The sequence below is a fragment of the Gossypium hirsutum genome, chromosome D08 (genome assembly GCF_007990345.1).
Source record: "Gossypium hirsutum isolate 1008001.06 chromosome D08, Gossypium_hirsutum_v2.1, whole genome shotgun sequence".
NCBI classification, from domain to species: domain Eukaryota; kingdom Viridiplantae; phylum Streptophyta; class Magnoliopsida; order Malvales; family Malvaceae; genus Gossypium; species Gossypium hirsutum.
In genome coordinates, this window is record NC_053444.1 from 2,159,751 (window position 1) to 2,220,698 (window position 60,948).

Sequence of the window (60,948 nt, forward strand, 5' to 3'; positions counted from 1 at the left end):
TTCTGCTTAGCAAGCAGCTCGGCCCGAAGTGACCTAAGAGACCTTACAGTGGACTCTACAAGGTCCATTTCATATTCCACCCTTTCATTTGTCCAGCTCTGCAAAGGGAAAAAGAAGCCAGTGCACAAAGACCGAAATTAAAAGTCGAACTTGCACAAATTTTTTGTTCAGTTATCATATGATTTTTCAGTTTTCAGGATAATAAAACAAAAAAATTATTACCAAAAGAAGCAGGAACTTACCTCTATTGGTGACGGGTAATCGCACATCATTATAGATTCTTTCTTTGTGTGGCTCTTTACTCCTGGAAGGCGCTGCCACAGTTCTTCTGTAATGAATGGCATAAATGGATGAAGCAAACGCAGGCCTATTTCCAAACAAGCCCAAAGAGCATCTTGTGCAAATTTCCTTTCAGAGGAAAAAGCTGGATTATCACCAGCAAAATAAGGTTTGATTGCTTCGATGAAAATATCGCAGAACTGATACTGCCACCAAGAATACACACTGGTCGTAGCATCAGAAAATTCATATGAATTTAATGACAATACAGTCTTCGATATAGCCTTGTTTAACACTGAGAGTATCCAGCGACAACTAAAAGGCATTGTCTCGGGATTTATGGTTGATGGAGGAGTATAGTCATCCGGAAGTTTGCTCATGGCAAAACGAACAGCATTCCATAATTTGTTGCACCATTGACGATAGCCAACCACTCTTAGGATATCCAAATTGATTTTATCTGACTGAAATGAAAAAATAATTTAAAAACAAAAAGGCTGAGAAGTGCAAGGTCTCTCAGAGAAGAACAATAAGTTTAATGAGAGTAGAAACATAACATAATAGAATAAGCATGTAGAAGTACGAACCTGAGCGGTGTAGGAAACAAGAGCAAACCGGAGAGCATCAGCACCACATTCAGCAATACCGTTAGGAAAATCTTTCCGCTGCCCTTCTTTGGCAGTGGCCAGCTCATTAGGATCCAAGTTACCCCCTTCAAGCCTCTTGTGAAGACCTTCAAGTGATATCCCATTTATCACTTCAAGAGGATCAATTACATTTCCCAAAGACTTTGACATCTTACGCCCATGTGCATCTCGGATCATGGGATGTAAGTAAACCTGAAAAAATGAAAATCATCTAGGGTCAATAGAGAACTTGAAGCAGTCTCATAAGAGTGCTGTACACAATTAAGCACAAGATTGCACTCACCTTACTGAATGGTACATCACCTCCCAACTTAATTCCCAACATAACCATTCGAGCAACCCAGAAGAAGAGAATGTCATGGCCAGTTTCAAGAACCGATGTTGGATAAAATGCTTTTAAATCAACTGTATCATCTGGCCATCCCAACACGGTTAATGGAAAAAGACCAGAAGAAAACCAAGTGTCGAGTACATCAGGATCTTGAGACATCTCAAACTTCTTCCCAGAATATTTCTTCCTAGCTTCTGCTAGAGCCTGTTCCTCATTGGTGGCAACTATCCAGTGATCATTATAAGCACCAAGTTCCTTCAGTTCATCATCTTCCAAAGTAACATACCATGCAGGAATACGGTGACCCCACCAAAGCTGCCTTGAAATACACCAATCACGAATGTTCTCAAGCCACCTGCATCATTTGGAAACTATCACTCACGCTATGCAGCCATTAAACCAGGATGGTGTAAGATGAATATGACATAGAAATAAAGTCAGCCATGGAGCCATTCGATGGAAACCAACAAGAATTGTTAACCTAAAATTTCTAGAAGCAATAGTTTCCTACATTTTTTAGGCCTTTGATTAATCACATTGGAGCAAGCTAATTCAAATATGAGAATGTCACAACAACAAACATAAAAAAAAAAGTCATAATACTTGAGAAGATCATTATTCTAGAACATATTAGCAGCAAGTAGAAGAAAAAATATTAAATGAGTACCTTTTCCATTCCGCAGTGTACTGTTTCGGAATGAACTCAAGCTTCCTGTTTTGATCATCCATGGCTGCATCAAGAGCTTCCTTCGCGATGCTGCTGCAGCTAACATACCACTGGGGCTTTATCATTGGCTCAATGACATCATTGGTTCTTGAACAAAGGCCAAGGCGCATCTCATTGTTTTGAGCTCCTCGATACAATTTCTGAAGATGAAGAAATAAATTAATTAATATAGAAATTATTTCCGATCATGCATTGATGAAAATAGAAATTATTTAATGCCAAAAGCTATACAATATAAACGTGCAAAAGGCAAAAGATTGGTCAACAACCTAAGGACTTTTCATGCATTCAAATTGCTCACCAATTGTGCTATCCTGAGTCCTCATTTTCCAACACAGATACATTGGACATGATTAACTTGAGAAAACTACAATGCCTAGGTTGGAGACATACTTGTATCTAACTCTCATCCCCCATGTCCATGTAACATATATCATCTATCCCACAACAAAAAGAATGTACTTGACTTATAAAGCATAACTAAAGCCTGACTTTGCTTGGATTTCAGATTTATTTTCCTTCTTACAGATAAATACACACATATATAAACTTGTATATTTTTATTCTTGCAATAGTAAATCAAACCTTATATACAATCATCATTTATCAATGTCTTATTACCCTTCAAAGAATGAAAACGTAGCTCATAAAGCGATGTTTATAGTTGTTAAATGATAACTTTACACCTCAAATTACAACTCTTGAAATGGCAAAATGCCACCAAGTCTGAAGAAATACTGAAACCCCAAAGGTATAAAAGAACCATAAATCAGGAAGCAATCATAATTACCCTCCCTTCTAGTATCTTCTTTCTAGGAATTTTAGTTGCACTTATTTAGTTATTTATTTTTTGCAGATGCCACAAGTTAACCAAATATGTCCAGACTAGAGTTCAATAGTGAAATATCATTGCATGTGAATCCAGCATAGTGGGAAAAGACCTTGAAGTTTGGAGTAGAGCATTAGCATTTTAAACCAAATGGATGCAGGTTTAATTCTTTCTACATACATAGATGGGATGCAAGGGGTGACCACACCCATAATCAAGAAATTTAACTATCAAAGATTCAATACTACTGCAGCAGAGAAAATAACACAAGAATATTTGCATGATCTCAAACTGAAAGATAACTCTTCCCATATACATATCAATAAAATCAAATACCTTCTTCTGTAATGCATCAATCACAGCCTCACGAGCCTTAAACCGTGGCATTCCAACAAAATCTGCCCCACCATTGCTATTTATTTTCCCATCATCAGTGAAAATGTTAATAAATACAAGGTTATGGCGCTTGCCCACCTCAAAATCATTTGGATCATGAGCTGGAGTTATCTGTGCAACATTGAAGGCAATGCCAAGAAAAGTAAACAAAACAAGGAAAGATGCACAGTTAGCAACAGCATCTCAAAATCTATGATAAAACTCTTTACCTTTACTGCACCAGTTCCAAAAGTTGGATCAACTAGAATTGCATCACAGATTATAGGAAGTTTTCGTCCGTTGAAAGGGTGAATGGCAAATTTCCCGTGCAGATGACTGTACCTCTTGTCTTCCGGATGAATAGCTATAGCTGTGTCGCCAAGCATTGTTTCTACCCTAGTAGTGGCAACAACAATTTCACCCAATTCTCCCTCCAAAGGGTAAGCAAAGGAGGTCAACACTCCAAACTCCACTGGTTTTTCATAACTAGGTACCTTTAACAAAGTTCTTTCTTTGATGTCCGTATAATCTACCTAGAAACATGGAGCAACTTCAAGAGAAGTAGCAAAAGATGCAGAAGAAAAAAAATTTACCCAAAAATTGAATTACCTCTATATCAGAGATAGCAGTTCGCAAGATACAGTCCCAATTGACTAACCGTAAATCCCTGTAAAATGCATGGAGAAATGAAGAGGCAACATATTTGAAAAACAAAGGATTGTGCTTAAAGGATACCAATCATTCTAAATGCTATGAACTTCATTTTTACTGTCAGCAACACAAATTTCATCAAATCACAGAAGAACAGAAATCATTCAGCATAAAACATGCCTATAAATAAGACCCTCCTTATAAAGCCGATTGAAAGCCTCCATCACAGCCTTTGACCTCTTCTCATCCATTGTAAAGCACTGGAAAAAATAAATAAATAATATAATAAAAAAGAAAAACCAGCAAGAAACATGAGAAGCTATTAATAAAACAGCTAAAGAAAAATTTAACCATATAGCCATGGCCCATCAGCCAATATGAAAAGAAAAAGTTATACTATTAAAGGTTGCCATTCATATTTTACCTCACGGGACCAATCAAGGGAGGCACCCAAACGTCGTAATTGTCCCAGAATGGTACCACCATACTCATCCTTCCACTTCCAAACCTAATAATTGCAGTATCAATAAAAGGCCATAAAGATGTTATATTTGCAGAGCAAATCAATAGCTCCATCTTAATTTCAGAGTTAAAACTCAGAGAAACTCAATTTCAGAGTTAAAACTCACTTCATTTACAAAATTTTCGCGACCAACATCATGCCTGGTTAAGCCTCTTTCACGCTTTAGCTTTTTCTCTACAACCACCTGAAAAATTCAGATATTAGAGCAACTTCAAGTCATACTTGTCTATATCAAACAAAAAGCAAAATGGAGTAACTTAAATATAACAAAATGAAACTTAAGCTTTAACTGATCCAAAAAAATACCGAAGGAACACAACCTGTGTAGCTATCCCAGCATGATCCATGCCAGGTACCCACAATGCATTGTATCCAGACATTCTTCTCCAACGAATGATCGTGTCCTGCATGAAATAAATGAAATACAATGAAAAAATTGCCAATAAATATTAGCAGCAGTAGCATTACACTATGCAACCTCTATGGCACAAGTCAGTGCATGGCCAATGTGCAGAGCCCCAGTCACATTTGGTGGAGGAAGAACCTGCAAAATCAGTCAGGTTATTAAAGAATCATCACTTTAGTTTGAAAAAGGGTAAATAAAGAGAATTGGGTGAATTCCAGTTTGATTCATACAATCACAAACGGTGGTTTTGAGCTGCTTGCATCAGCCTGAAAAAACCCAGATTTCTCCCACCAAGCATACCATCTAAACATACAGAGACAAAGAATGCAATAGTTGAAACAAAAATTAACTTTAAAACATATCTAATCTACCAATTGTGAACTTTTTCAACACTTACGATTTCTCCACAGAAGCTGGACTATATTGCTTGGCCATCTGATTAGATAGTCTTTTCTTCTCGCCTGAAGGAGTCTCTGGATCCACAAAATCCTCTGGATTCTCATCATCTGCTTCTCGCTTGGCACTCTTCTTTGCACTCTTTTTTGGAGCATTCGATCCTTGTTGTGCCTTTGTAGAATCACAAGAAAAAAAAAACACTCATTGATTTCAACATTGCTAAAATCAAAACAAAACTAGCTACATCTAGCAAACCATGTAATCCATGGGTCATATCTCATGCTTCTCATGCAAACCGAATAACATAAACACAAATTAACTTGTTATGTTAATCATGTTTAAAACAAGTTAATCAGTGCCCTATTTTCGAATCGTATCCAAAGTTGTGAGGCCTAAAACTAATTACACGCACAGTTTTACAAGTTCTTAAGCAGATTTTGACTTGCAGTTACCTTAAGTTTGGCTAACTCAGCTTTTTCTAAGGCCTTCTGTTTCTTCAGTTCCTTCTCCTTCGCCTATCACCAAAAGAAAAAAAAAACCATAGGTAAAGATAAATAACAATAAACGAATCCAGATTTGGAAGTAATTAAACTAAAATGAAAAAAATAATAACAAATGAACCTTTTCTTCTTTCTTTTTCTTTCGTTCGAGCTCTTCTTCAGTCAAAGGCTTCCTATCCGGTTGCTGAGACTGCAAATTTAATCCAAAAAAATTACAAGAAATGAAAAAAAATCAATGAAATGAGAGAATTAGTGATAGATAAAAAGTAATGACGAAAAACGAAGTAAAGGAAGTACACTAACCATGGCTGCTGAGCTTTGATGCGAAAGAGGAAACAGAGCGGCGTCCAATAGAAAGGGTGTGGGCTTCGAGGGCCTGCGTGCGTTAGTCAGGGTTTTTGTTACGTGCTTAAGACCGATAATAAGTGAAAGAGAAACCATAAAACAAGCCGAATAAGTTTAGCGTTTTATTTCGTTTTTATTTATGGAATTTTCCGGGGTAAACCACACTGTAGTCACCTATTGGTAAATTTATTTATTTTATCACTTAACTATAAAAAATTACAAAATAATCATTTAAATATTTAATTTTATCTTTTTTAGTCATCAAAGGTTAAATGGTTAACATAAAAATGACAAGAAAGCTTTTAAATTTTGCATAATAGCAAATTTAACCCTTTATACATTATGTTAATTTAATTTTAATTCTAAAAAATTAACTCTCAATCTTTACATATTATATAAATTGGTCTTTTTTACAGTTTTACTTTCTTTCCAAAAAACAAACTTTTTAATTAAATTTAATTAAAAATATACAAAAAAATGAAACACAAAAAAATCCAAGTTAATAATTTTACTCTTATCTTTTTCTTTTAAAATTAACGGTCATTGTCAGAAATAAAAGCAATATTGCAAAAAAAATAAAAATCAAATTATATAATGTGTAAATATTGAGAGTTAATTTTTTTTAGAATTAAGACTGAATTGATATAATGTATAAATGTTGAGGATTAAATTTACTATTATATCTATTTTAGAAGTTGTGAATTTATATTTCATATTTAATGCACTAACAGCTTGTAAATTCATACGAAATGATGTGTTCTTATATGTTTTAGTACGAGTGTATAGTATTGATGGTATAATAATTTATTTGGCATTCAAATTTTAAAAAAATATCATTTTAGTCCTTTGTTTAAATTTTCACTTCCTTTAGCCCTTAAACTTGTGATATTTATCAAATCACCCTAAAATGGATTGTCACGTAGATGCTATATCAGTAATTAATTAAATTTTAAAAATTTAAAAATTTAAAAAAACCAAATTAAATTATTTAAAAAAAATTATAAAAATATTTTTTACTTTTAAAAATTAATTAATTGCTATCGTGGCATCACAATACCTAGAACTATTCATAGTCCCTCCTCGATTCAAAAATAGGAGTATAATGCGCTTCAGCGCATTCGAATACATGCCATCATGCATTGACAATAATACCCATGCTAATCGAGCTAAGACTTAATCAACCATTATAACAATTTTTAATTATTATGCCATCTTTCCGTTACCTAGTCAACAAGACTGATGATAAAAAATAAATACAATTAATTAAATGATTATTTTATAATTATTTTATAATTTAATAACTAAAATAGAAAATTTAACCATAATTGATTTCCTACAATGTAGTTTAACATGTAATAATTAAATATATATTATATTATATTTTTATATTTTTATTATATTTTTTAGTGTTTACATTGTAATATTACATTATAAATTAATTTTTGACATAAACAAAATATAATAAAAATATTACATGTTTATAAATAGAATTAGATACAACTCAGCTCAAATGTTAAAAAGCTTGCAAAATTATAATCATTATCACATATAGGGTTAGATTGAATTGAATAACGTTAATTGGATTTAAATATGTATAAAAAATAATATTACTAACTTATTTTTAATTAGAATAAACTATTAAAATAGTCACTTTTGTTTACTTTAAGTTACATTTCAATCATTTATGTTTGAAATGTTACGTTTTAGTCACTTACGTTATCGTGTTGTAACATTTTAGTCATTGAGCTGTTAATTGCTGTTAACGTATAATGGTGAGCTGACGTGACACATTAAATCATCATTTCAAACAAAAATTTTAGATTAATTTATTTGGTCCCCATACTTTTTTTCATTTTGAGCAATTTAATTTTTTTTATGTTCTTTTAATTTATTTTTCATTCTCTTCTCTTCTACTTCTCTCTCTGTTTTATTTCTTTCTCTATTTATTTTAACATAATTTTTCTATATTTTCCATTTGCTAAAACTAATCCATATACTTATAATTTTTTGAACAATTTAATTTTTTCAAGTGAAGTGAATTTGTGGACTAATTTTAACAAATAAAAAACATAAAAAAATTATGTTAAAAAAGATGAAAAAAGGAAGAAAAAAAATAAAGAAGCAGAAGAGAATGAAAAAAGAAAAAGAAAAAAAAGAAAGTTATAAAAACACAAAAGAAGAAAAAAATGTATCAATTTACTCTTACACCATTAACAACAATTAATGGCTTAATGACTAAAATTTTACAATACAATAACGTAAATGACTAAAATGTACATTTCAAACATAAGTGACTAAACTATAACGTGAGACAAACAAAAATGACTATTTTAGTAGTTTACCTCCAAAAATATTTAGAGCATACAAATATGTGTGTAATTAAATATTAATGCTTCTTATTTTAGAAAATTTCTCTACATTCCAAAATTCCAAATCATAGAACCATAAACACATCCACATATATATATCAATATTTTCTTAAAACCAAAACACAATGTATGTATTGATACAAGAACCAAAACCTTAAATCACCATTATAGTTAACTATGATTTTCAAAGTGATAATAAACCATGAAATATGTAAAACTAGTTCATCCCAAAACTTTCAGATCTATAATATCGTAGCTGGTTAGAAATGAGCTTTCCGTTTTCGAGCAGTGTACTTCGTGTCAGGGGGCACGACATTCCCTTTCCTTCTCATCTGGTCCTTCTTCCTCAACACCCATTCTCTGCCCTTGCCTTTCTTGTTTACTTTCTGCTTTTTCCGAGGTCTATGCCTGTCCGAAATGCAAACCTGCAACAAAACACCCAAAAACACAACAATGACATATAAGTAGTTGCAGTCATTGTGGCCGCAGAAACCGAAGCAACAACGAGCAATGTACTAAACTTCGTAAACCACTTATTTATTTCGTTCTCCGGGAAAAAAAGTACAGGCCTTGACTAGTATAGGGCAATAAAGCATGTAATATGATACATATATATACATATATATATAGGCTCACCGTCTGATTTTCTTCATCTCCACTGCTCTCATCATCAGAACAACTCTCTCCGTCTTCACCTTTTCCACTGGGAACCGCAGAGCTGACAGATGGTGGGCCACAAGTAAGGACAAGGTATTCTTTTCTCTTCTTGGTACTGGCGGAAGACAACTAGTTAGTGTTAGAGTGCTTAAAATGATACAACAAAATGTCCATCTATCCATATATTTAAAAGAAAGGGTGTTCTATTGGAACTCTCTCCTATGTTCATGAATGCATATTTTCACTGAAATTATATTCCATGCGATAGGAGCGATAGCACCTTTCCCTAAACTAGTGCAACGTTGTTTGAACTAGACTGGGCTGGCCAGTCAGACCGTGAATAGGCCAAGGTACCAGTTCGGAGAAGGGCATCAAATCAGTATGGACCAGTTGAGCTGAATTTTTAATACATAATTTTTAAATTTTTAAGATTCTTTTCATGATTTCTTTAATCGAACCAGACAGACTGGTCGGACCGATGAACCGGTGGCCTGACCAGTTCAACCACCGGTCCAGTTCTGAAAACCATGCACTAACAAAGATACAATAGATGGATAAATCTAATATAAACAAAAACGAAAATGCAAAGTACGAGAGGCATAAGGTAAAAAGAAGTGGAATGCTAAGATACAAATGCCCGCAAGGACATAATAGCAGGAAAATAACACCAGTAATCATGAAATGTCGATAATTTCATGCAATACATTCCATTGCCTCTGAATAAACGAGACTGCAAATATTGATTCCATTAAAAGCAATGGAACAAATCGTATGATCCAATTGGAGGCATAAACAATCAGATCTAAAACAAGTTCATCATGAACAAGAAAAAGGAATAGAAGCAAGTGTATGTATAGCTGTCATTAACTCAAACAATCCATCCCACCAAACACATATATGGACACGAAGAAAGAAGGCAATTGTAAAGCCGATCATAAATAGTTCATATGGGATCGCAATATACCTATGTGGGTAATCGACAACCACGCCACCAGCAAATCCAGAGCGCATTGCGTAACTCAAAATTAGCTCACGTTGGGCTAGATTTTCAGGATATACTTGGAGCACTGCTCTAGCTCCCCTTGCTAAGCATCTATATAATGATCCGAAAAAAGCCCTAAAAGATCAAATCAACCATATTAAATTTACTGAAATACATTTCCCATTTACAAAAAACTAGATACATAAAAACCATTAACATACTTTAATCTCAATCTTGGCTCGTGAGAGGACTTGTCAGCATTGCATAACCACTGCATGCCAAAGCAACAAAAGGAGAAAAGAAATCATGAGCAAGAATATGAAGTCTTTAAACTGCTTCAGTTTAAACCAATTACAAGAACGCTTTGGAGAACAAATTGCAGGCTTAAGTCACATTAATCCTCTCCATAAAGAGAAATTTTGCACCCAAAGAAGAAGTGCTGACCACATAACATTTTAAGATAAATGATTGTTTCTTTCTCTGCAAATCTCCAATCGACATTTCAAAGACTTTTATTGTAAAAACTATGAGACACTGTATGGTAAACTTATTTGCAGGCTCCCACTAGAAGCAGGGTTCTGGGAAGGTCACAATATATGCAGCATTCTCTATATTTACTCAGAGAGGTTGTTTCCGGGTTTTAAAGGGGCGAATTCAATTAGATTTAATACTATAGCAAGTGCATTCTTGATAACGATTGAAACCCGAAAATTTAAGACAGACAAACAGAAAACCGAGGCTCCCATAAGATGTAAGGGGATTTCCAAAGTAACATACATTCAAATCAATAACAGTTGAAATGGTAATCTGATCCATAATGAATTAAGTTTTTTTCATACACAAGGCAAGACTTACAGAATTCAGAATATTCGAAGCATGGATTTGAACTTGAATATATGAAAACGGTGAAGCAAAATATTGACCAAAAGCATACCTGAACAGCAGAGATACTAATAGCTCCATCGATAACTCCAGGTCGAAGTCCTAAGCCCTGAAAATTAATATAGTATAATGAAGTCTTCATTTAAGAAACATGTCCGAAAACAGCTACAATAACATCGGTTTTGAAGATATTTAAGAACTTGGTAATTTACCTGACCCATATCACCAAGTAACAAATCCCCTTCAACCTCATTTTGCAAAGCAACATCTATAAATCAAAGCCCAGAAAAAAAAAACTTAAAATAATTTATTACAAATGTGTCAAAAAATTAAGTTTCAACAACAAAAAATAAGAATTAAACTTACTAAGCATTGATTCAGAAATATCTAAACCAATCCATTGGTGACCATTCTCAGTTATTGTCTCCCCACTAAGCCCTGATCCACAACCTAAAATAACAACAAAATATTACAAATTAAATATTAAAAAAAGGGTAATTTCATTTTATATTATTTTTGTTTGAGCAGAGAAATAAATATATATACCGATATCAAGGAGCAACCTTGGGACTCCATCATCGGGCAAAGCCAGAAGTTCCAGTGCTCTCTCAGAGAGCTTTGTCTATTTATTTTTTTACAAAAAAAAAACCCAATTTTCAATGCTTAGTAATTTCAGCTGCTAATAAAATTATACACAAAATAAAAGGAAAAATAACTGCAAAGTGAACCTGTATTTCAGCAATACGAGATGAGGAAGTGTATTTTCGAGCTTCTACGTCGTCGTAGAAAATCTCCGGCGGGGCTTGCAATTCAGGCCGACTCGACATCCTATAACTCCGGCGGCGGGTATGCGACGGCAACGCGAGGGAGTTTGAGGGTGTGAGAAGGGCGGCTGGAGTTTTGAAGGGTTAAATACTATATCCTTTGTGGAGGATCAACAGCTTAAACCCAAAACTACTTTTTTTCCATTTAAAGTTAAGGGTTAATTCAGAATATGTCCTTCAACTATGGAAATTTTTTTAAATTGGTCCTCAAGTTTCAATACAATTACACTATATTAATAAACTATCAATTAAGTCTTATCTTGTATTACAAGATTTAGGGTGAAATATAAAATATTTGACCAATTTATACTTTATTTTTATTATATTAATAAATTATCCTTTTTTCAAATAAATTTGTCTAATTAAAAAACAAATATTAATGTTTCGGTTGATTCGAGTTAAGTTTTTAAAATTAACGGGGTCGATATAGAATAAACCCACCCCCGACTTCACTGGGATACTTACAAAATTATCTCTCTTTATATTTTTATTTACGATTTAACTCTCCCGAGACTTTTGTCCCACTGCCGCCTCTGTTTAGTCTTTAGTACCCTAAAACCCTAAAATTATCAGTGATTTTCGTTATTCCTTTGATCCTTTCGCCAATATCCAACGCCATCTCTGTCTTCACCATTTTCAGTCGCGATCGAAATCTGTTGGGGCCTGGGGGTTTCGTTTCTCCATACAAATCGACACAGTGAAAGCAGGTTATTCTTCACATTCTCTTTTTACTTTTTCTTGGATAAATTTATTTGATTTTCTCTGCTGAAAAGAAACATATATATTTGTATCGAGTAAGCAAATTCGTTGGCAAATCAAAATTTTTGAGGAGTTCATTGCATTGGCAAATCTTTGATTCACCACTGTTTTATAAATCAAAATAATTGAGTGAATTGTTAATTAAAGAATTGGTTTGAAGCAATGAAATGAAATAAAATTCGGGTCGGGGGACGCGTGTAGAATTTCGGGTCGGGGTCAGGGCAGGATATGTTCTGAGTTAGTGAAATTTAACTTAAAAAGTTTCTAATTCTCTACCAGTTAGTAATTCTGTTTATATAATATGCTTAAGCTCCAGTTCTCTTTAAATGATTCATATTCTGTTGAATTTTGGATGTTATTATTCAATCCAAACATGGGATAAATGGTGGGTTGTTTCCAAATTTGCTAATTACTTAACTATAAGTTATAAGAATTTTATTTGTATCATCTTCTTAATTGTAGAGGACTCATTTTTTTTATGTTACTTGGATTTGGAGCAAGTGTATATGCTCAATTTTGTATAAGTTTTTTTCATTTTTATATACCATGTTTGCTTTGGAGAAAATGAAGAATCCGGGTAATATAGATCATACTATTTTAAGTAGAAAGTGAATGTGAGCTTTTTTGTAGGCAATCGTTGTAGCGGAATGGCTCTCAGGCTGGTAACTAAGAATCTCAGCAGTCGAATTTCGCCCAAGCTGTGTTCTGCTTCTCTGTTACATTCACATGCCACAAGTTTTGGTATTTCTCTGCCTTTTTCTTTCTCTACAGAAAAATAAATAAAAGAAAAGAAAGAAAATGAAATATTGATTCTTGCTTATTTGATTTATCTATTCAATTTTGCTCATCAATTATTTGAAATGCTTAGCATATCTTTATGCATGTTCTCAATGTCTTCATCAATACCTTTGCGATTCTTCCCAGAGACTTTATGTGGTTTTGTTTGTGCCTTGAAACATGAAGATCTGAATTACTGTAGGCAACTTCACTTTAGATGGAAATATGACACAATATTTTGTAGCACACAAATTGGAAAATAGATGGCTGATGTGAAAACCATGGAAGTATAGGTTTCGGAAGTAGCTATTTCTTATCACAAAAAGGTCAACTATGCATATTTCGTATCCATATACCAGATGCATATATGCGATTTTCTTTGCTCTTAATGCTCAAATCTCAAATACTTCACCCTATACATGTATCTGAATTCCTACAATCTCCCTTGTGTCACAATCATTATGAATTTTACCAGTGTTATGTTTTCAGGGTTTAAAGAAGTACGAGAAGAAGAGAAAAGCCAAATGGTTGGTAAAGTCTTTAGCAATGTTGCTTCAAACTATGATCTCATGAATGACTTTATGAGTGGTGGACTACATAGACTGTGGAAGGATAGGTTGGATTTTGTATGCATTTTTGTTCGTATTATTTCACTTTTATCATCTTGTTGCTTTCTCTACTTTACGTCTTCTGCCCAATTTATCAGATTGGTTTCCAAACTGAGCCCATTTCCAGGAATGAAACATCTTGATGTAGCTGGTGGAACAGGTAGGCTTTCTTTGTTGAACGAAGTATATGTGCATTTCTTGCAGTGGATAAAGCATAAACACCGGCAAACAATAAATATGGTGAGGTTACGGGAAAATATAAGAACTGCAAAAGTGAAAAAAGAATTAGGCTAGCTGTTGTAGTTCTATTGGTTGGATGATTAATTCGGGCAATATGAGTATAATGAATAACACTCATAATACTATGTCCTTGAAAGTGAATCTTAGCTCCTTAAAATGAAATTTATCTGTCATTTTCTAGTGTAAAATCAAACGAGACAAGTTTGGGGTGTTACTATGCTTCATTCTATTTTCTTGATGTAAACTGAAGCTGTATTCCTTAGGTTAAAAATGCTGAATGTGCAGGTGATGTTGCTTTCAGGATTCTGGAAAGTGTTAACAGCATCAAACGCAGAGCATTACAAGATCCACTCAATGATGACCTACAGGAAGAAACTCGGATATATGTCTGCGACATCAACCCAAACATGTTAGATGTTGGAAAAAATCGTGCCCTAGAGAAAGGTAAATAAAAGAATAAGCTTGTTGTTAAATGGATTATATTTTATCTCCTAAAGGTGAAGAATTATTTGGGAGGGAAATTTTGTGCGTCACCTCAATGTTACTATTTCTTTTCTTTTTTTTTTATCCTGTTTCCCTGTGCTTTTAGGTCTTGGAGAAGACAAATCTCTTGTATGGGTGCAAGGAGATGCAGAAGCCCTAAGTTTTGAAGATAATTCAATGGATGGTTATACCATTGCATTTGGAATTAGAAATGTCACCCACATAGAGAAAGTTCTTTCTGAAGCTTATAGGTAAACTTCAAACTTTTGACCTCCCTTTCTTTTGGTTCATAGTGACATTTTCTTTACAGAACCATCTGATATATTCTAATTCCCTCTAAGAAACCAAGCCCATGTAGATAAATTGTAGAGACCGGTACTATAACTTGTTTAGAAAAGGGACATTTTCTTTCTTGTGACCAACAGTAATCATGGCTTTGAGTAAGTGATTAAGGAACTGAATATTCTGTAACTTTTGGTGAAATAAACTGTAGAGCATTCTCTTTGCTTTACAACTAATACTCAAAAGTAGTACCGCGGTAGACTGCTGGATTATGACTTGAATTCATGGGGTTAGCAAATTTCCCAGGAGCATCTATGCATGTATGTCCTCGAGCTTGCTGTATTCTCAAACCAGTTTATGTATGAGATGAATTATGAAGATAATTAGAAAACATGGTAAATGAAATATGAAGCTGATTTCATCTATTTGTTATAATAACTTGCTGTGGTTTTCATGCTGCTTATTTCTAAGTTCGTGGTTCACTGGTTCGGCAAAAACTTGTGTCTTTTTCATTTTCATTTTCATTATAGGTTAGACTAAGAATTGGTGTTAATTCTATTCTGTGGCATACTTGTGAAGTTGATTCTATGCAAAGAGAAATAACATTCCATTTCCAACTTCCTTTTCTTTGTTCACAATCTCGTAATTTTAAGAATTCGCTACCTGTTTTGTGCTGTGGACCTACTTCCATGCAGTGGCACAGATTGTTCCATAGCTGAATATGGTTTGTGTTATGAATTATAGTGTCTATAATGTTGGTGCCCATCTCTCTCTCTCAGGGTTTTGAAACGGGGAGGAAGATTCCTTTGTCTCGAACTGAGCCATGTTGACATTCCTGTATTTAAGGAACTGTGAGTATCCTTCACCCTTTTCATATTGAATGCAACTGTTCGATAAAAAGTTCTTTTAGAACATAAACGATCTATGCACGTTCCCTAAAGAGTGAAACTTTTGTTAAGACTATACCTTTTTGCTTTATATAAATTTTCATGAATGCAACTGTTCGATAAAAAGTTCTTTTAGAACATAAACGATCTATGCAAGTTCCCTAAAGAGTGAAACTTTTGTTAAGACTATACCATTTTGCTTTATATAAAATTTCATTTAGCTACTTTGTTCTTGCAAATATTTTACTTAACACAATAGAGTAATTTTTCTACCATACTAAATAACCTTTTAAGAAAGTGATAAATTCTAGAAAATAAAAGCTGGAGAATCTTTGACATGATTCAGGTTTAAATTACATGCCAAATAAACTACTAATTGTAGACAACTAGTACATCAATGGAATCCTCATTTTCCAACTAATAAGTATCCATCTTGTTAACTTTCAAAAATTCATGTGAGATTTCATTTTACAGCTAGTCTTAGTGGAGCTTTCTTTTGGCACTTTATGTATGTTCTTCATATTTTATCAGATTCAGGTTACTTTAGCCTTATTCTAAGAACTTTTTGCCCTTCATGCAGGTATGACTTTTATTCTTTCTCTGTTATCCCACGACTGGGAGAGATTGTTGCAGGTGATAGAGAATCTTACCAGTACCTAGTTGAAAGTATCCGCCGTTTTCCACCACAGGTCATAATTCAGTCCTCCATACCTTCTTATCACTTCTGAGTAATATGCAATTAATTACTTGATTCATTTTCGATTACCTGGAAAATAAGTTACTTCAAGGTGGCTAGAAATCTGGAACATAAAGTATGAAATTCTGGGATTTTCATTTCAAGTGAATTGCTCAAGTTTTTCTGGAGTTATCGGTTCTGTATTCATCAGTGATCCTAATTTCAGCTCCGCTGTCTTGCCATGAAATAGTTATGAAAAATTCATCAATGCAGGAGAAGTTTGCTTCAATGATTGCGGATGCCGGATTTCAGAAGGTCGAGTATGAAAATCTTGTCGGGGGCGTGGTTGCCATTCATTCCGGTCTAAAAATTTAATGGTATATCAAGCAATTCTTTGTTTGACTTTTTATAATAACTGAACATTATCGGCATTCTTTGCAACGAACTGCCGCTGCCTGCTTGCTTCTGTTCAATCTAGATGGAATGACATCGTGAGATCTGTTATGCATTTTCAGCTTTGTTTTATATTTCTACTAATGCAAGAAAGTTCACTGCACTGTACAGTACTTTATGTGAAATAAATATTCTCACTTTGAAGTTTTCCCTATTATTGAAAGCAAGTTTTGAAGATTCCAGCTTTGATGTAAGAAAACAACATCCAAATATTTTTAAGATTCGATCGTGAAATTTATCAATATAATTTTGAGTTTATTTAATGTTTCTATCATATCGGTTTAAAATAATATTTATTAAACGATAGAAATTTTTTTACATCAAACAAATGATCAGAAATTTTTAATTTACATCAAATTTAATATATATCATTTATATGAATGAAATTTAAAACTAAAGTAATTTACACAAATTTTACTTCAATTTAAAAATTAATAAAATATATTGATTTTTAAATCTATTAAATTAAATTAGTTCAATTAAATCTATTAAATCAAAGTAATTAAATTAAATCTATAAAATAGGTTTAAGTATTTGTTTTTTATTTTATTTTTGGTGTGAAATAAAAAGAAGCAAATTACATCAAATTAAATTGCTCAAAAACGCCACTTGCTTTGTCTTGTTGTTATAAAACTCTTAAAACTTCATTTCAAACATCATTGAAGACCTATAAGCTAGACTTCCACGCTAAACTCAGTTTCGTCAAACCGATCCGTAATTATGTTATCTTTTTTAGGTGTATACTTAATCCACCATTGTCCTTCAAATCTCATAACACATTGGACTCTCTTAAGTACATTGATATTTGAATCCTCCAACCTATTACCGGTCAAAGCTTGGACCACATCTAGATTATTTGTATGAATCGTGACTCATTTATATCTTTTGCTAAGCAGAACAAATAGTTCATCTAGAATATCCCAGAGTTCCGCCTCAAAAAGTGCGCATCTATCCAAATATCGTGGCTCGTTTATAACCTTCAGATTTGATTCATGTAATAATCAGAACTTAAAAATTCTTGAATCATTCAATCAGCTTGTTTTTAAACTTGATAAAAGAAAATAAATCAAATTTTTTTTATATAATTTTATTTCATGCAAATGGTAGACAATACATTGTTGCTTAACAATAAAAATAGCAAAGACATTGATTTGAAGCAGGTATCCCAGCAATATCCAAGCAAAAACCATGTCCATCTTGAACCCCTGGATATTTAAATTCACAATTTTGTTCACAACAATCATCACTGCAATGCTCACTGCAGGGTCCTATTCCCACATTGCAGCTTTTAGTTCCCGGCCCCTTGCATTCATACACGCATTTGCATATTCCGTTTTCATCACATATTCCTTTCCCATTCTTTGAAGTTTGACATTTAAAATCGCAATTCTCATCACATTTCCCCAATTGTTCTTCACATACTGCACAGTTTACTTTACCTATTTTTACAACAAAAAAAATGTACTTAAAATTGTTAGAATAGGATTGGACCGATCAGTACATCAATCCAGTAGAAGAGATCAAATCAGTTAACTCATAAATTTATGTGAATCAATTGAATCAGGCAGAGAAATATAATTATAATACCTGAGGTGAATAGGAGAAGGATGGCAAAAATATATAATAGGGAAAAGGATTTAATCATTTTTTTATAAAACTTTCAATTATTTTATCTGGTTTTGTTTTGGTACAAAAGATTGTTATATATGCAAAAAAAAGAGTGGTCCAATTTGAGCAATTAATATTTTTGAGCAATAAATTTATTCTTTAATTGGTATTTTATATCATTTAAGGAAATCAACATATAAATATTTTGACTATTGAGAGTTGCAAATATAAAATTTTTAATACGACCCAATGTTTATTATATATTGTCACTCGTTAGTGTGGAAAAAATAAATTACTTTTAATAAATAAATTTGAAATAGGCTGATTGAGTCATAACTCGATTAGTATGGGTATTGTTGTTAATATAGGAGGATGTGAGTTCAAGAACTCTGAAGGGTATTATTCTCTTATTTATGAGTTAGGAAGAGACTATAAATAATTCTAAATATTGTATAAAAAAAACAGATATAATTGAACATTGCCGCAAACATTAGAAGCTATAAACAATAACGTAAGACGAAAGCAAAGTAACACTTTTAAACTAACAAAAAGACCACTAATGGCCAAGTTTATGGCGTCTGCTATAAGATGCTTCATAAACGTGTCTGAACAGTTGAGATTCCTCCCTTATTTTCAGTGATGCGGAGTTACTAAGATAATTGAATTTCAAAATTTTCCAATTTGTATACTTACATTTTCAAATTAGTCCTTCTAATATTTTATGTAGACAATGGGGACTGTAATTGCTTGTTGTACCAAATTTTTACTTATCCTTATATTTTACGAATTTAAAAATTTGGGTAAACTACAAAAATGGTCATTTTTATTTGCCTCAGATTACGTTTTAGTTATTTATGCTTGAAATGTTACATTTAGTCACTTACGTTATCGTTTTGTTACGATGTGGTCACTCGACCGTTAAACTTCGTTACCTCTCTAGTGGCGGTCTTACGTAGCAGTCCAAATGAGTTTTAAATGTCAACTTAGATGTCCTGTGTGGTAGTCCAAATTAAATTTATTTAATTAAAAACCTATTTTCATCTCAGCAACTAAACATCCAAGTTGGCATTTAAAACTCATTTGGACTACCACGTAGGACTGTCGTTAGGGAGGTAATGGATTTTAACGGTAGAGTGACCACTTCGTAATAAAACGATAATGTAAGTGACTAAAACGTAACATTTCAAACATAAGTGACTAAAATATAATTTAAGGCAAACAAAAGTGACTATTTTTACAGTTTACCCGAAAATTACAATCCAATGTGTAAAATAGTTTCCTTTATGATATGTGATTTATGCTAGGTGTTTTTAGAGAACCATACTCTAGCATTAGTCTAGGAGAAATGCCATTATAGTTAACTACGATGTACATCGATTTACCCTTCACACAATTTGAAATTTGATGTAGAAAGGACTAAAATTTAAAATTATATATAAACTTTGAATTAATCAGGGGTGAAGCCAGAAAAATTTTTAGAGGGTCGAAATTAAATTGTATGTTTTTACGATAGTAAAAATATAATTTCACCATTTTAATATTTATATCTTTATAATTTTTAAAGAATTAACTCAAAATTTTATCATTTTTATGGGGGGACAAAGTGTAATTTTGTCGTTACTAATTTAAATATTTATAAAATTTAAAGGGACCTAAATGGAAAATTTTTCATTTTAGGGCTGGTTACGCCCCTTGAATCAATGTGTATTATTATATATGAATTTTGAATTTGTACAATTATATATATATATATGTATATATATAAGATTTTTATTTGATTTAATTTTCACAAATTGTTTACACAATTATTATTATAGAATCATTTTACGTTTACATATTACATAAAAAGATGATTATATTTATCTAATATATAAATAAATTGATGTATTTATTTCTTTAAATGTATACGGTTAAATCAAAATTAAATATCATGTATACATCTGAAGCACAATAAAAACTTCATGTATATGATTATACCAAATTAAAATTTATGTATCAAATTGTGTATTAAATTAAAATTCATGTGTAATTTTAAGATTTATTCTAACAAAACAATCACCAACAATAATCCAAAACCCCAAATATAAGAACATGATTAAAGGAATCTTGGTAAAAGTACCATAAAAGTCCCTATATTAGTAATTAGATTGTATTTTTACCCCTCTACTAAAAATATATTATATTTAATATTCATTACTTTGTTAGAATTAATTTTTAAGATATAAATGATTATATAATAAATTAAGCATATTTTGTCAAATTAATTAGGAGCATTTAATCTTGGATTATACAATGAGACTTTGTTTAAATGCATCACTTAAAATTTTTTTATTAGTTTCTGTACTTTACTAAACTTAAAGGTTTAGTCCGTATATTTTAATTTGATTAATTTTAGTTTACGTACTTTTCGAATTTTGAAATTTTAGTTCTGACTCAAACAGTAGTAGTTAAATCCGTTTGGTTAAATTCAATTACTAGTCTTGTACTATACGTACAGTTATAGATTTAGTCAATTTTCTCAAATTGGATCATTCTAGGCTCCTATACTTTTTGAAATTTGCCGCATCGGATTTTGGAAATGCTAGTTCTTAACTTAATGAATTTAACAGTTATCATTTGATGATAATTTTAATTTTAAAAATTGAAAAGTACAAGAACTAAAAATGACCAAATTAAAGTACAATGATTAAATCTATAACTTTCATAAAGTACAAAGGACTAATAATAGAATTTAACCAAATGTGTCCATCGACTAGGGTTTTTTTTTCTTAAATAAGCATTACAAATTGAATTATGAAATATTTAAAATTTAAATTATAATTTAATAAACACAAATTGTTTTATCTAAATTTAATTATAAAGTAAAAATATCAATATAAAAAATAATTATTAATATATTCTAGCGTAATAACTACTGAAATGATATTTTTAGTATCTAAGTTTAGTTTCAATATTCAATTTGGTACTTGAATTTTTTTGTTTTAATTTAGTACTCGAATTTGGCTTCAATATTCACTTTAGTACCTAAATTTTTCTAATTTTATACTTGTACCTTTCTTGTCCCAATTAAGTACCTGAGTTTGGCTTTAATGTTCAATTTGGTGCCTAAACTTTTTTTTATCCCAATTAAGTACCCATATTTTTTTACTAGAGTAGACGCGTCAAATATTCATTAGGCCACATGATGCATTTGGTCTACATACCAAACTGAACATTGAAGCTAAATTCAAGTATCAAAATAGAACAGAAAAATACTCAAGTACCAAATTGAATTAAGCCAAGCTTAAGTATCAAATGATATATCAACCCTAAAATAAATTATGCTCTGGCTTGCTTGTATTCGATTTTAGATAGCATCACAATGCAACAAGGATCTAAGTTCAGGTATCAAAAATTGAATAAATCCACAATCATCTTAAAACAAAAAACTAACCTACTAACTCTACTTAACCCAAAATCTTTAATCGAATAAATTGAATTAAATCGACCAAAATCGATTCAATTCAATTTGATTTATTTAGATAACTAATTCTTTGCACACTCTTGTGAACATTTCATATCCTATCTCGTTTAACTTCATTGCTTCAATAATTAAATCTAGATTTGATCATGACCGAGATAAGCTGATGTAAAATTTTAAGCCTGTTTTTAGATTCGGGCTAGATCCATCTTGAAAAAATGGGCCTAAAATTTTGCCTGAACCTGATCCAGATTAAAAATGCTAAACCTGGCCCGCTCATTTAATTTTTTTAGATTATTATATAAAAACAAAATTAAAAATATAATATATCAAATACACTAAAAACATTAAAATAAATGTTTCCCAACAAATTAAAAATATATTGAAAAAATCTTTATACTTAGATAACACTAAGATAGTTGCAACTTAGCAAGCAAATGCCTCTAAAATAGTAGCATATTTAACAATAAAACAAGAATGATACAATATCTAAACAATAACAATAAAATAATAGCAATATAGTAGCGAAATGGAGCAAAACAGCCGAGTCGGGCTTGAGTAAAAAAAATCCTACCCAAGACCCAGCCCGTTTAAAAAAGAGCTTTATTTTTTTGTCCAATCCCAATTTCCAAGCCTATATTTTTACCCAAATTCTCTCGCTTTTCGAGCAGGTCATCGGGCATGAGTGGGTGGACCGGCCTATGATCAGGTCTAATTAAATCTATTAAATCGATTTAAGCTTTTAAACGATTTATAAATGATTTTATTCATAAAAATTAATAAATTGAATCGAATTTTGTTTTAGTTTATGTAATAATCAGATTTTAAATTTCCGTTTATGATCATTTATTTAAGTTGATAAATAAAAATAATTATGAATAATTTGTCTAAAATTTTGTTTTATTTCATTATAAATAGTCAATGCAAACAAATGGTAACTATGCATTGCTCTGCGCCTGCGAGCCCCTAAAATGAAAAATTTTTCATTTAAGTTTTTTATAATTTATTAAATTTTAAATTAGTAATGGGAAAATTATACTTTAGCCTCCCAAAAAAATAAAAATTTGATTGAATCCTTTAAAAATTATCAAGATAAAACTATTAAAATAATAAATTTATAATTTTACTATTGTAAAAAATACAATTTAATTTCTACTCAAAAAAAAATTTGCTGTCTCCATCACCTCTCTAAAAAATATAATAGCAAACACATTGGCGTGAACTAGGTATACCAGCAATATTCATGCAAACCCCATACCCCCGTGTTGTTTCTCTGGGTATTTAATTGCACAAGTTCTGTCGCAACAACAATTGCGATGCTCACTCCATGGTCCAATTCCCACGTTGCATTTTTTATTTATCCCGGCGAACTTTCGTCGCCATTGCCATCACCTTTTTTACATAACTTTATTTCATTGTAAATAGTTAATCTAAGCAAATGGTAGACAATACATTGTTGTTTAACAATTAAAATAGCAAAGACATTGATTTGAAGCCGGTATCCCAGTAATCTCCAAGCAAAAACCATGTCCATCTTGAGCCCCTGGAAATTTCGATTCACAATTTTGTTCACAACAAGCATCACTGCAACGCACACTGCATGGTCCTATTCCCACATTGCATCTTTTAGTCCCCGGCCCCTCGCATTCATACACGCATTCGCATATTCCGTTAGCATCACATATTCCTTTTCCACTCTTTGAAGTTTGACAATTAAAATCGCAATTCTCATCACATTTCCCCAGTTCTTCTTCACATACTGCACTGTTTACTTTACCTGTATTTACAAAGAAAAAAATGCATTTAAAGTTGTTAGAATCAGACTGGACCAATCAGTACATCAATCCAACGGATTGACTCATAAATTTGTGTGAATCAATTGAATCAGACAAAGAAATATGAATATAATACCCGAGGTGAATAGGAGAAGGATGGCAAAAATGTACAATAGGGAGAATAATTTAATCATTTTTTTTCTAAAATTTTCAATTATTTTATTTGGTTTTGTTTTGGTACAAAAGATGTTATATATGCAAAAAGAGAGTGGTCCAATTTAAGAAATTAATATTTTTGAGCAATATATTTATTCTTTAAATGGTATTTTATATCATTTATGGAAATGAAATTTTCTCACGATATTATAAATTGATTTTGGATGATTTTGCTTGATTGATGAATGAGATCTCCCCTTGATCTCTTTTTAATTATTTCTATAATTAATATTTTTATAAAAAATATTATATTAATATTTATTATTTTATTAAAATTAATTTTTAAGTAATTTCATTCATCGAGTTGAAGTTGAGTTAATTCATGATTATATAATAAATTAAGCATAGTTTTGTCAAATTAATTAGGAGCATTTAATATTGGATCATTATTTGAAAATTTGTTATAATCTAAAAAAATGTTATATGTAACATTTTTTTTATTTCTTATTTTTAAAATAAACCTAAAAACATAAGTTAATTTTTAATATTGTTTATGAATTTAAAAAATTTCGCTCATAATTATCCGATTTCATTTAAGTACATCGTCCATGATCAGATGTAGAGGTGCTCATGGGCCAGGCGGCCCGGCCCGGCCCGACGGCCCACCCGAAATATGAGAGGGTTTGGGTAAAAATATAGGCCCGAAATATAGGCTTGGGCAAAAAATGAGGCCCGATTAAAAAATGGGCCGGGCCTCGGGCACCACTTTTTTGGCCCAAGCCCGGCCCGTCCCGGCCCGAATATAATAAATATTTTTTTATTTTTATTTTTTTTAATTTTAAAATACTTTTAAAATACTTTTTTTAAATTTTTTTAATATTTAAAATACTTTTTTTTTAAAATTTTTAAAATAAATTTTTGGTATTTATTTAAAAAATGGGCCGGGCCGAGCCCGGGCTTATGAATTTTTTCCCGGCCCGGGCTTGGGCAAAATTCTAGGCCCATATTTCGGGCCGGGCCTAGGACCCAGGCCAGAATTTTTTCTAGCCCGAACCGGCCCGGCCCGGCCCATGAGCACCTCTAATCAGATGTGTAAAAAAAGTCCTACCCAAGACTCGACCCGTTTAGAAAACGAGCACTGTTTTTTGTCCAAACCCAATTTTCAAGTCTATATTTTTATCCTAACCCTCCCATTTTTCAAGCAGGTCATCGAACATGAGTTGGTAGCCCGACCCATGATCAGATCTAATTAAATCTATTAAATTGGTTTAAGCTTTTAAACGATTTATAAATCGTTTGTTCGTAAACATAAATAAATTGAGTTGACTTTTGTTTTAGTTTATGGAATAATCAGATTTTAAATTTCGGTTTATGATCATTTATTTAATTTGATAAATAAATCAAAATAATTACGAATAATTCGTCTAACATTTGTTTTTATTTCATTATAAATAGTCAATGCAAACAAATGGTAAATATGCCTTGCTCTCTAACAATTATAATAGCAAACACATTGACGTGAACTAGGTATACCAACAATATTCAAGCAAACCCCATACCCCTGTTGTTTCTCTGGGTATTTAATTGCACAATTTCTGTCACAACAACCATCGTTGCAATGCTCACTGCATGGTCCAATTCCCACATTGCATTTTCTATTTATCTGCGACAAACTTTCGTCGCCATTGCCGTCACATTCATACAAGCATTTGCATGTTCCGATATCATTTGATGACGATTTCTCGCATATTCCTTTCCCATTCTTTGAAGCTTCACATTTTGAACTGCAATTCGCATCACAAATCCCAATTTCTTTTTCACATTGTGCACCATTCACTTTGCCTATTTTTGCAAAGAAAAAAAAACAATGATTTAATAGCCACATTAATGGTTCGTTAAAAATTTAACTGTCCAATAACTTAAATGAAAACTTTTGAATAGTTTAGCGATCGTTTTGTAACACTTTTAAAGTTAAGTGACTAAAATGTAAACTTAATAACAGTTTAGTAATCTTAGGTGTAGTCAGAGGGCTACAGGGCCCTACCCCCTTAAAATTGGAAATTAAAGATTTGACTATTTAAAATTTATGAAATTTTAAATTAGCATATGCTAAAATTGTACTTTATCCCCAAAAATGATAATTTTTTTATTTAATTCTTTAAAAAAATTATAAAGATATAAGTTATTAAAACGATGAAATCATATTTTAGCTCTCATAAAATTCTACAATTTAATTCTACCCAAAATGTTTATCATTGCCCCTAGGTGTAGTTTACCATAATAATAATAATAATAATAATAATAATAATAATAATAATAATAATAATAATAATAATAATAATAATACCTGAGGTGGTGATTATGAGAAGAATGGCAAAAATATAAAATAGAGGGAAGAATTTAATCATCTTCTTAGAATTTTCAATTATTTTGATTTGAGAAAATTTTGGTAGAATATCTTTTTATATATGCAAAAAAAAGTGGTCCAATGTGAGAAATTAATATTATTTAGAATTTAGTTTTAAGCAATAAATCTAATTCTTTAATTGGTAATTAAAATATCATTTAAGGAAATAATTTTTTACTCACAATATTATAAATTATACCAAAAATAACAAAAAATTAATTTTAGGTAAACTTTATTTAGCATAATAATAATTAAATTAATTAGGAGCATTTAAGATTGGATTATACAATGAGATCTTTTATTCTATATAATCTTAATTATAATTCACTATTTTAAGTAAGTTGACATCCAGAAAAAAATTTTAAAAAATCAGGCTACGATTTTCTTTTTGTTTTTTAAATCAATGTATGTTTGATAAATAGAAAATTTACCAATGAGTGGTTGGGTGTAATGATAAAACACATTGTACTCCCAAAGAGAGAATGTAAGTTTGAATCTTGGAGACAACATTGTTGAGAGGGGCAACCATAAACCCCGAACATGAACCATAAAATAGACATGCATAATATCAAAAAATAAAATAAAATTCCTTTCTCATCTTGGTATTCGCTTTTTCTCCGGTTATGAGATATATATAGAATCATCCCTTAATGTTGTTTTTGGTGTCATTCTAAGAAGGCCCCTTTTTTGATGCTTGGAATAATATACAAATGGTAAAAAATAAATTGATTTATAATTGTCATTTTTATTAAATTAAGCTTTATTTGATAATATGTTTTGATATAACAAATTAAAATGTTTTTCAATAAAAGTTAAAGTTGACCAAAATCGGCAAAATGATAAAATCAAGTTAAAATTGTTTCAATTGAGTTAAACATTTTCAATCAAGTTAAAACTGTTTTAAAACAAGTCAGTATTGCTCCAAGCCAAAAAGTATCGATACTTTTTACTAGGTATCGTTGTAAACTAATTTTAACGGTCACTAAATTAGACATTAAATGCTAATAGTACTGATACTCGTAGAAAAAATATCGATACTTTTTATTGCAGGTGAATTTAATGATCTGGTATTTTCATCCTCAACGACTCTATTAACTTTCACAGCAACTCCAACCCTGATGCGGAATCCCGGATCTAGACACAAGAGGAACACAAATTAGAAATAAAAAAAACGAGAATAAATAAAATTAGTTAAATAATAATAATAATAAAGGATAGATTTGCCTTATAGAACCATTGGTTAACTTGTAACCAAAAATGTCAATGATTGAGCGGCTCCCTACGAAACCCCTAGAAGAAGAACCTCTAGAAACACCAATGAACGGGAAAGAAATTTGAATATTTGCAACTCCGAAATACCCTCGAAAATAACAAACTCCAAACTAAATAGCAAGAGAAGAATCACTCTACTCCAAAAAATTTGCCTCACACAAATTTGAAAGAAAACAAATACTCTTCTTTTTATTCCTCCTCCAATGTGTAGAAAACAAGCCTATTTATAGGCAAATTACAAGAGTAATTGAATCCTAATAAAACTCTTTCAAGAGTAATTGAATCCTAATAAAACTCTTTAAAATTATCTAAGAAAATAAATAAATAATAACCTAACCAATAAAATTACTTAACTCATAAATGATGTGTCCCAACCAATGAGAATTAAGTAAATAATAATAAGATACATAAAAGATTAATCCACCAATTTATAGGCTTTCACTATTCCAAGATTGGTCCAGTGAATTGCATTCACGTATTTGTCAATGTCACGAACATGATGAATCTTGGACAAAAGCATTCATCTTTGATTTTAATTGTCATGCCTTGCTTCGAGTGATTGGACCACTAGGAAAGACAACCCTTTGAGTGTCACATCCTTGGCTCGTATCAAACCCCAACGGTTGGAAATGTATTAGAGGGTATAAATACCATATTCTAAAGGTCATACAATAAGGAGAGAAATCATCAAGCTGAAAGATTAATAAAAAAAAACCTTAGTGCTTAATTCTTTCATATTCTTCTTGTAAACACTAGTGAGCTTTAATTGTATTCATTCAGCTCAAGTGTTATTCTTTGTACTTGTACTTAATTGGCCAACATATCAATCTTGTAAGGATTGCTTCTTAGTTTGCTATTTGTTATTCTCTTTGAGAGGGTTGAGTCTTAAGGTTTGAGTAGAAATCTTAAAGGATGTTGTAATCTTAAGATTTTGGGTAGAAATTTTAAGGGAGATTGTGAGGTTAAACATTGTCTTTAAAGATTGTCAAATCAGTGAATTTGAGAAAATCTTTAATTATGGAAAGCTAAGGTAGTAGAGTAGGCAATTGGGGTTGAATCACTATAAATTGTTGTGTTTATTGTTGCACATTCTTTCGTTGCTTCCACAACTTTTCTTAAAGGCCAATCCCCCCCCCTTTTGGTGATTTTGAGTTGACCTTTCGAGCTATCAATATTATTTTGTTGAAGAACAAATTAGTGTAGTTCGATTAGGTGTGCAGTTGAGTGGAACTATGGGATTAAACAATCTAATTTAAATGATTTGCGTAGATAAGTTCATTGATTAGAGTTGAATTCTTCTTGTTCGCAAGGTAATCAAGGAATTAAATCATAGGAGCTTGTTGATGCAAGGTTTGATTGATAGCAAAGATGGTCGGTTCACCTTGTTTAGGAAAAGGCGAAAAGTTGACGATATAGGTGGTGAGGAAGCTTAGTGTTTTTTTAGTGAGATGGGTTCTACCATGAACAGGGAGATGATAAAGATGGAGAGGATAATAGACCCCTGAAAAGGGTTCTTAGAAGTGTATATAAAAGGGCCTTGGTGAGCCCCATGTAATGATGCTTATTACTGTGTAAGGTGGCTATAGGATAGTATTCATATGATAGGATAGAGATTGATATTAATGTATGATAATTGCTATTAAGGTTACTCATTTGACAAAAGTTAGTTGTTGGATTGTTCTCGTAAGTAATTTACAACTAAGGATGAATTGGTGGTTTGAATTTGGCTCTTAATTGCTTTAATCGGCTTATTATTGAATGAGAAAGTATGCATGATCGGTGATTAATTCCAAAACCAAAATTGATGTCATAGTTGAGACTAGAGATATTATTAATTTGGTTAAATCTATTTTCTATCAAATTACTATTTTATATTCTATTTTACTTTCAATTAAATTTTATTTACTATTTTCTCATCAATTTAAACCCCATTTCTTTAATTTTGCAAGTTTGCACAAGTCATGGGCACAACTTTACCCTTGACAATTATGGTTGATAGATATTTTAATTTTAATTAGTACAGTCTCTATGGGATTCGAGTTGAATCATTCGACCATGCTTCCTATCTATTGATATTAATTTAGTACATGCTTCCTATCTATTGATATTAATTTAGTGCAGTTGAACCATTCGGCCATGCTTCCAATATATTGATTTTAGATGATATAAAGATGTGACAATGAAAGCAGTAGGGCCGCAGTCGTCGTTGGGGTAGGAGATGCACTTGTCAGACCACCAACCCCCATTGCAATAGCAACATTCGCACAGAACCTCCCTCGACCCGAATGAGCAACAGGCGAAGGGCAATAGACAGGCGTCTTTCCACAAGCACTACTTGCGCTCTTAATCACTTTATAAACTTTTTATCCCAGATTCTTCTCCTCTGCTTTCTATCTGCAATTTCTTTATAAATTTTGTCGTTTTTTCCTTAATCACTTTAGAGAAAATTTTGTCTAGGAATTGTGACCCCTCTAAACTTTCCCGAGAATTGTTCCTACCGTGATTTCCCGAGAAGAGCAACACCAATCAAATTCCATCTTTCATATTCAAGTGTACGAATATCGAAGGACTGTGTTAACTTTAGGAGACGACGTCTACTACACAATTACACCGATCAAGATAAATTCCTTTCTAAGACAGTGAATTTATCAAGGCACAATAATTACTGATTTCATATTTCGTTATTTATTTTCCAGTAAGTGCCAACAAATTTGTTTTACAACACCTTATGTCCTACAATTCCATCCTATGGTTGCCTCTGATTTGACTTCATTAAACATTTATTTTAGTTCGTGAAATAACTTGGTTTAAAATTTTCATTTACAGTAAATTTTTTAACTTGATAAATAAACATAAAAGAATCATATAATTACGAATAAATCGTCTAACAAATTTTTTATTTCATTATAAACAGTCAATGCAAACAAATGGTAAATATGCATTGCTCTCTAACAATTAAAATAGCAAATACATTCATATGGAGCAGGTGCACCAACAATATTCATGCAAAACCCAGACCCCCCTAGAGGCCCTGGGTATTTAATTGCACAATTTCTGTCACAACAGCCGTCAGCGCATTGCTCACTGCATAGCCCAATTCCCCCATTACATTTTTTATTTTTAGGAGACGAATTTTCGTCACCGTCGCATTCATACAAGCATTTGCATGTTCCGATTTCATTTGGCGACAACTTCTCGCATATTCCTTTCCCACTTTTTGAAGCTTCACATTTTGAATTGCAATTCTCATCACAAATTCCTATTTTCTTTTCACATTGTGCACCATCCACTTTGCCTATTTTTACAAAGAAAAAACGACAACCAATGATTTGATAGCTACACCAATAGTCCGTCAATAACTTGAATGAAATTTTTTGAATAGTTTAGTGAACTTAAAATAACCGTAAATATTCAAAAAATTCAAATCAAAGTTAAAAAGAAGAAGAAGAAGCAGAATATAAAAAATCCATAATTAATGTAGAAAAAATAGTACCTGAGGTGTTGAGTATGAGAAGAATGGCAAAAATATAAAATAAGGGGAAGAATTTAATCATTTTTAGAAATTTTCAATTATTTTGTTTTGATTTTATTTGTACAATATCCTTTTATATATGCAAAAAAAGGTAGTCCAATGTGAGAAATTAATATTATTTGGAATTTAGTATTAAGCAACAAATCTAATTCTTTAATTGGTATTTAATATCATTTAATAAACTATAATATTTTTCACAATATTACAAATAAATTTTGGGTTGTACCAAAAAACAATAAATTAATTTTGGATAAACTTTATTTAGCATAATAATAATTAAATTAATTAGGAGCATTTAATCTTGGATTATACAATGAATTTTTTATTCTATATATCCAGCAAAAATAAAATAAAATAAACAGATTAAAATATCATTTTTTATGTTTTTTAAGTAACTTAAATATATATATTTAAAAACAAATAGTCCATTTTTTAAATTTAAAGGCTCACATTTTAATTTTTTGAATTTTCAAAATAAATTATTTTTTGCTGATTTTCTAAGCCGTGAAATCTTAAATGTGGAAAAATAACTAAATTGAAAACTTGAACAAGTATAAGGATTAAAGTATAAAATTACCAATTAAAAAATTCACGGTGTAAGGTGGCTATAAATAGGTGTTGATGTGATAGGATAGGAGTTGATATTATGTATGATGCTCGTAAGGTTGTTCATTTGACAATAGTTGATTGTTAGGTTGTTCTTACAATTAATTTAAAACAAAGGATTAGTGATCTAAAGTTGTTCCTCAATTACTTTAACTGACTTATTATCGAGTGAGAAAGTATTTATAATATATGATTAATTCCGAAACTAACATCGTACATGAGGTTGGAGATTTTATTAATTTGGCTAAATCTATTTTATATCGAATTACTATTTTATATTTTGTTTAATTGTCAATTAATTCTTATTTACTATTTTTTTCATCAGTTTAAACCCCTCTTTATTTAATTTCGCAGGTTTGCACAAGTCTTGGACACGACATTGCCTATTACAATTTTGGTTGATAGACATTTTAATTTTAATTAGTACAATATTTGTTGGATTCAACTAAACGTGTTCATGAGCCGGGTTTAAGCATGATATTAACACACTTTATGCATTCCCTACCCTGGCTCGACTCGAAATATGAGCCTAATTTTTATTCAAGTCTACCTATATTTGTGAATAACTAACCCAAACCTATTTTAGGCATGCCCATATTATTTTTTTGAATTTTAAAAAATATTTATATTATTTTTAATTTTATACGTAGGCATTTTAACTTTTGTTAATGTTTATATTATAGTATTATATATTACTATAGATTTAGTGTTTATGTGTTATAAATTATATTATATATATAAATAACATAATATGATATATTAAAAACATAAAAAATGAGCTAGATCGAGTTGGGTTTGGGCCTTGAATATTCGAGCTTGAGTCTAACCCATATTTTAAATGAGCCTAATATTTCTACCCAAACTCTCCCAAATTTCGGACTTGATTGGTAACCCAACCCATGAATAAGTCTAAATTCAACCATGCTTCCTACTGCTCATTTTAGATGTCATGACAATGTGACAAGGATCTAAGTTTAGGGATAAGAAATTGAAGAAACCGACTATCACTTAAGAACTAACCTAAGAAGTCTAGTTAACTTGAATCTTTAATCGAAAAAATTAAAAAAATAATTGGTAAGAAGAAGAAGCTAATTACAATTAGCCATAACAACCCTTAACAATGTTTACCAACATTTTCTTGTCGTAATCCAATAGCAATTTGTTTGGGTGGACCTTCGTAAATATGCAATTCAAGTGGGTCATGTTCGCCTAAAGCTGTCATATTGTCCGCAACCATATTAGCTGAACGTGGAACGTACAATACCTTAATATTCCAATCCCTTTTTATATGTTGCCTGATAATTTGCACCAAACTCGACCTGACTCCCTTTGCTTGCCCATTAAGTGTATTAACCGCAGTCAAACTCGGACTCTCCACCAACATTTGTTTAATCCCTCTCCTCCATGTTATATCTAGACAATCCATAATAGCCCCTAGTTCCGCATCAAATACAGAACATATGCCTATGTTTCTACTGTAACCAGTGATCCATTTGCCTCGGTCAATCTTGAATCAATTAGACTTTTATTTTAATTCGTATAATAATTGATTTTTAAATCTTCATTCATAATCATTTATTTAACTTGATAAATGAAAAATAAATAAACATTTTTTTTATTTCATTATAAATAGTCAATGCAAAGGACTGGTAAATATGCATTGCTCTCTAACAATTAATAGCAAATACATTCATTTGTACTAGGTAAACCAATTATGTTCAAGCACATCCCAGTCCCCTCTAGAGTCCGTGGGTATTTAAATGCACATTTAAACCGGCAACAAATATCATTGCATTTCACACTACATGGTCCAATTCCAACACTGCATTTTTTATTTTCCGGCCTCGACTTTCCGTTTCCGTCGGTGTTGCTACCGCATTCATACAAGCATTTGCATGTTCCGACTTCATTTGGTGATAGTTTCTCACATTTTCCTTTCCCATTCTTTGAAGCTTCACATGTTGAATCGCACTTGTCATCGCAAATCCCTAGTTCCGCTTCACATTGTGCACCATTCACTTTTGCTATTTTCACAAAGAAAAAAAAATATTATAGAGCTGTGTTTGGGATTTTGGATTTAATTGTTTAATAAAACATTTGTGAACTTTGTTAAAATAGATGTTGATAATGGTAATAGGATGATTGCAAAAATAAAGAAAAATAAGAAAACACAGATTTTACGTAGAAACCCTTTTGGGAAAAAAACCGTAGAGGAGAAAAAATTCATTAATGTTGAAAAACGAATGAGACAAGAGAAGTTTCGACTACATTTATTTAAATATCGAAAAACATTATTCTAATTAATGTCAAATAGAAGAAAAATAGTTCTATACGGATTTTACTTGTACTGCATGGTCTTTATCAACGATTTAAGTCACACAACTCTAACAAACTTAATACTTATGACGTCTTTCGAATTCACATATTTTTGGAAGCGAATTTGAAATACGTATAAAAATTTAGAAATTTAAAATCTATATTTTTACAACTTTTAAATATATAATCACACATAGAATACAAATTTGGTCATCAATTGAATCAAATTTGATCCTTGGGTTTTAAGAGTTTTTATAAAAATATTAAAAGATAAAAATATCATTATAATAATACTCATTACTTCTCTTAAAAATTAGTTTTAAACTCATTTTTCAACCAAATTGATATTGATTAACTTGTGAAATTAAGTCAATTAAAAATATTATAATAATAAATATATATATATTTGAGTCTACCATGGTTTCATGGCCACTGAATGGTTGAAAACATTAGGACTTGATTTGGAACAAAAAAAAACTTTTAAGGATTAAATTAAAAAAATTAATGTACTTTAAGGATTAAATGATGCATTAAACCTTATTTTATATCTAATATATATACATTCCATTCTAAAAGAGAAGTAATTTAGCGTCTAAAGGGAAACACACCCTTTGGATGGGTAGTGATTGTGTCGTGGTAGAATATTTTACCTCACAGTTATAGTAATTAATCTTATAGTTATTGTTATTTTTAACTTTATTAGAAGGAAATGCACCGCGCATTCAAAATCAACTTTCAAATAGATTTATTTAAAAAAAAGGCAGATAAATATAAAAATGCAAATTAAAGTGGAAAAGATAATACCTGAGGTGGTGAGTATGAGAAGAATGGCAAAAATATAAAATAGAAGGGAGAATTTAATCATTTTTTAAAGAATTTTCATTTATTTTGTTTTGGTTTTGATTTGGAAAAAAAATGGTACAATATCTTTTTATATATGAAAAAAAATGTGGTCTAATGTGAGAAATTAATATTGAATAATCTTTATTTAGCATAATAATAATTAAAATGAGGCATACTTTTTGTCAAATTAATTAGGAGCATTTAATTTTGGATTTTACGATGAGATTTTTTATTCTGAATATTAATTGTAACTTACTTTTTTAAGTTAATTCGTATATATACTTCATCATGAGTCGGATTGAGTTGATAAAGAATTTTAGCCCCGTTTTTTAGGTTTAGGTTTGGTTTAGTTCAGGAAATGGGCTTAAAATTATGCCCAATCCTAATCCATATTAACAATGCAAAACTCGAACCTGATCGTAATAATTTTTTAAATTATTTTTATATAAAAATAAATTTTAAAAATATAATACATCAAATACACTAAAAACATTAAAATAAATATTTTCCAATGAATAGAAAATACAAAAAAAAAGTATAGCCATGTTATTTGGGTCGGTCCGGAGCTAAAAAATTATGCTTGAAGCCTGACTCGTTTAGTAAACAAGCTTTATTCTTATGTCTAAACCCATATTTCGGTCTTATATTTTTGCCGAAACCTTTTCACTTTTCAGGCTGGCCTTCAATTCTGGGTAAGTGACCCGACCCATGATCATATCTAATGAGAGACAATAAATTTTTTTAATTAACTTTCAAATCCCTTAACATAATGTTTATCCTGATTTTTTAAGCTGTGAAATTTTAACTTATATTTAAAAAATTAAACCGCATGACATGTGTTAACACAATAAATCTGGCATAATAAGATATTTTTGGAGAGAGAATAACTATCTTATTTTCTAATTAATGAAAAATTACCCTGTTTCTTTAAATAATTTTTATTTTACAATATTTTTAGAAGAAAAACTCCAAAATATTTACGGCCTTGGACTACTAATGCGAGAAAATCACTCCACTGTACAATAATAGATGGAAATAATGGTAAAGCACGTGTAACAGGATTCAAATTATAATTTATATTGTCTATTAATAAAATAAGTAAATTAATCTTTGTACACTAGATCGAAGAGTAAATTATTCATTCTATTAAAAATTTAGTCTATTTCTATTATTAAGTGCTAATGTGGCTAACAGAGCAATCAGATATTAACAAATCGCGTGCCACATGTACCTCATGTTGAAATGGAGAAACTAATTCAAGCAAAATGCATAGAATTTTTAACGGATAGTGCAATGAATGTAACTTTTTATGTGGATGGATTAATTTGAGCAACTAGACAGTGATACATCATCACTCAACAATAGAAATCAATGGATTTTTTAACAAAATGACTTGTTTGCTCCTTCATCTAACATATAATGACTAATTTACCTATTTTTTGAGTAAAGGTGACAATATGCAACTCAACTCCTGATACAATGACTTACATTGTATTTTTATTTTCATTTATCTAAGCTACATGACAATGAATAAGAATCTATGTAACACCCCATTACCTGAAATGATCACCAGGTTCAAGTTATGAGATGTCACATTCTTTGTCGGAGCAACTTATGTTAAATTCACAATAAAATAATAATTACAAATCATCATAACAAACAAAGAACAACATTACATACATTTAATATCATATACAACCTTCTTCGGGCTTTATATGAGCAAACAAATGCTCTAAAATTTACTCGAAATCGAATAAGAACTATTTTGTAAAAGTTTCACGTCACAACAATGGATTTTCACGTCGCGCCGTGACCTAGAGTTCAAGCTTGTCACGACATGACATACTGTTTTGGCAAAAAAATGTAACAATTGGTACCTAATGCCAAGCCAGCATTTTATTCCCTCAATTCATGCCTAAGTCAAACATTTTTACCTACAATAAACACTTCAAAAACACAACTCAAACATGCACAGATGATCACATTCATCCTCCTAACAGCTACAGCTTCAGACACTCATCAAACATACCATCTTTACCTATCAAGAACCACAAATCAAATACTAACCACATATTAACATGATACATACCAAAAGCGTATCCAAAACACATACAAACAACCATATGCATCCTCGCTACCAATATCAACATTTCATAATTCATTTAACCAACATTCTTTACCAATAATACATGATAAACCTTAACCAACTATTAGATTGTCCAAAGCAATTCATATCCCTAAAGGTACCATTTCACATACATTATAAGCATTCCAACCATGATCACAACATGCCATTATCAACAAAGCATTAACCAATTATACCACATTTCCATACCAAACTTGCATATACCCAAATATACACATTTATCAATTTCCAATTCAGCCATTCCAAACATAGCAAAATACAAAAGGACTCTACTAGTTATGCGCCATTTAACTAACAAAGGAAATTCACCAACTTCATTGAATTTGGGATTCTATCTGGATGTTGAAGTTGATGCTCAGGATCTCGTATTTAACCTAACCTGCGCACAGAAAATAAAATCGTACACTGAGTAATAAACTCAGTGGTATTTCTACAATTCAAATATCAAATGCAAGTTAAGCTAATGTATGCAATTCAATACTCATGTCATCTTATAAAATGCAAAACATATTGTTAAATGTACCAATCCTGCCATATGGTTCAATTTAACATGTTCAACAGATTAAGTTAGGAGCAACAGTAATAGTGTATCATATTTCGAAATCGAATCAATTGATTTGTCGAAACTCATATCAATCTTTGGGGTTTATAATCCAATTCACATAGTATTTCACAATAGTAGTTCATTTCAAATATCATTTTCAAATTTTACATTTTAAGTCCCTATTACCCTAAATCAGACTTGAATGGATATGCGGGTCTAACCAATACACCAGTTTGACACCCAATGCCTTATCAGACAATTTTGAAGTAAATAGATTGTGCCTAGTGCTCATCTGTATAATCGAAGTAAAATTTGTGCCAACACTCATTGACACGTAGTCAAAGTAACTCGTACTCGATCTATCCTATGGTATGCCAATTATATTCGACTCTACCCGAATAGTTAGTAGGGTAATAATTATTCAATTTCTATGCATCATAACATGAATCAATAAAATTCAAATTCACACTTTCATCAATTTGCACTAATTTTAATTTAGTCCTCCATCTCTAAAACCAATCATTTTCATTCCAATTCAATCCAACTAATCAATCTCAACTTACATCAATATGTTACCATGCTATACAATACAAATTTGCAAAAATTTAAGTGATTCTAATTGTAGAAATACAAATCTAAACTTTGAGCTATTCATCGACAACTTTAACTTTTCATTTTCCTCTCGAGGAATTCAAGTCAACGTTGGTTATGGGTTAACATAAACATACAAAACCATCAATAATCAACCAAATTCACAATTAATTGTTATTTACAATTTTATTATTTTATCCAATTTAGTTTTTAAAACCGGTACTAACATAACTTTCAATTTAAAACTCCAAATTGAAATTTGATTTCACTATTTTCTATTATGGACCTCTTATTTCTTATTTCTATAGTTAATTTTATAATTTATCCAGTTTGGTCCCTAGTGTATGAAACTATCAATTAAGCATTACAATTTAGTCTTTTTTTTACATCTGAGCTTAAAATCTATCAATTTAACACCTAAAAGTTTCAATTCTCAACAAAGACAACTTTCAAAAATTTAAAAGTTTTACAAATTGATACACAGAATACCTAGATTAAGCTCTCATGATCTCAAAAAACATAAAAAAATTGTAAGAAAAAGACTAAATTGCACTAGCCAAATTTTTATCAAAAGCTTTGAAACCCTCCTTCAATGGCGTCCAAGGTTTCTTCTTCTTCAATTTCGGTTGGAAAAGATGATAGCCTCTTTCCTTCCACTAAAAATTATAAATATACATAGATTAATTTAGGTTTTTAACTTAATTAATTATGATTATCTTTAATTAATCAATGTTTTTACCCTTTAAGCTTAATGATATTATATTGTCCACTAACTTATGTTTATTTACTGTCTACTTACTATTTTGCATCTTTGGTTAATTGCTATTTAAATCCTCAATCTATTTTCTAATTAAAAATCTATAGCGATTAGACTTTACAATTTAGTACCTGAACACTAATTAACCGCAATTTCGACTAAATTACTTATAAAAAATTTAATCCACCTACAACATAAGTCCATAAATAGTTATGAGCTCAATTTACAAAAACGGAATCCCGAAATCACATTTTTTGGTACCACTAACTTTTAGGTCGTTACAATCTAAGATTTAAATATTATACAAAAAAAATTGAACTATGTATATTTAGTTCATTTTTTTGTTCGTATAATAGCTTAATCTTAAATTCTCATTCATTTTCATTTAGCTTAGATAAATAAAAATAAATAAATCATTTTTTTACGAATAATTCATTGAACACTTTTCTTTATTTCATTATAAATAGACTGCATACAAATGGTAAATATGTCATGTTTAATGACAATGATAATAGCAAACACAATTATACACACTTGGTGTACCAATATCACCAATGCAAGTGCCATACCCATCTTTGAACCTTTTTACGCAATTATGGTTACAACAATCATCATTGCAAAACACACCGCATCGTCCAATTCCCATGCTACATTCTTGATTTTCATGCTCTTCTGTATTGTCATCATTGTCGTTGTTGTTACCATTGCCACTACATTCATACAAGCATTTGCATGTTCTGATACCATTTAGTGATGATTTCACACATATTCCTTTCCCATTCTTTGATGCTTCACATCTTGAACTACAATTTTCATCACAAATCCCCATTTCTTCTTCACATTGTGCACCATTCACTTTGGCTATTTTTACAATAGTAAAAATAAAATTATTATAAGGACACATTCAAAACTTTTTATTTTAGAATATAGTGTAAAACTGTGCAATAAAACACGTATAAATGTAACATTTATGACATTTTTCAAATTCAGATTCTTGGAAGCATTTTTATTGTGAATTTGATATACATATAAATATTTATGAACTCAAAATCTATGCACTTGTACTTTTCAAATATTATATATATATCATTACAATGCTATATCTAACAACGGAAATAAATTATAGGACCTTGTTTTAAATTATTCTTAGAGTTAATTGCACTAGACATCTCCAAACTATGACACTTATACTAATTGGTCCCTAAACTTCAAAACATCTAATCACTTCCCCAAACTATCGGTGTTATATCAATCAAGTTCTTTTATTATAAAAACCATTAATTTAATCATTAAATGATGCGCCATATCTTATATAGTTAAATTTAAAATGAAATTTTTAAGGAAATATATTTTTGTCACATAACTTTTAAAAGTAAAAATTAAAATAATACAAACTGAAAAAAAAAGAGTGAACGATAAAACTTCTATAAAAGTTTTGGGAACCTCAAAATATATATATTTTTTAAATCTATTTTTACAATATTCATATAAAAATTTAATTTTAAAGCATGTCATGTAAGATCTGATGTGTCATTTAACAGTTTTAGTAACAAGAGGACCTAATTGATATAACCTCGACAGTTTAAGGGTGTAATTAGAATGAGGGTCATAATTTGGGGGTGTTTGGTGCAATTAACTCATAGTTTTATTGTTACTGTTTTTTATAGGGATAAATGCAAAATTTATACATAAACTTTGATATAATTTACAATGTTATACATCAACTTTAATTTGGTGCATTTTATACTTCAAACTTTAATTTTAGTTCATTTTCACATTGCAAAATTTTATAATAAAATTATTTTTTATCATTAATTATAATTATTTTTCATAAATTAATTAATTTATTAGTGCTCAACTTTATAATAAAACATTTACACATCTATTTCTTATAACCATTTTAATATAATATTTCAAATATAATCTTTTTCAATTTATTTTAACAATTCACACCTCTATTTATTATAATTATTTTAATATAAAATTTCCAACCTTAATAATAAAACATACATTTTATATGCTACTAATATGTATTATCGATTTTTTATGTTAATATTAAAATTACATTTTTATTTATGCATGGTAAAGATATGCAAAATAGTATATACATATTCAAGGTTATTACAATTTGATCCCTAATCACTAGAACTAAAAGGTTGAATCATAACTATTTTATATATAATCTTCACATTTCATTGTTAGAATTTATATAAGAAATGAAATCTAAATCTAAATTTTTAATTAAGATGTTTAAAAAAGTTAATAGAGAATTAAATTTAAAAATTAAATAAAAATGCATAGTTAAAGTAGAAAAATAGTACCTGAAGTGAATACTAGGAGGGCCAAAATGAAAAATACTTTGAAGAGTGTAATCATTTTCCTAGAAATTTCAATTTTCTTTTCTAGAATTTTATTGTTTTGAAAATTTTGGGTGGAGGATCTGTTTATATATGCAAGAAATACTGTGGACCAATTTAAGAAATATATTTTTTATTTGGTATCTATTATTTTTGGTAAATTTTATCTAGCCTTGTTGTCAAATAGGACAAGGAGCATTTAATATTAACCATGTATATTAATGTAAAATGAGTGGTAATAAATTTGTATTTTAATATTATTAAATACATATTTAATTTTTAGATTTATAATTTATAATAATTTTATTTAAAGATGATATAAAAATATGAAAGAAGGCAAAAAATGCCATAATTTAAAGGAAATGGTATTTTTGTAATTTTATTATTGAGTTGGTGACCCAATTAAGGCCGTGTTTAAATAATAGTATAACTATATAAAGAAATAATAAGTTGCCAATGAAGCTTTTAAACTTTACAAATATGATTCAAGATGTGACACGTGTCTCATTTAGGGTGTATGAAAAATAGTAAAAATATTTGGTACAATGTTAGTGTAATTTTCTGACTCTTCTTGAAAACTTGCTTCAGATATAAAACTTTGAGTGTTCAGAGATGCTCTCGGTATTCCAAATAAAACGGCTCGATAACAAATTGCTTCTTCTAAAGCACGCTCCGTTCGTTCCGCTCGCAATAATCCAATCAGTTCCTCGAGTAGAAAAAACATTAGACATTCCATCTTCTGAAACCAATACTTTTGATGTTATTTGACGTACAATAATTTCTATATGGCTATTATGGATTTGTACCCTCTGAGATAGAAGTTGGGTTAAAGTGATGATGAGTGTCCAATTGGGTATAGTAAAATATTAAATATATAAATAAAATGTGACATGTAAGTGACAAATTTTAACTTTGCTTGTGGAATTTAAAAAGTATATTGTCAATGTACCAAATATTAAAATCATTAATTTAATCATTAAATGACACACCATATCTTATATAGCTAAATTTAAAATGAAAATTTTAAGGAAATATATTTTCTGTCACATAACTTTTAAAAGTAAAAATTAAAATAAAGTAAACTGAAAAAAAAAAGAGTGAACGATAAAAATTCAGTAAAAGTTTTGGGAACCTCAAAATAAATATTTAAAAAAAATCTATTTTTACAGTATTCATATAAAATTTTCATTTTAAATCATGTCACGCGTCATTTAACAGTTTTAGTAACGAAATGACCAAATTGATATAACCTCGATAGTTTAGGGGTGTTGTTAGAATGATTTGAAATTAAAATTTCAATAAAAATTGCATAGTCAAAGTAGAAAAATAGTAACTGAAGTGAATACGAGGAGGTAAAAATGAAAAATACTTCGAAGAATTTAATAATTTTCCTAGAAATTTCAAAAAAAAATTTAGAATTTTATTCTATTTTGTTTTGAAAATTTTGGGTGGAGGATCTGTTTATAAATGCAAAAAATACTGTGGTCCAATTTAAGTAATTTAATTTTTAATTGGTATCTACTATTTTTGGGAAATTTTATCTAGCCTTGTCAAATAGGACAAGGAGCATTTAATATTGGTGTATAGAAGGAGAGTAATCTGTATACCTTAATTATATTTCACTTTTTTTTTATATATTTTGATTTAAAAGTTATGATTTGTGGATTTAGTTTTAGCTAAATTAGTATGGACATTGTTGTCAATTTAGGAGGACATGAGTTTGAGTACGCTAAAGCACATTATCCTCCTTTTTATGGGTTAGGGAGGGGTTATTGATAGTTCTAGGTATTGTTTTAAAAAGAGCGTATATGATCAGAACTCATAGCCATATTGTTAAAAAAAGTTATTATTTTCATTTAGGGTGTATAAAAATATTTAGTACTCAAGTGAAATTTTTAGATTCCAAAAATTGAGCTAAAGTGAAGATAAGTGTCCAATTGGATATAATAAATTATTAAATATATAAATAAAATGCAACACGTTCTGTTTATGAAAATAATGCTCAGGTCTTTAGCGGCATTTCCTAAAAAGCGCCGCTAAAACCGCAGCATTAGCGGCGCATATTAGAAAACGCTGCTAAAGACCGGAGCGTTAGCGGCGTTTTGTAGCTAGCGCCGCTAATAATAAAATCTAAAACTAGTAATATTATCTCATTCTTTGATATATTCTCAAGTAATGTTTGAATTATATTATTATATTATAAGTTGAAAATTTAGTATTTATTATATATTGGTAAAATTTTCATTTAAATGATAATAAATAATATTGTTCAATACAAATTGTTTTTATTAAAGAGAAGTCCTAACTCCTAATTAACTACATATATTATTATATATTTTTCAATTCCAGTTTATTTAAAATACTTTATTATTAGAAAAAATTATTAAATTATGAGTAAAATAAAATATCACACTACACCAAAAATTTATTTAATTTAAAATACTTAAATTGTTGTACGTGTTGTACAGAATAAAAAATAGTATAAAATTTAATAAGAATTACAGTACTAGATTAATTTTGATAGTTAGACTAAATAAATATCGATCAAAGAAAGTAATATATATATAAAACAGTACCAAATATCGTGATAAATAATATTATATATATTGATAAATTTATAACCAAAAATAATTTTATATTTAGTTAATCAAACATGAACAGAACAATGACTTAATAGTACGCCTAAGAACTGAAAATGAATGAAAAGGGACAAATATTAATGAGGTTGTTACTTGGTCTAATACGTACCCAATAGAAATTAATATTAGCTAAGTTTACATTTTAGTGTTAATGTGAGGTTAGTGTTTACGGCTTATAAGATAATGATCAAATATTTACTGTTTTAGGGCTCGATGTTTATTGGTTTATGGTTTAGGGTCCTTAATGATTAATTTGAATGTTACAATGCCTTGTTTTGCGTTTTGGAGTTGCATGAAGAATACGAGTTAGGGTTTAGGCTTTAATTTTAAAATTTACGGGTTATAGGGATTAATAGCTTTGGGTTTTAGGGTTTAATTAATTACCTATCTAAAACAAAAGGGTTTAATTAATTAATTAATTAATAGCTTTGGGTTATAGGGATTAATACCTAGGGACTTGTTTAACATGGGCAGTGGAAGTAGAGATGACATTGACGACAGAACACAAACTTTGCCATTTCCAGAACAAAACTTAAACGAAAACATCCCTAGTACTAGTACACACAGTCAATGGGTCCGCCAGGATACGGATGAAGATATTTATGGATTATAATATAGTAAGCTTTTACGATTATTTAATTATATATGTAATATCATATCATAATATTGGTCTTATTATATATTTCAACTATTTTAAACATATTGTTATTGTTGTAATTGTATATTAAGTTTTTAACTAATTTATTTGTATTGCAGATAAAATGCCTAGAAGACCTGTGCGAGCGCACCGCATTGTTCAAGGTACTCCAAACTCGACCGAAACAAACAGCACTGAACAACAAACTTCTATTGGATCTTCGAATGTTCTGGTTACACTTGAGGAACCTATAGAAGCTCAAAATAATTTAACATTTAACTTACATGTGTATTGACTTATTATTTATTTTATTTTTTAAATTTCTTATATTACAATACTTTTATTTTCCAGCTGAAACTGTTGGGACGCGGAGAGTTCGCGGACATACGCTGTTGAGGGATTTATACGATCTAGATCCAGTCGAGCGTGTCCAAGTATCCAGTAATAGCTTTGGTCAGCCTGTTGGATCAGAAGCTCGCCTTTTAGCAGGATACATGGGCATTCTAGCACGGAATGCAAATATGTTGCCAATTAACTTCGAGTCATGGCATAAAGTGCCCGAGAGTAACAAGAACCAAGCTCTCGATAACATTAAGGTAACAAAACGTGTATGTCATTTATAATACTTGGGTTTAAGTTTCGTTTACATTTACTTTCTTAAGTTGTGTTTTTTGTAGGCGAGATTTGCTCTAGAGGTCTCTGATGCTTATGTAAAGAAGGCATTGGGAAAAAGATGGAGAGACCATAAGAGCACTTTAAAGAAAGACTATTTTAAGACAAAAACAACACTCGACGAGAAATTACAAAATGTCCCGCCAGGAATGCTGAGGTACCAGTGGGAAGAGGTCGTTAGATTTTGGACTTCGAAGAAAGGAGAGGTATGTGTTACTACAAAAATCTTGTAATTATTTTGGTTTATAGTATTTACTAATTAACGTACTAATAATTTCATAACGTAGGATCGTGAACGAGTTGGAACAAGTAGTAGGCAGAAACAAAAATTCACGCACACAGTTGGGTCGAAAAGTTTTACTTGTGTAGCTCAGGCCGAGGTATTTTGAATTTTTTAATACTGGCAGATATTTATTACTTTCTATCAAATAATATTTTTACTATTGTATTGTAGGAAGTGTTGTCGAGTCAAAAAGTTGGACGCCTTTAACTTTTTGACATTACACATAGGAAGAAAGATGGAAACCCTATGACTCCTGAAGCTGCAGAAATTATGGTACGTTTGCTTAATACAAATTGACTTGTTTTAATTATTTATACTGTTTATTTTCTAATGGTTTATTTCATTTCTTGTAATGCAAATATTGTTAAGTTATGTTGCATTTGTTTTTTTAATATATATTGCGTTCTTAACTATGTGATTTATTTTTTAGGAAAAACTGAAGGATAACAAGGCGGAATACAAAGTGATTGCTTCCAGTGATAGTTCTGTTCATATTGACGACATTGATAACCAGATTATCACTAAAGTTTTGGGTCCTGAAAGGTATGGTCGGGTTCGATTTTAAGGATCTTTTGTTAACCCATCCCAATATTTTGGATCCAGCTCGCAACAATACATGCATTCGGGGAGTCAGGCTCAAGCTGAAGTTCAGAGGTTAAGAGACCAGATAGCTTAGATGCAAGCGACAACAAGTGAGCAAATTACACAACTTAAAGCGGAGGCAACATCGAGAGAAGCTGAGGTTCAAAAAAGATATGAAGAACTCCAGCTACAACTTAAAGCAGATGCGGCAGCGAGAGAAGCAAAGGCAGCAACGAGAGAAGCTGAGGTTCAACGAAAGTATGAAGAACTCCAGCAGCAGCTTAAAGCAGATGCGACAGCGAGAGAAGCAGATGCGACAGCGAGGGAAGTAGAGGCTGCAGCGAGGAAAGCAGAACAGCTTAAAAAGTTCGATGAACTCCAGCAGCAGCTTCAAAATATGATGAAGATGTTTCAGCAGTCGCAATCGCCGTCGTCTTAGACTATCGTGTAAATATACTTCAATTTTGACTTTGGTATTATCATTTTAAATTTTACAATTTTTGTAAGAATAATACGAATTTTATTTTATTTATTGACATTTATTTTAAATATTATATAGATTTATTACTTTCGGTTGGTTTAGATTTTGTTTCTTCTGATTTATTTTTACAAGAGGGCTGAAAATAAAAATAAAAAAATTTCAAATCTACCAAAATTAGTGACATTTTTCTAAAAGCGCCGCTAAAAACCATGAGCTTTAGCGGCGTTTGTGGTGAAGGCGCCGCTAAAGACCATGGTCTATAGCGGCGTTTTTCACGGTAAGCGCTGCTGAAGGTCATTGTCTTTCGCAGCGTTTATTGGGTAACTGCCGCTAAAGACCATGGTCTATAGCGGCGTTGTAAAGAAAACACCGCTAAAGGTCTTGATCTTTAGCGGCGTTTATTATAAAAAGCGCCGCTAAAGTTACCGACGCAGTCATTAGCGGCATTCTTTGCGGCGCTTCTCTAAGGGCCGCTAAAAGTATTTGCGGCACTAAAAAATGCTGCTATAGCCCTAAAAAAGCGCCGCTAAAAGCCTGTTTTGGTGTAGTGGAACCAAACCGGCCTGCCCATATTTGATTTCTTTTAGATTTAGTTTTTATTTAAAATATATTTTAAAAATATAATGCACTAAATGCACTGAAAACGTTAAAATAAAAGTTTTTTAATATATTAAAAATACATTAGAAAGTATTTATATTAAACGACACTACCATAAATATAATAATTATTTTATTTTATTAAAAATTAAAAATTAAAAAAATAAATATTTTATTGTATTAAATTTAATTTTAAAAAATATATTTTTTGGGTTGGGTTATTTAGTTGGGAAAGGTTTTTTTTAGGTTTTGGGTAATGAGTTAAATTATTATTAGGTTAGTAATTTAATATAAATATATATAATTATTACTTAACATATATAATTAATATAATATTTTTCATAACATAATATATTTGAGTCGAGCCAGACTCAAGCCAAAAGCTTATTTTTCAAGGCTTAGCCCATACAAAAAATGGGTCTTAAATTTTATCCAAGCCCATTTTTAAGCCTTGTATTTTGTTCAATTCTTCTTGTTTTGGTGGGCCTTCGAGCTTGAGCAGGTGACCTGACCCATGAGCATGTCTAACCTAAACCTATCTATGTATCAACCCAATTCCAAAAACTTCATATATTATAAAATATTAAAAAAAATTCTTATATATTTTTGTAATTAAAATCAAATCTAAAAATTATATTTAATTTGAATTATAGTTGAATCAATTCAAAATAAATGTCAGATTTTTTTTCTAATCTCCATCAAAACTGAATAAATTACCCAATTCATGAACGGAACTAAAGGTGTTTAAACGGTTAGTTCGGTTAATACTCAAATCGAATTATCATTAATCGAATTACCTGAAATGTAAAATTCTTTAACCGTTAACCGAACTGATGTTTTTTTCAAATATATTAACCGAACCGAAATATTTCGGTTAATTCAGTTGGTTAGCCGAATTAACTCAAATTTACATATACTGTCTTTTGGTTAAAATAAATATAAAATATATAAAAATATATTGCTAATGTTCATTTTCTCCTTTTTTTTTAATAGTTCAAAAAACTTTGAATGAGGTGAAAATAGAAAATAAGACATTAGAAACACTACATAAATCTTAAAAGTTAACAACCAAACAAAAAGTTAACAACTATATATATATTATTTTCGTTACTTGGTTAATTCGATTAATTATCCGATTTTGAACTAAATTAACCGATAACTGAAATTTCTAAAAAATCATTAATCGACCTCCGACAGAACTAAGTTTAACCACCGACCGATTAACGGAATTAGATTAATTTAGTCGGTTAATTTAATTTTAACCAAACTATGAACATTATTAAATGAATCTATATGAGATTAGTTATTTACCGAATGTGGTCGAATCAGGAGCAGGACCAAGATAAGTAAATTGAGCATTGGGTAGATCATCGTTAAGTTGATGTACCAATGGCATAAGCCTCTCGTTGAAATGTGCAGCAGCGTTGTTTAATTTATCGACACAAAGTGATCCATTGGTTCCGTACTCCAAAATTGCGAATGGGGCGCAACCAATAAGCGACAGTCCATACACCGCAAACTTCCTTGCGCCAGTGTTGTACAAAGTCTGTGGTATATTATTGTTATACAAGAATTAGTTGAGAAAATACGGTTAGGTTAAATAAAAATATTAAATTTAAAAAATAAAATTCATTTAAAAAATGGGTGTTAACGTGCTAAATTAATTTAGGTATAATCAGTGGCGGAGCCGGGGGTTGTAGGAGCCTCACCAAAATTTTTTTATTTATACTTTTTATAATTTATAAAATTTTAAATTAACAATGGTAAAATTGTACTTTGACCCCCTAAAAATGATAAAAATTTGATTTTATCTCTTAAAAATTATAAGATATAGACTATTAAAATAGTGAAATTATATTTTTACGAGTAAAAATATACAATTTAATTTCGGCCCTCAAAATAATTTTTTGGCTCCCCCATTGGGTATAATAATAAATTTAGTTTTTAATGTTTAAATATTTTGTTAATTTGACCCCTTTTTTTTAGTTAAATTTGGCCATCAACGAAAGTTGAATTTGACTATAATCCTTTTAAAAAGAGTTGAATTGTTGTTTTTTTAATAGAAATACTTGCTAAAACGTTAAATTTTTAAACACAACAACTCAAATGATAATCCACGTGTACTTCATGTTAATTTTTGAATTTTTATGAATATTTTATAATTTGTAAATTATTTGTGGACACCATATAAGACAAACAATGAAATGTCAACATAAAGCACATTGGACTCCCATGCAGATTGCCACACAAAAACCGTTAAAAAATAAATGTTTTAGACAACATTTTCATTTAAAAAAGTGGTTTGACTCTTTTTAAAAAGTTAATGGCCAAATTAAGCTCAAAACAAAAAGAATAAAGACCGCATTGACAAAAGATGTAAACATTGTGGGCTAATTTTATCATTATGCCATTAATTTATCAATCAATCATCTCAAAAGAAATGACAAGAAAATGGCATAATGATAAATTTAGCTCTCGCCATTAATCTTTCCGAAAGAGTCAAATCATTTTTTAACGAAAATATTAACTAAAACATTAATTTTGTAACAATGTTGGTATGACAACCCGTGTGGCAACCCATGTATGTTTCATGTTGACGTGATACTATTTGTCTTATATACTATATCGACAAATAATATAAAATTATAGAATATTCAAAAAACAATATATTTAAAATTCAAAAAATATATAAAGCTCATAAATATTAAAAAAGGCGTGAAGTATACTAGGATTGTCATATGGTTTGCCATGTTAAAAAATTTAACATTTTAGTCAATATTTTCATTAAAAAAATAGCAATTTGGCTCTTTTTAAAAAGTTAAGGATCAAATTCAACTCATTTTAAAATGTTGAGGGCCAAACTTAGCTTAAATAACAATAATAATGGCCAAATTAACAAAAAAAATATAAATATTAAGGGCTCAATTTATTATTATGCCGATAAAATTATAACATTTTGATGACTCTTAATTTAATTAGAAAATTAGTAGAAAATAGAATACTCCCTCATCCCAATAAAATTATAACATTTTGATTTTTAGTGGTAAAAAATTTCAACTTTCACATACTATTATTTTAAATTTATTATCGAAGAATTTTATAATTTAAAATAATTTTTATTTTTATTTTTTTACAAAATTGATTAAATTATTTAAAGTAAATCAAAAGTTTAAAAAACTTGACAAAAAATCATTTATAACATTTTTATTGAGACAAAAGAAGTGTCGATCACCTTAAGTTGGTTCGAGAGTTGGTGAACGAGCAATCTAGCATATTGCATCTGAGTAAAGAGTCGACTAGTGCCGTAGAACTCTGGCTTGAAATAATTGTTGATGTAGTCATTGCTTCCGATTTGAATTGAATAAATACATTGATTTAAGAGCAATCTAGTCTCTGTATTATTTCGCATTAACCTAAGAAGTCTCAATATTATAATTTTGTGATTTTGTATCTGCCTGTTCAAGGATATTCAATCACCCTGCACATCACATCAATAAGTGTATATCGTTATGTAATGTTGTGGGTTCGCACAAAAATGTGTTTAAGGTTTAGGTTAAACAAGATTTAATATATAGTATTGAAGTTTTCATTGTGTGATTAAACGCTCGATATGGTTTAAGACTACATATGCATGCTTTGATATATGAGAGATGTATCAATGTTGAATACGTATTCGATATTGAAACACCATTTTATTATGCTCAAATTTAAGATTTAGCTCATAATTTGGTTTCTCTACTTTTATAATATTATTTATTACTCTCAATAGTTTATATAGTTACATATTTAGGTTAAAATGCTAGCACTGATTTTTCTTAAAAACACTTCAAGGGTGAAGCTAGAAAAATGTTTATGGGTCCAAAAATAATAATAATAATTGGGGGATAAAAATGTAATTTTAACATTATACTAATTTGTACTTTTCCTAAATATTAAAGGGACTGATAAAAAAAAAACTCATTTTTGGGGGCATCCCACCTCCCCTAAAAACACTTTTCCAATTTATCATGATGACATGGATTTATTTGTCTTCAACCATTTAATTGAAATTGGTTGCCGGTGCTAACTAATTGGACTAACTAATGTATGATGATATTATAAAAGTTAAATTTTGCTATTAGTCCCTGTATTATGCATAAGTTATGCGTTTTATAAATGCACTCTGATTATGCAACTAATGTATCAACTACCAGTACTTGGGCTAGGAATGAAATTTCAAAATTCAAATAGTGCAAAGACTAAACTTAACCAAGTGAGAGTATAAAGATCAAATTCGCAAATTACGCATAATATATTGACTGGTAATAAAATTTGACCCGTTATAAAAAGTAGAGAAATTAAATTATGCAAAATAGTATAAGGACTAAATCCCCAATTTTAACATAATAGAAGGACCAAAATCAGAATTTGACATAAAAGAAAACAATTTTCATAATTACCAGATGTTTTCCAGTTTCGTCACGAATGCCGGCAGCACCAGACGCATAGTTCACACCATTCAAAATGTTTTCCCCTTGTGATTCGGCGAAAGGAGGCATAGAACTTGTGAACCCCAAATTCTCAGCTAACATATAATATAAAAAAATTAAATGTTAGCTACGGATTTACCAAAATTATTATGTTGTAGGTATAAAAATTTAAGATTAATTCTAAGTAATTTTAATACGGGTTGGACCCATACAGGATATTTAGATTAAATTTTCAAGCTTGGGTTTGACCCGAAAAATATGTTTATTTTTTTATCCAAACTTGACTCAATTTAAGAAAGATAAATCCGGCTCCGATGTGACTTACCCATATTTGATTTCTTTTAGATTAGGTTTTATTTTAAAATAAAATTTTAAAAAATAGGGATAAATCCCAAAACTATACATTAATTATGATTTAATATGTAATTGTATACATAAAATTTCGATTTGATCCAATTCTTGTAAATTATTAACACAATTATTGATATAACATTATTTTATGTTATGTATTGCATGCATAAATAATTATATTTATCCAAAATAAAAATAAATTGATGTATTTATTTCATTAAATGTGCATGATTAAATCAAAATTAAAGTTCATGTATACAGTTGCACATTATATCAAAGTTCATGTATAATTTTGAGATTTATCTCCAAAAAATATAATGCACTAAAAAAACGCAAAAATAAAAGTTTTCTAACACATTAAAAATACATTAAAAATTATTTATATTAAAAAATTACCATAAATATAATAAATATTTTATTATATTACAAAACACAAATAAATATAAAAAAATATTTTATTGTATTAAATATAATTTTTAAAATTTTATATTTTTGGATGGGTTATTAAGTTAGGTAAAATTTTTTTTTTTAAGGTTTTGAACAATGGGTTTAATTGTTGTTGAGTTAGTGATTTAATGTAAATATAAATATAAATATATATAATAATTATTTAACATATATAATTAATATAATATTTTTTATAACATAATATATTATGGCTAGGCCTTGGCCAAATATATATTGCCTAAGCTTGACCCTTTAGAAAATGGGTCTTAAATTTTATCCAAACCTATTTTTCAAACCTCGTATTTTATCTAAACCCTCCTATTTTTCCGACAGGCCTTCGGGCTTAGATGGGTGGTCTAGCCTATGAGCAGGTCTAGGTAGCACTAGGGGCAAGCAAGGAGATCCCCCTCCCCAAAATTCTATTTATTTTTAGTCCCTTTAAAAATTGAAAAAAAAAAATTAAGCCAATACAATAGTAAAATTTCACTTTGTCCCCAGATTTTATAATTCAATTTTTACCCTTAGAAATAAAATATTTATATTTTAGTCCTTTTAAAAACTATAAAAACTTTAAGTTAAGATAATGGTAAAATTATATTTTGGGCTCATTTGAAAATTTATAATCTAACTTGCTCCCTCCCTCCTAAAAAAAAAATTCTAACTTCACCTTTAGTTAGAATCAAGATGAGTAAAAAGCAACTTGCCTTACCCATCGTCATCCCTAATTCCACTACATCAACAACAATGCTAATCGAGATTAATAAACCATTGAATGTAATCTGCTAAATGAGATCAATAAACCATTGAATGTAAACTATGAATTTACATATATATATATACACACGTGCGCGCATGTGTACATGTTGAGGGGACCAAGTCTTTATAGAGAAATCTTTAAAGTGTCGTTCGCAGGGCAGTTGATTGACCCCTCAATAATAAAAAGCATTGTCCCCATGGGATTTTGTCCCCAACCTTTGCGGAGAGTCGTGTATCTTGATTAGTGGTATCTACAAGACTTAAGAGAGGTGTTAGTGTCGTTCGCAGGGCAGTTGATTGACCCCTCAATAATAAAAAGCATTGTCCCCATGGGATTTTGTCCCCAACCTTTGCGGAGAGTCGTGTATCTTGATTAGTGGTATCTACAAGACTTAAGAGAGGTGTTAATATTGTGCATGAGAATAATTATGAAATTAGTTGAGTGCGAGGTGACTTGAACCACTAACCTGAGGCTTACACCCCCCTTACGTGCAACCATGGTACTACTTGGACTACATAGCAAGTAAGGGTCATATAAGCCTCAAGTTAGTGATTTGAGCCGCCCCCTCCCCCCCCCCCCACTTAGGTAGCTCCATAAATATTTTCACACACAATATTAACAGCCCCCCGGGCCCGAATCTTGTAGTTACTGTTGACACCATTTTTTTGATGAAAACGGGGTCGACTTGGATTTAAAAAAAAGAATGAAAACGGGAGTCGCCACCAATCCTTTTTTGACGAGGTGTGATCGGGTCACCTCAAAAAGTGGTTGTTTTTAATAAATGATTTAATTTTATTAAAACAACGATTTTGGTCTACGAAATTCAGAAAAATGAGTTCGGGAGCCGGTTACGCACGAGGAAGGATTAGCACCCTCGATACGCACAAAATTGGTACCTAGTTGATTAATTAGTGTCTTAGTGTCGAAAATTAAAAATTTGAAGAGTTTTAAAAAATACGATCCTTAAAAGAAAATCTGATATCGTGAATTGAAACATAAGATTCTCTTGTTCTGAAGGAATATCACATCCAGCACGTTAGGACACGATACTCTAAACCATCGAAACCAAGATCACCTTATAGTTTAATGAAACCATACTTTGAAGCTTTAAGAGGATATTTGGCTATTTAGTCAAACGAGAAATCGAAACCCAGCACGTTAGGGCACGTTTTCTCGAGTTTCCAAACGCGAAATATTGCCTTATTTAGAAAAATTTTCCTTTTGGTGTTTAGTGTCAATGCTTGACAAAACAATAACGAATACGACAAGGTGAGCAAAGTAAAGTGAGTAACAACAATGCAATAGGCAAAATGAAATGACGAGGCGATTACATAAACAAAGCATACAAATAAATAAATAGAACTAACATTTAAAAAAAGCACAAGTGTACACGAATAAATAAACAAACACCAAATAACAATGATGACAATAAATACAATTATGTAAAAATGTATATGCATGTATAATTTAAAGCCATAAAATAAGAAATGCATATAAATTATAGAATATGAAACATAGATAAATATATACATATATATATAAAATCGGTAAGTATTATAAAAATAAAAATGTAAATGTGTTTATATATATTTACAAATTGTGATAATATAAAATATATGTATGTGAATTATAAAATATGTGAAATATACAAAAAGCATTTTTAAGAATATAAAGAATATATATAAGTATGTATATGATGTAAAATATGCATAAATATATGTAAGTATATAAGAATTATGAAATATGAAAAATATATTTAAGTATGTATAAGTACGTATATATACATATATATGAATTAAGATGTATGTATTTATGCTTATACCTATGTATACATAAAAATATGAGATATAAAAATATAAAAAAGTATATTTATAATAAATGAAAAGTATGTACGTAAATATATTATAAAAATGTATCAACAATTTGAAATTATGAATATTAAAATATTTTAATATAAATAATATATAAGATGATGACATATATATTTAGCGATATTAAAAATCCATATAACATACATAGAACATATATAGTATATGCATACCTTAGAAATGATAAGAATGATAAATAAACTATTTTCTACACTACATAAATACATACACATATATATATAAACGACAGTATCTACAATATAATATTAGAAAAATATATATAATAGTGTAAAATATAACTAATGATATTAAAACATATACAATGATAATATATATAAAAGATATATGTATATATAATTATATAATATAATATTAAAATATAATAATACGACATAAAAAACATGACACAAATAAAGTATAGTATTAAGAACACATATATAATACATGAAGAATATACATAATACTAAAATATTTAGGTAATATATGCGTATATTAAAAACTAGTAATAATATTACCGAGGTATATACAAATATGTCAAGTATATATATACGTATTATAAATATATAAATATATAACAAAGCATAAACTAATAAAAATAATAATAATAATAATAATAATAATGATAACATTGGAATATAAAAGAAACAAACATAAGATTAATAAAATATTAGAATAAAAATGAAATAAAAATATTAAATATGAAAATATATATATGTATACACGTACATAATAAAAATATATACTAATACATAATAGTAATACTAATACTAATAATACTAATAATATAAAAATAACAAGGATATTTAATAAAGATATAAAAATAAACGAAAAAAAGGACTAAAATTGAATTAAAAACAAAGTTGTGGGGCCAATTTGAAATGAAAACAAAGAAAAGGGACTTAATTGTACGCGCGTGAAACGTTGGGGGACCGAAACAACAATTATTCCTTTCCATTAAAACGCAGCACATTGGCGGGGACTAAATCGAAAAGCGCGAGAAATTATAGGGCCAAATTAAAAACCATAAGAAACTTAATTGTGAAGCATCAGAAAAGCGGAAGGACTGCGCGCATAAATATCCCATTCAAACGAAAACAGGCGGATCCTCTAGCGGGTCGGGTCGGATGGGTCGGGCATGGCCAAAACGACGTCGTTTTGGGGCTTAAGTGTAGCCCCCAAAACGACGTCGTTTTGGAGGGCTATATAAGGCCTAAACTAACCAAAAAAAAATCATTTGGGGAGAGGGAAAGAAAAAAAAAGAAGAGAGAAGGAAGAGAGAAGGGAGGGGGGAAGGAAAATCCGGCCAGGGGGGCCGGTCACCGGACGGCCACCGGAGGCTCGCCGGCGCCGGCGCCGGCCACCGCACGCGGTGGCCAGAAAAGGTAAAAAATTTATTTTTTTGTTTTTTTTATTTGTTGTATATTTTTATGTTAAATAGATAGAAAATAAAGAAATATATGTATATGTATGTAAAAATCGAAAGGAACAAAGAAAAAAATACAACCTTTTGTTTTTTCTTTTTGTTTTTAACAATCACTGCTATCTGTTTATTGAAGACTGTAAATTTCTCTTTAGTGTTTACAAAGTAGAAAAGAAGAAGAAAGAAAAAAAAAGGCCCCCCTCGTACAATTTTTGATTCGGGTTTTTATAACCCATTTTCATCTAATTTCCTATTGTTTCTGTTTTGTCTCTTTGCATGGGATGGGCACGATGGAGGTGACAGAGGCATGGGGTGCAGACGGTATGGGCAGTGCCAGGTTTCGGGCAGAGGAGGAAGTGGTTTGGCAGCTCGCGTGGGGGGTTGAGTGGCTGCGCACATGGGGCAACGGCGCAAGTGGGCAAGTGGGGGGTAGGTTTGCTGGTATGGGCCCGGGCAGATTTTGGGCTTTACAGTTACCATCAACTGAAGCACCCCTCTCTGTGAACTATACATGGCTCTCTATGAAAGTTGGGGACAAGACCTCGACACAAAGACAATATCTTCGGTTACTGAGAAACCAGACGACTACCCGTTGAATAACACTTCAAAGACTCCTCTCAAAGAGGCTCCTCGATAATACATATATATAATATGAGTAGATGGAGAAGAGAGAGAAGGGCAAACCAATAAAATCCACCGCGGTTCTGCCATTGCTGAACCTTCCTGTTGGTCCTACGGGAAAATCAATGCCATAGGGTGAATAGTTGACTTTGGCCAAGGTGCTAAGGTTATTGTTGTTGCCATTATCGGATAAGGAGTCCCCAAAAATGAAATAGCATGGCACTTGGGGCTTTGCATTTGCCCAGTTTTGCAATATTACAAACAACACTGAAATCGCCACCACCTCCAATGACTTAAGAAGCTTATATGCCATGGATGATATTTAAAAAGCAATGAAATTTAAAATAAATGACTACTTGAGGAGGGACTGGATTGGGAACTATATATATAGGGAAGAAATGAGGGAGAAAGGGATTACGCTATTTAGATATGAATGACTGTTTGAAATAAATGTAAATTTAATGTGTAATATTTTTTAACCTTTTTTTTCTATAAATTGAAAAAAAAATAACTCGTGTTAGATATAAATATCCAAAATTAAAATTAAAAAAATGAAAATTTTGGATAATATAAGAATTTTTAAAAGTCACGATCGAGTTTTATTTATAAAGTTGAAACATTAATTGGTATCTCGTAGTATTGATTAAAGTGTTATATATATATGGTTAAAATATGTTATAAGTTCACGTACTCTTCATAAATTTAGAATTTATTCTCGTTTTTTAAATTTTGATTTATTATAATTTTGGTTTTTTAGATACATGGCTATTAAGTCAGTATTAGTTTTTTTTTTCAAAATGTCAAATCAATAAATTGAAAAATAAAATAGTTGTATTACCAATTGAACTTGTATTTTGAATTATGCTATATGCATAAGATATTCGGTTCAATCCTAAATAACCCCATTCACCACCAACTATTATCAAAAGAAAAAGTTGGGATTAAATTTCTGAAAATAAAAGTACAGGGACTAATTTCCAAATTTTTGAAGAGTACATGGACTTATGATATATTTTAACCTATATATGGTTTTAAACCCTTACGTATTTCTTAGATTAATATTTTAATAACTCAATCGACATATTCCATATTCCCTTCTTATATAGATAATGCATGTCAAATTTATCGTAAATTAAAATTTTCTGACTATTTGTTTTAAGTAAAAAAAAATTCAGTCGTTCAATAAATATTAACATATACAATATTTCAAATCGATATGATAGAGATATCTAATCAATTAGAAAGTTTACATATATGAAAAATATAATTATATTAATAAATTAAACGATTAGATCGTTAAAATATTAATCGTACAAAAATATACAAAATTGCGTAATATGTTATTTCTTTCTTCATTTGAGAAAAAAAAAATAATTTAAATAACTTTTAAACGATGACTATAAATACCGATTAATGAGATCTGTAAAACAAAAATTGTAAAATGGTCAAATTAGGTTTTACTCCTTCTACTATATTCAAATTTTAGATTTAATTTTTATATTTTAATTTGATATAATTTGATTCTCATATCGGAATTATTTAATCTGAATAATTAACACCATTAACTATTTTCAGTTTTGATTTTTTAAACTCATTATGCTAATATGATTAATTAAAAATAAAAGAATCACATTATATCAAATTAAAGTAGAAGGACCAAATCATAAATTTAAGTATAGTAAACAGACCAAAACTATAATTTAACCTTGTAAATCTAAATCGTGCTATATAGGTTAGGGGCCCCAACTTAAATGTTTGGCAATAAATAAATAAATTAGGCACGAGATATTAATGCTTAACAATTTTTATTTTTTTTATACATGCTTAACGATTTAAGTAAACAAACCTTCCTTTATTTTTCTAGTAAAATATTTATTTTCAATATAATTTTATTGTATAAATTGATAAATTTCGAAAATTTGGAGACTATTAGAATTTGACTTTTTTTTTATTTCTCATTGTATCTATGAGAGCGAGCCCAGTAAATAATCTTTCGTATTTTGTGGGTCCATTAAGGGGTAGATGCTGGTCACGAGTTTTAAAGTTACTCTATACACAGTGCGAGGATTGAACTCTTGACTACTGATTAAGGTAGGAAAGACCCTTACAATCTCACCTAACTCCCGTGATTAGATAATCATTTATTAATACGCATATTGCATATTAATTGTTTATATGATTTTTTTAAATTTTAATTTTCTTAAATTGTTCACTCTTTTTTCATGTGAATGAAATTGGTTAAATGTTGGATTAGGTTGGAATAGCTTAATCCATGAACATCAAATTTTGAATTGAGATTACTTCATAAGTCATCTATAATTTAAATGATATATATACAAAAGTTCGAGTTTAGAAAAAATTTTAAATTGAAAAAAGGTACTATTTAGGTTAAAGAGTAAAAAAATAATGAAAAATAAAAAAATCATTTAAAGTTACTTAATTAATTTGCACCCAATTAATCCCTTGTCAAATAAATTTAAATCTATTTAATTTCTCTATTAATGCAAAATGTCGTTGACCAATTTAACTATAATACTCCTAATCCGTATCCGTCACCGAAATAGGGTTACGAAATATTACAGGACAATAGAATAGTAAATCATTCAAATCATACATTAATACAAACATAATCAAATTGCTTGGACCTTAAGAAACTCAAATACAAACCAAAATACAAAATCAAAATGACAATTAATCGGGTCAAAAACACATCAAAACCAACTTAATATGTGCCTAACTAATGTACTCTCATTGGTACCACAATTATATACAATTTAATCTCAAAGTACATTAATTCAATTCATCAACTCATTCAAGCAATACTAAATCAAAATACCTAACAAAGTTACCACAACCACAACAAATCAAATATATGTAAGTCACACATACTAGCATAACAACTATACCTCATTCTCATACCCTTTGAAAATTGGTTATTTGCACAAAATATCATTCATAACATTTACATAAGCCAAACATTAACCAAAATAGCACAAGAGCCTATACATGCCATATAATCTGATTTTAACGTTTCAAAAACTACTGAGATAAACTGGATAGTGTGACTTGAGTGCCGATCCGATTGTCCAATCTTCCAAAAATATATAATGACATTAAACAACACAAGTAAGCTTAATGCAGCTTAGTAAGTTCGACGAGATAAACAAAAATCTTACCGAATTAACTATAATAAATCAAATAAAAAAATTATCCATGACAACTACCTGACATTCACAACTTCAATCGATAAATACATCTGTATTTAGATCAATACAAAAATAAATAACCCATCTTTCAAATTCATTAAATAAATCACCTTACCTAGATTTTTCCATTCGAAGAACAACTTTCGGATAATAGTACATCGTCAATAGAAGCTCGTAAGAGCTAGTCCTCCCGAATACACCAACAGAAGCTCAAAGTTAAACAGAAGTTCATAAGAGCTGAACAGAAGCTCGTAAGAGCTGATTCACCCAATCACGCCAAATAGAAAGTTAAACATGATAGTTTGCAACAAATTTTGAACCTCGATTTACTTGGGTAAAATGCTGATATCTCCCTCCAATACCATATCCACTCCAAACCACTGTCATACACCAAATCATGAATGTACTCAAATCCCACGTTCAATTCAAACAAAATATTCAATTCAATCTTATAATTCAAACAATATTTCATTTCCAAAAATAGAATATATACATAACACCAATCATCAATTTATACAAATGTTAAATTTTATCAGTACGAACTTACCTATACTGAATTGTAGTAATTGCAGAAGTTCAGACACTATTCTACTATTTTTCCTTTTCCACAAGTATCTACGAGATCTTGATCTAAAATATAAAATTACTCATTTATTAGCA

The 60,948-nt window shown here is 30.1% G+C and overlaps 6 protein-coding genes and 1 pseudogene across 8 annotated transcripts in view; 1 reads left to right on the forward strand and 6 right to left on the reverse strand.

Annotated features, from left to right (window-relative positions):
• LOC107919858 (valine--tRNA ligase, mitochondrial 1) overlaps window positions 1-6,116 on the reverse strand; it is a 7,658-nt gene extending 1,542 nt beyond the window's left edge. Inside the window, exons 1-18 of the mRNA XM_016849258.2 lie at window positions 5,968-6,116; window positions 5,786-5,854; window positions 5,617-5,679; window positions 5,166-5,335; window positions 4,999-5,071; window positions 4,841-4,906; window positions 4,683-4,766; window positions 4,469-4,546; window positions 4,264-4,347; window positions 4,020-4,099; window positions 3,798-3,855; window positions 3,419-3,721; window positions 3,150-3,320; window positions 1,925-2,124; window positions 1,210-1,612; window positions 867-1,118; window positions 243-743; window positions 1-98 (exon numbers count right to left, since the gene is read on the reverse strand). The exon at window positions 1-98 is cut by the window's left edge and continues 9 nt beyond it. Of these exons, the coding sequence (XP_016704747.2) occupies window positions 1-98; window positions 243-743; window positions 867-1,118; window positions 1,210-1,612; window positions 1,925-2,124; window positions 3,150-3,320; window positions 3,419-3,721; window positions 3,798-3,855; window positions 4,020-4,099; window positions 4,264-4,347; window positions 4,469-4,546; window positions 4,683-4,766; window positions 4,841-4,906; window positions 4,999-5,071; window positions 5,166-5,335; window positions 5,617-5,679; window positions 5,786-5,854; window positions 5,968-6,105 (2,891 nt within the window). The 5' untranslated portion in view covers window positions 6,106-6,116. The remainder of the gene's footprint in view (window positions 99-242; window positions 744-866; window positions 1,119-1,209; window positions 1,613-1,924; window positions 2,125-3,149; window positions 3,321-3,418; window positions 3,722-3,797; window positions 3,856-4,019; window positions 4,100-4,263; window positions 4,348-4,468; window positions 4,547-4,682; window positions 4,767-4,840; window positions 4,907-4,998; window positions 5,072-5,165; window positions 5,336-5,616; window positions 5,680-5,785; window positions 5,855-5,967) is intronic.
• Window positions 6,117-8,448: 2,332 nt separating this feature from the next.
• LOC107919859 (18S rRNA (guanine-N(7))-methyltransferase RID2) lies at window positions 8,449-11,831 on the reverse strand. Its single transcript, XM_016849259.2, has 9 exons — window positions 11,628-11,831; window positions 11,446-11,521; window positions 11,266-11,349; window positions 11,112-11,167; window positions 10,952-11,008; window positions 10,239-10,288; window positions 10,000-10,152; window positions 9,015-9,150; window positions 8,449-8,803 (listed from the first exon to the last, which is right to left on the reverse strand). Exons 1-9 carry the CDS (start codon window positions 11,724-11,726, stop codon window positions 8,639-8,641), a joined length of 876 nt encoding a protein of 291 aa, XP_016704748.1. The 5' UTR covers window positions 11,727-11,831; the 3' UTR covers window positions 8,449-8,638.
• A 383-nt stretch (window positions 11,832-12,214) lies between these two features.
• On the forward strand, window positions 12,215-17,042 carry LOC107918259 (2-methoxy-6-polyprenyl-1,4-benzoquinol methylase, mitochondrial). Of its 3 annotated transcripts, none has more exons than XM_016847783.2 (9): window positions 12,215-12,430; window positions 13,113-13,223; window positions 13,749-13,875; window positions 13,966-14,027; window positions 14,393-14,551; window positions 14,697-14,841; window positions 15,652-15,723; window positions 16,340-16,448; window positions 16,686-17,042. In XM_016847783.2, exons 2-9 carry the CDS (start codon window positions 13,130-13,132, stop codon window positions 16,689-16,691), a joined length of 774 nt encoding a protein of 257 aa, XP_016703272.2. In that variant the 5' UTR covers window positions 12,215-12,430; window positions 13,113-13,129; the 3' UTR covers window positions 16,692-17,042. The 3 variants fall into 3 exon arrangements, with proteins under 3 accessions (XP_016703272.2, XP_016703271.2, XP_040955422.1); XM_016847782.2 differs by having other exon boundaries at window positions 16,709-17,042; XM_041099488.1 differs by lacking the exon at window positions 12,215-12,430 and having other exon boundaries at window positions 13,111-13,223; window positions 13,735-13,875; window positions 16,709-17,042.
• Window positions 17,043-25,327: 8,285 nt separating this feature from the next.
• On the reverse strand, window positions 25,328-26,345 carry LOC107919695 (defensin-like protein 181). Its single transcript, XM_016849089.2, has 2 exons — window positions 26,235-26,345; window positions 25,328-25,729 (listed from the first exon to the last, which is right to left on the reverse strand). Exons 1-2 carry the CDS (start codon window positions 26,293-26,295, stop codon window positions 25,377-25,379), a joined length of 414 nt encoding a protein of 137 aa, XP_016704578.1. The 5' UTR covers window positions 26,296-26,345; the 3' UTR covers window positions 25,328-25,376.
• Window positions 26,346-33,297: 6,952 nt separating this feature from the next.
• On the reverse strand, window positions 33,298-34,926 carry LOC107919748 (defensin-like protein 183). The gene is made up of 2 exons (XM_016849127.2): window positions 34,825-34,926; window positions 33,298-33,728 (listed from the first exon to the last, which is right to left on the reverse strand). The coding sequence occupies exons 1-2, from the start codon at window positions 34,883-34,885 to the stop codon at window positions 33,379-33,381; spliced, it is 411 nt and encodes a 136-aa protein (XP_016704616.1). The 5' UTR covers window positions 34,886-34,926; the 3' UTR covers window positions 33,298-33,378.
• A 4,406-nt stretch (window positions 34,927-39,332) lies between these two features.
• LOC107919725 (defensin-like protein 181) lies at window positions 39,333-41,352 on the reverse strand. The gene is made up of 2 exons (XM_016849110.2): window positions 41,223-41,352; window positions 39,333-39,762 (listed from the first exon to the last, which is right to left on the reverse strand). The coding sequence occupies exons 1-2, from the start codon at window positions 41,275-41,277 to the stop codon at window positions 39,398-39,400; spliced, it is 420 nt and encodes a 139-aa protein (XP_016704599.1). The 5' UTR covers window positions 41,278-41,352; the 3' UTR covers window positions 39,333-39,397.
• A 356-nt stretch (window positions 41,353-41,708) lies between these two features.
• Window positions 41,709-57,530, reverse strand: LOC107918953 (GDSL esterase/lipase At1g29660-like; annotated as a pseudogene).
• Between the last annotated feature and the right edge of the window lie 3,418 nt (window positions 57,531-60,948).

What these genes read in the sequence shown, in the direction of transcription:
- LOC107919859 (XM_016849259.2), bottom strand. Translation starts at nt 11,726, where the DNA reads ATGTCGAGTCGGCCTGAATTGCAAGCCCCGCCGGAGATTTTCTACGAC. An exon ending in TACTTGGTGATATGGGTCAG is followed by an intron (nt 11,009 to 11,111) that starts GTAAATTACCAA and finishes ATTAATTTTCAG; the next exon opens with GGCTTAGGACTTCGACCTGG. An exon ending in GTTGTCGATTACCCACATAG is followed by an intron (nt 9,151 to 9,999) that starts GTATATTGCGAT and finishes GTCTTCCGCCAG; the next exon opens with TACCAAGAAGAGAAAAGAAT.
- LOC107918259 (XM_016847782.2), top strand. Translation starts at nt 13,130, where the DNA reads ATGGCTCTCAGGCTGGTAACTAAGAATCTCAGCAGTCGAATTTCGCCC. An exon ending in CATAGACTGTGGAAGGATAG is followed by an intron (nt 13,876 to 13,965) that starts GTTGGATTTTGT and finishes CCAATTTATCAG; the next exon opens with ATTGGTTTCCAAACTGAGCC. An exon ending in GTTCTTTCTGAAGCTTATAG is followed by an intron (nt 14,842 to 15,651) that starts GTAAACTTCAAA and finishes TCTCTCTCTCAG; the next exon opens with GGTTTTGAAACGGGGAGGAA.
- LOC107919695 (XM_016849089.2), bottom strand. Translation starts at nt 26,295, where the DNA reads ATGATTAAATTCTTCCCTCTATTTTATATTTTTGCCATTCTTCTCATA. An exon ending in TCTCATAATCACCACCTCAG is followed by an intron (nt 25,730 to 26,234) that starts GTATTATTATTA and finishes TTGCAAAAATAG; the next exon opens with GCAAAGTGAATGGTGCACAA.
- LOC107919748 (XM_016849127.2), bottom strand. Translation starts at nt 34,885, where the DNA reads ATGATTAAATTCTCCCTTCTATTTTATATTTTTGCCATTCTTCTCATA. An exon ending in TCTCATACTCACCACCTCAG is followed by an intron (nt 33,729 to 34,824) that starts GTATTATCTTTT and finishes TTGTGAAAATAG; the next exon opens with CAAAAGTGAATGGTGCACAA.
- LOC107919725 (XM_016849110.2), bottom strand. Translation starts at nt 41,277, where the DNA reads ATGATTACACTCTTCAAAGTATTTTTCATTTTGGCCCTCCTAGTATTC. An exon ending in CCTCCTAGTATTCACTTCAG is followed by an intron (nt 39,763 to 41,222) that starts GTACTATTTTTC and finishes TTGTAAAAATAG; the next exon opens with CCAAAGTGAATGGTGCACAA.